This window comes from Saimiri boliviensis, chromosome 11 (genome assembly GCF_048565385.1).
Source record: "Saimiri boliviensis isolate mSaiBol1 chromosome 11, mSaiBol1.pri, whole genome shotgun sequence".
Classification (NCBI taxonomy): domain Eukaryota; kingdom Metazoa; phylum Chordata; class Mammalia; order Primates; family Cebidae; genus Saimiri; species Saimiri boliviensis.
Window position 1 is genome coordinate 18308801 of NC_133459.1, and position 71754 is coordinate 18380554.

The following is a 71754-nucleotide window of genomic DNA, read 5'->3' on the forward strand; positions in this document are numbered from 1 at the left end:
AATACTATGGGTCATTAGAGACACAAAGACGTTGCTATGGAGCTGTAAACGATAAATACTGCAGCTTGAGGTCTGGCAAGTGCACTGAATGAGCACGAGGAAGAAGAGGAGTCCTCCACTGCCACACTGTATGACCATATTTTCCCCATTAAAGGCCACTGATGAAATGGATCAAGTGAGGGTCACATACAAACAATAGCTGATTTTTTTTTTTTTTTTTTCGAGACGGAGTCTTGCTCCATCGCCCAGGCTGGAGTGCAGTGGCGTGATCTTGGCTCACTGCAATCTCTGCTTCCCAGGTTCAAGCGGTTCTCCTGGCTCATAGCTGATGTTTTATTGCCCTTGAGAGCAATGCAGAATGTTCTAATTCTTTTTTTTTTTTTTTTAATGAAGAAGAGGAAGGAAGAGGAAGAGAAAAAGGGAGAGAGGACGGGGGTGTTGCTTTATTGCCCGGGCTAGAATGCAGTCTAAAAATGGGTATGCTTATAATTGTGCTTAATAATAAAAACATGAAAAAAAAATGGGGGAAGAAAATAACAAACAAGCAGCCAACCAATATTTCATTTAAACCTGTAAATAGGTATTACGTGGTACTGATAAGAGTGTATATTTTGTGTATTTAAAGTGGAGAGTTCTATAAATGTTAATTAAGTTTACTTGTTCCAGATCTGAGTTCAAATCCTAGATATCGTTGTTAATTTTCTGTCTCATTGATCTAATATTGATGTTGAAGTCTCCCGCTATTATTGTGTGGGAGTCTAAGTCTCTTTATAAGTTTTATATATCTGGGTATTCCTGTATTGGGTGTGTATATATTTAGGATCTTTAGCTCTTCTTGTTGCATTGATCCTTTTATCATTATGTAATGTCCTTCTTTGCTTCTTATGATCTTTGTTGCTTTGAAGTCTATTTTATCAGAGGCAAAAATTGCAACTCCTGCTTTTTATTTATTTATTTATTTTTGCTCTCCATTTGGTTGGTAAATCTTTCTTCATCCCTTTGTTTTGAGTCTTTGTGTATCCTTGCATGTAAGATGGGTCTGGATACAACATACTGATGGATTTTGGCTTTTTTTTTGCCTGTCTGTGTCTTTGGATTGGGAGATTTAGTCGATTTAAATTTAGAATTAATAATAATATATGTGACTTTAATACTGCCATTTAATGTTAGCTGGCTGTTTTGCCCATTAGTTGATGTAAATTCTTGATTATGTTGATGCTCTTTACTTTTTGGTATTTTTTAGAAAGGCTGATACTGATTGTTCCTTTCTATGTGTAGTGGTTCTTTTAGAAGCACTTGTAAAGCAGACCTGGTGGTGATGAAATCTCTGAGTGCTTGCTTGTTCACAAAAGATTTTATTTTTCCTTTGCTTATGAAGCTTAATTGGGCTGGATGTAAAATTCTGGGTTGAAAGTTCTTTTCTTTAAGGATGTTGAATATCGGCCCCCACTCTCTTCTGGCTTGTAGGGTTTCTGCTGAGAGATCTGCTGTGAGTCTGATAGGCTTCTCTTTGTGGGTAACCTGACCTTTCTCTCTGGCTGCCCTCAGTATTTTCTCCTTCGTTTCAACCCTGGTGAATCTGGTGATTATGTGCCTTGAGGTTGGTCTTTTTGAGGAATATCTTTGTGGTGTTCTCTGTATTACCTGGAGTTGAATATTATCCTGCCTTGCGAGGTTGGGAAAATTTTCCTGAAATTTTGAATCAATCAGCTTGGATTGATTCTCTTTGTCACATTCAGGTACACCTATCAAACGTAGATTAGGTCTTTTCACATAGCCCCATATTTCTTGGAGACTTTGCTCGTTCCTTTTTATCCTTTTTTTTCTAATCTTGTCTTCTTGTTTTATTTCATTAAGTTGGTCCTCGACCTCTGATATCTTTTCTTCTGCTTGATCAATTCGGCTGTTAAAACTTGTGCATACTTCACGAAGTTCTCGTGTTGTGTTTTTCAGCTCCATTAATTCACTTATATTCCCCTCTAAATTGTGTATTCTTGTTAACGTTTCGTCAAAGCTTTTTTCAGAGTTCTTAGTTTCTTTGCATTGGGTTAGAACAAGTTCTTTTAACTCACAGAAGTTTCTTATCATCCACCTTTTGAAGCCTGCTCCTGATAATGGAACACACTTGTTCTCCATCAGGCCTTGTTCCGTTGCTGATGAGGAACTGTGATCCCCTATAGAGGGAGAGGTGTTCTGGTTTTGGGTATTCTGAGCTTTTTTAGGCTGGTTTCTTCCCTTCGTTTTAGATTTATCCATCTGTGGTCTTTATAATTGGGTTTCTGAGTGGACGTCTAACTTGTTGATTCCCAGCGCTAAAATCTGAGCAACCCACTGTGCCGGCCAAAACAGCAGTGTTAAGATTGATGGTGCTTTTCTGACTCTGCATCAAGAACCGCCGCACCAAGGCAGCAGCATAATTGCCTTGCCGGCCACAAGAGTCACGCTGGCGACCCATGGGGCTCCTCCGCTGGGAATCTCCTGGTGTGTGAACAACAAAAATTCATCTGAAAGTGTGGCTTCCTCTCGTTCTCTGTGCTTTCACTGGGAGCTACAATCCCGAGCTGCTAGTGATCAGCCATCTTGGATCTCTCACCAGAATCTTCTATTTCTAAAGGTTGCTAGCAATGTTTTAAAGAAGTTATTTATTTATTTGAGACAGAGTCTCATTCAGTCACCCAGGCTGGGGTGCAGTGGTACGATCTCGGCTCACTGCAATCTCTGCTTCCCAGGTTCAGGTGATTCTCCTGCCTCAGCCTCCCAAGTAGCTGGGATTACAGGCACCTGTCACCACGCCCAGCTAATTTTTGTATTTTTAGCAGAGACGGGGTTTCACTACGTTGACCAGGCTGCTCTCAAACTGCCGGCCTCAGGTGATCCACCCACCTCAGCCTCCCGAAGTCCTGGGATTACAGGCGTGAGCCACTGCGCCCAGCCAGGTTTCCAGCAATTTGTAGTGGCTAGGAAAAGGAATGATGAAGGATATTAAAGTCTTCATTCTACGCATATGAATAATTTAGTATATGTAATATAGTTTGGTCTTGCAGCCATTTAGGAGAAAGTAGAGAGAGAGAATGGGCAGTGGTGAGGAAGGAAAAAAACACCCAGAAGTTAAGGGAAAGACGAGGAGGGAAACTAATGCTCATGGTGCCAGGCACCTTACCGGAGCTGTGATGTCAACACCTTCCAGCAACCCGGAGAAGCAGCCCGGCTGCTCTCATTTTTCCAAATGAAGAAACTAGAGCTCGGAAAGGTTCTGGAAAACACCATTGGCCACACAGCTTGTAAGAAATGGGATTTGGACTCAGTTCTGTCTGACCACTCCAAAACTGGTTGTTTTTTTTTTTTATTTTGGTCCACCCTCTGCTAAGTGGGTGAGACAAAAGGAGAACTGGAAATGCGGAGGAAGAGGACAAAGTTGGAGAGGGAAAGCGGGACAGACGGAGGCCCACGGAGGATGACCAGCTGCCACCAAGAGCTGGAACCACAAGCAGAAAGAGATGGAGGAGGCCGGGAGGGGTGGCTCACGCCTGTAATTCCAGCATTTTGGGAGGTTGAGGCAAGCGGATCACCTGAGGTCAGGAGTTCAAGACCTGGCTGGCCAACATGGTGAAACCCCATCTCTACTAAAAATACACACACAAATTAGCCAGGCATGGTGGCATGTGCCTCTAGTCCCAGCTACTTGGAGGCTGAGGTAGGAGAATCACTTGAGCCCAGGAAGTGGAGGTTGGGGTAAGCTGAGATTGCGCCACTGTACTCCAGCCTGGGTGACAGAGTAAGACTCCGTCTTAAAAAAAAAAAGGAGAGAGAGACATAGGAGTCACAGAACTCCACGTATGTGTGCATGTATATGCAAACACACATGCCCTCGATATCACTACCTCCATCACCACCACCACCATCATCTAAGCATAAGCAGAAACACAGGATGACAGAGAGAGAGAAAAAAAGACTTTTGTTGAGTAACATTCTTCCCGATGGCCTACTGGGATACCGTCATAGGTGGTAGGCTCTGTGTCCCCACCCAAATCTCATATTGAATTGTAATCCCCATAATCCCCATGGGTTGAAGGAGGGACCTGGTGGGAGGTGATTGGATTGTGGGGGCAGTGTCCCTCATGCTGTTCTCATGATAGTGAGTGAGTTCTCACACGATCTGATGGTTTTATAAATATCTGACTGTTCCTCCTTTGTACACTTGCTCTCTTTCACCCACCACCACGTAAGACGCTCTTCCCCTTCTGCCATGATTATAAGTTTCCTGAAGCCTCCTCAGCCGTGCAGAACTTGCAGAACTATGAGTCAATTAAACCTCTTTTCTTTAAAAATTACCCAATCTTGGGCAGTTCTTTATAGCAGTATGAGAATGGACTAATACAGTAATCAAACCATGTTGCATTTTCCCAACATTAGGAACAAATGATGAAATAAAAGGCCTGGCCTTGGCTGGGCACAGTGGCTCATGCCTGTAATCCCTGTACTTTTGGAGGCCAACATGGGAGAGTCACTTGAGGCCAGGAGTTTGAGATCAGCCTAGGCAATACAGTCAGACTCCATCTCTACAAAAAATAAAAAAATAAAAAAATCAGTCAGGTGTAGTGATGTCCTCCTGTAATCCCAGCCTGTTGGGAAGCTGAAGTGGGGGTATTGCTTGAGCCCAGGAGGTCAAGGCTGCAGTGAGCCGTAATCATGCCACTGCACTCCAACTTGGGAGATAGAGCAAAACCCTGTCTCTAAAATAAAATAAAGTAAAATAAAATGAAATAAAGACCTGTCTTTGGTACTAGACACTGCCCTCCCTGAATTTATCCTTCTCACAAGTTCTGCCAGCTAACCACTTGCACTGAGCGCCCCCATCCCCTAACTGTGCCAAGTCCACTTGTGGAGTGGGTTTGGGTGGTGAGGTGAGGGGATTTTTTTTTGTCCTATTATTTGATGCCTATGTATGTCCCCTGTGCCCATCAAATAGAGTGAAATATTATGAATTCAAATTCTAGTAATCCTGGCTGGGCACAGTGGTTCACACCTTGTAATCCCAGCACATTGGGATGCTGAGGTGGGCAGATCACGTGAGGTCAGGAGTTCCAGACCAGCCTGGTTGACATGGTGAAATACCATCTCTACTAAAAATACAAAAATCAGCTGGGCATGGTGGCACATGCCTGTAATCCCAGCTACTTGGGAGGCTGAGGCAGGAGAATCGCTTGAGCCAGAAGTGGAGGTTGCAGTGAGCCGAGATCGTGTCATTGCACTACAGCCTGAGCAACAAGATTGAGGCTCCATCTCAAAACACAAGAACAAAAACAAAAAATCCCACCAAATTCTAGTAATTCTTAATCTGCTACAGTTTGGACATGGCTGATTTGATATTTAATTTTGCTTAAAGAACGCTGTCTCGGAAGAAGAGCAAATTAACAATAAAAATCAACATTGATTAGAGGTTGATATGGTAAGAAGGGCAGGAGGGTAAATGCTAAGAACTCTCAAAGACTTTAAAAATGCCTGTTTCTGGCCAGGTATGGTAGCTCACACCTGTAATCCCAGCACTTTGGGAGGCCAATGTGGGCAGATCACGAGGTCAACAGATCGAGACCATCCTGGCCAACATGGTGAAATCCCGTCTCTACTAAAAACACAAAAATTAGCTGAGCGTGGTGGCGTGCGCCTGTAGTTCCAGCTACTCAGGAGGCTGAGGTAGGAGAATTGCTTGAACCCAGGAGGTGAAGGTTGCAGTGAGCCTAGATCACGCCACTGTATTCCAGCCTGGCGACAGAGCAAGACTCTGTCTCAAAAAAAAAAAAAAAAAAAAAGAAAAAAAAGAAATGCCTGTTTCTAGGGGAAAGCTTCATGCTTACTGCAAATTCCTTTTAGTTGATAAAGTAGATCCCAAGAGAACTCTATAGGGCTTCAATGTGAGGGAAAGAATAGATTTTGTTAGTCTGGTATAAGTAATTTTTTTGGCCAGGTGTGGTGGCTGATGCTTATAATCCCAGCACTTTGAGAGGCCAAGTTGGGAGGGTTGCCTGAGTCCAGGAGTTTGAGACTAGCCTGGGCAACACAGTAAAACCTCATCTCAAAAAAAGAAAAATTAATAATTTTATTAATTTTGCTGGGTGTGGTGGCTCACGCCTGTAATCCCAGCACTTTGGGAGGCTGAGACAGGTGGATCACCTGAGGTCAGGAGTTCAAGACCAGCCTGGCCAACATGGTGAAACCCTGCCTCTACTAAAAATACAAAAAATTAGCTGGACATGGTGGCAGGCGCCTTTAATCACAGCTACTCGGAAGGCTGAGGCAGGAAAATCACTTGAACCCAGCAGGCAGAGGTGGCAGTGAGCCAAGATGGTGCCACTGCAGTCCAGCCTGGGCAAAAGAGTGAAAATGCTGTCTCTAATAATGATAGTTTTTTAAATTAATTTTAGTGATACACACAGTACATGAATGCAATACCCTTATTTAAAAACACATATGAAATAAGGATAAAGTCACTTTCACACTTTTCTTTCTCCTTACTCCGATCCATTTGATATATATCGTTCCAGACCATCTTCTACATATCCAAGTATACAGATAGAGGTGAGAAGATTGCTCGAGTCCAGGAGTTGGAGGCCGTAATGAGCCATAGCTGCCTCACTGAACTCCAGACTGGGTAGGAGAGTGAGAGCCTGTCTCAAAAAAAAAAAAAAAAAAAAAAAAAAAGTACACACATACACTTGCAGAAAACATGTAATTCTTCTGTTGTGTTTTATGTTGTTGAGTTTTACATAAAGGCTTCACTGGGTGGATCATTCTGTCTCATGCTTCATTTGACCACACACCTAGGCGCGCTAACGATGTGAGTCCATGTCGACTGACCTCATTTTCCACCATCTCATTCTTTTTTTTATTTTTGTGGTTTTTTATTTTACTTGAAGTTCTGGGATACGTGTGCAGAACGTGCAGGTTTATGACATAGGTATACACGTGCCGTGGTGGTTTGCCGCACCTGTCAACCTGTCATCTATCCACCACCTCATTCTTTTAAGCTACTGCATAGTGTGTTCCACAATTTAAGAAGCCATTTTCCTATTGATGGATATTTAGGTTGTTCCTGGTTATTTGTTTTTACACACTATCATGCCTTAAACATCCTTCTGAGGCAGGATAAGTAAGCTTAGGAGGCCGTGTTGACTTGTCCCCTTGTGTGAAGGTCCGAGGGTTCCTTCCCTTTCCTTTGCACCCTCTTACACCAACGCCTAACTTTTCTGCAAGATAGGCAGTACTACTGGATACCAGTGGACCAGGTTACAAGTTCCTGCTATTTGTCCCAGACAGCCCTGAAAAAAGAACAAAAAGCCCCTATTCTTTTTGTAGCTTCCCCAATTTCCAGCCAATCAGCTCCCAAACCCAAGAAGCTATTAGCTGCAAATGCTGCCCTGGGGGAGCTAGGGACTTCTCCAGTGTCCCACATGGGCAGCTAGGCTTGAAGTTTAGCTTGTAGTGACCTTTTCCTCATTTTAAGGGTAAAAAAAGGCCAGTGACAGTGCCTCACACTTATAATCTGAACACATTGTCAAGCGGAGGCAGGAGCAGCCTGGGCAACATAATAAGATTCTGTCTCTATAAAAATTAAGAAGAAAATTAGCCGGACCTGGTGGCATGTGCCTGTAATCCCAGCTGCTCGGGAGGCTGAGGCAGGAGAATCTCTTGAACCCGGGAGGTGAAGGTTGCAGTGAGCTGAGATCAGAATGAGACTCCATCCCAAAAAAAAAAAAAAAAAAAAAAGGCCAGTTACAGTGCTCACACCTGTAATCCCAGCTCTGTCACCTGAGACGGAGTCTCGCTCTGTCACCAGGCTGGAGTGCAAGGGTGCGATCTCTGTTTACTGCAACCTCCACTTCCTGAGTTTGAGACCAGCCTGACCAACATGGAGAAACCCCCTCTCTACTAAAAAAATAATAATAATAATAATACAAAATTAGCTGGCGTGGCGGCGCATGCCTGTAACCCCAGCTACTCTGGAGGCTGAGGCAGGAAAATCACTTGAACCTGGGAGGTGAAGGTTGCCATGAACCAAGATCCTGCCATTGCAGTCCAGCCTGGGCAACAAGAGTGAAACTCCATCTCAAAAAAACATTACCAAATACAGTCCAAATCGCCCTGTAAAGTTGCTGGATGAACTTAACTCCCAACCGCGGTGTTCGAGAGTTCTCATTTTCCTGCATTCTTAATGGTATGTTCTTGAAAGTCCTAAAACTGCATTTCTTCACTAAAACCCTGTTAGCCACACTTTTTACTAATTTGTACTGCCATCCAATGAGGTTTGATTTTTTTTTTTTTTTTTTTTTTTTTTTAAGACAGGGTCTTGCTCTGTCACCCAGGCTGGAGTGCAGTGACACAATCACAGCTCACCGCAACCTCAAATTCCCAGCAGTCTGTATTTCCACATGTTTTGTGGTGAGAAACCCTTCTTCCCTGGTTTTTAAGGTTTGGAATGTCAGTCTTTGCCCCTGAGCTCATGAGATTACCAGAGAAATGTTTCAAACAACTTCATTAAATAGGTACTTACTTCATGCCTGGGGCTTTACATTTTTATTTCACCTTTACAACTCTCTTTCCCATTCTTATCTTATTGTATCAGAAACACGTGAATCAAAGCCACAATGAAATACCATCTCGTGGCAGTTAGAATGGCTTTTTGTTAAAAAGAAAAATAGCAAATGTTGGTGAGGCTTTGGGGAAAAGGGGAATATTTTTATACTGTTGGTGGGAAGGTAAATTAGTTTAGCCACTGTGGAGAGCAGTTTGGAGATTTCTCAAAGAACTAAAAGTTGAATTATCACGTGACCCAGCAATCTCATTACTGGGTATATACCCTACGCAATATAAATCATTCTATCAAAAAGACAGATACATCGTATATTCATTGCAGCACTATTCGTGATAACAAAAACATGGAATCAACCCAGGTACCCATTAATAGTGGACTGGATGAAGAAAATGTGGCATATATTCATGCCATGGAATACTATGCAGCCATACAAAAGAACAAAATTATGTCATTTGTAGCAATATGGATACAACTTGAAGTCATTATCCTGAGTAAACTAACACCAAAACAGAAAACAAATACTCAAATACTGCAAGTTCTTTTTTTTTTTTTTTTTTTTTTTTTTTGAGATGGAGTGTTGCTCTGTTGCCAGGCTGGAGTGCAGTGGCAGGATCTCAGCTCACCGCAACCTTTACCTCCAGGGTTCAAGTGATTCTCCTGCAGCAGCCTCCTGAGTAGCTGAGACATGCCACCATGCCCAGCTAACTTTTACATTTTTAGTAGAGACGGGGTTTCACCATGTTTACCAGGATGGTCTCTGTCTCCCGACTTCATGATCTGCTGCCCTTGGCCTCCCAAAGTGCTGGGATTACAGGCGTGAGACACCATACCCCACCAATACCTCATGTTCTTGTAAGTGGGAGCTAAAGATTGGATACACATGGACACAAAGATGGGAACAGCAGACTCTGGGGAATACAAGAGTCTTCCGTCTGTGTACTTTGCTCATTACCCGGGTGACAGATTCATCTGTACTCCAGACCTCAGCATCACACAATATACCTTTGTAAGAAACTTGCACATGGACATGCTGATTCTAAAATAAAAGTTCAAAACAAAAGCGAGACAGAGGTTCAGAAGTCAAACAATTTGCCTAAGGTGAAACAGGGATGAAAATGCAGGCCAATCTGGCTTTAAATATTTGTGATCCACTTTGTTTTTTCCTTTTTTATTTTTTTTAAATTTGAGACAGAGTTTCGCTCTTGTTACCCAGGCTGGAGCGCAGTGGCGCGATCTCGGCTCACTGCAACCTCCGCCTCCTGGGTTCAGGCAATTCTCCTGCCTTAGCCTCCTGAGTAGCTGGGATTACAGGCACGCGCCACCATGCCCAGCTAGTTTTTGTATTTTTAGTAGAAATGGGGTTTCGCCATGTTGACCAGGATGGTCTCGATCTCTTGACCTTGTGATCCACCTGCCTCGGCCTCCCAAAGTGTTGGGATTACAGGTGTGAGCCACCGCGCCCGGCTGTGATCCACTTTAATGCAGAGAAAGTTAAACAGAAAAATCAATCATGACATGAGACAACAGAGACAGTAGAAAGACAGCAACCAGTAGGGTTGTGTAAGATAATAATGACATTAATGTATGTATTATGTAGAACACACTGCGGTTTATGGAAAATCACATATGTAGAGGTTAAGAGCACACACACCCCAGAGCCAGATGGCTTGGCTGCAAATCTGGCTCTGCCACGTACTAGCTGTGTGACTTTGGACAAGTTACTGAACTTCTCTGTGCCTTGGTTTTCTCATCTATAAAGTGGCAATGAGTAGTACATTTTTCTTGTATAAAAAAATTTCTTGTCTGGGTGTGGTGGCTCATGCCTGTAATCTCAGCACTTGGGGAGGCTGAGGAGGGAGGATCACTTGAGGTCAGGAGTTGGAGACCAGGCTGGCCAACATGGTGAAACCCGGTCTCTACTAAACACACACAAATTAGCTGGGTGTGGTGGCAGGATCCTGTAATCCCAGCTACTTGGGAAGCTGAGGTGGGAGAATCACTTGAGCCCGGGAGGTGGAGGTTGCAGTGAGCTGAGATTGTGCCACTGCACTCCAGCCTGGGTGATAGAGCAAGGCTCTGTCTCAAAAAAAACAAAAAACAAAAAACAAAAAACAAAAAAAACCTCTTAATCTTTTTGCCATAATTCCTCAAAATAGTAGATTTTCCATTGGGTTGTTGTATTGATGAAGAAGATAGTATTGGCCAGGTGCAGTGGCTCACGCCTGTAATCTCAGCACTTTGGGAGGCCAAGGCGGGCGGATCACAAGGTCAGGAGTTGGGGACCATCCTGACCAACATGGTGAAACCCCTTCTCAAAAAAAAAAAAAAAGGATTTGTAGTGCATGGCATATAGTAAACGCCATAAAGTCTTGTGATTCTAATTGTGTTTGGTGTTCACTGTCATTATTCCCATCTTATAGATGAAGAAACGGAAGCTAAGAGGTTCAGCAACTAACCCAAGGTCAAGGAGTCAGTCACTGACACACCTGGACCAGAACCTAGGTCTCTACCACCCTGTCTAGGGAGTTTTTCATTCCCAACACCGCCTCCCAGTTTTACTTAATGTGAGCTGAGGGGTCAGTGGAGGCCTCGGATGTCTGTGCAGAAAAGGGCGAGGCCAGTCACAATGCACGCTCTCTCTTTCTGAGAACAAAGGAAGAATCTGTAGAGGAGGAATTTCAGAAACCATGAAGTATGTGAAACAGCCCATGATTTAGTGCAATTCTGTGAACTTTTGTGAACTCTGTTTTGTGAACTTTTAGTCACATGTGGTATCTGTCTTTCCAATCTGCACTTCTTCTCCATTCCAGCCCAAGTCGTCACCATCACGTGTCTTTGGGCACCTAGAGGAGCCTCCTGCCTTGCATTCTCCTTTCAACCTGATATGGGACAGATAAGTCCCCAAATTTGGGTTTAGTCTGGAAGGGTTCTTGGCTTCACTCAGGAAGGAATTCAAGAGCAAGCCAGTGATGAGGGAAAGCAACTTTTTTTTTTTTTTTTTTTTGAGACAGAGTCTGGTTGTCGTCACCAGGCTGGAGTGCAATGGTGCAATCTTGGCTCACTGCAACCTCAGCCTTCCAGGTTCAAGTGATTCTCCTGCCTCAGCCCTCAGCCACCTGAGTAGCAGGGATTATAGGTGTCCACCACCATGCTCAGCTAATTTATATATTTTTAGTAGAGATGGGGTTTCACCATGTTGACCAGGCTGGTCTCGAACTCCTGACCTGAAATGATCCTCCAGCCTTAGCTGCCCAAAGTGCTGGGATTGCAGGCATAAGCCAGAGGCTCGGCTTAGAAAGCAACTTTATTGAACTGGTGCTGCTCGTTGCAGAGCAGGGCTAACCCATAGGCAGTGTGCCCAAAGTTGGCAGCATAGGGGCTATTCACTGCTATATTTATACAGTCTTTAAATCATATGCAAATTAAGAAATGAGTTATTCAGCACCTTCTGGAAAATGTGCAGAGAGTTTCCAGAACCATATAAGGTCACTTCTGGGCCACTGCCACGGTATTTGTAAAGTGTCATGGTGCTGATGGGAGTGTCTTTATGCTGAGGAGCAGTGAGGGCAGCTACAGGCAGCTTTGTCACCATCTGCTGGTTCAGCCAGCTGTCTCACTGCACCCTGTTTCGACTAGATCCTGCTTCAATTGGGGTTGCGATGGGAAAACAAAGCCTGCCGCTCTCCTACCTCTAACCCATTCTCCCTGCTACAGCCAGAGTCATAGTTCTATCGATGTGATGTGCCAGTCTCTTAACTAAAACCCTTCAATGGCTCCCCATGGCTCTAAGGACTTGGGCTAACCCCCTTCATATGGCCTGTAAGATCCTGATAGATCTGACCCTTCCTTCCACTTCCTGCCTCATGGCTCATGCCCCTTGTGCCTGTCGGATAGAACTTCGGTCTGTTCCTCAAAACCGGCTCTGGCTCTGGAGACACAGTCTCCTCTGCTCTCAATGTTATTAGTCTAGCCAAGTTCTCCTCATTGAGAACTTTAAGCCTCAATTTAGGACCCAGCTCTTCTGGGAAGCCATTGACATTTTTTTTTCTTTATCTTTATCTTTTTATCTTTTTCTTTTTCTTTTTTCTTTTTTTTTTTTTTTTGAGATGGAGTCTCGCTCTGTCGCACAGGCTGGAGAGCAGTGGTGCAATCTTGGCTCACTGCAACCTCCGCCTCTGGGCCCAAGCGATTCTCCTGCCTCAGCCTCCCAAGTAACTGGAATTACAGGCATCTGCCACCACATCCAGCTAATTTTTGTATTTTTAGTAGAGATGGGGTTTCACCATGTTGGTCAGTCTGGTCTTGAACTCCTGACCTCAGGTGATCCACCCGCCTCGGCTTCCCAAAGTGCTGGGATTACAGGCGTGAGCCACCGTGCTCGGCCGCCATTTGCATTTTTTACTCCACTTTTCACCTTTCCCTGACACACTGTGCTCCATGCAGTATTGTAACGGCTTTGCCTGTATCCCCCACTGGACTCTGGGCTCCTTGATGACAATCATTAGGTCTCTCTGGTTGGGTGTTCTACCTGACACCCAGCACAGGAAATGAGAGTTACGTTATTTACATATTGATGATAGAGATGCTAGCTGAAATTGAGGCAGTGGAGGCTATTGCCAAACGGGAACTTGTAGGCAGAGTGAGAGAATAAGATTTTTTTTTTTTTTTTTTGAGATGGAATTTCACTCTCGTCACCCAGGCTGTGGTGCAATGGTGTGATCTCGGCTCATTGCAACTTCCATCTCCTGGATTCAAGCGATTCTCCTGCCTCAGCCTCCTGAGTAGCTGGTGACAGGCATGTGCCAACACGCCGGCTAATTTTGTAGAGATGGGGTTTCTCCACGTTGGTTAGGCTGGTCTCGAACTCCCGCCCTCAGGTGATCTGCCCGCCTCAGCCTCCCGAAGTACTGGGATTACAGGTGTGAGCCACCGTGCCTGGCCGAGAATAAGATGATTAAGGGCAAAAACATTGGAAACACTCCCAGGGATGGTAAGATTGGTTAAAGAGCCAAAAGGAGAAGGAAGTGGCATTACTATGGGAAAAGAGAGGGTTAAAAAGAAAGAAACAGGATGAGGGAGCAGAGGGGACCATTGATGGAGGGAGGTTCCAGAACAGGGGGTATGGATTAGGCTGACTAACCATCCTGGTTTTCCTAGGACTGTCTCAGTTTTGTTTTATTGTATTTTTTTTTTGAGACGGAGTTTCACTTTTGTTGCCCAGCCTGGAGTACAATGGCACGATCTCGGGTCACTGCAACCTCCACATCCCGGTTCGAGCAATTCTCCTGCCTCAGCCTCCTGAGTAGTTGGGACTGCAGGCGCCCACCACCACACCCGGCTAATTTTTTTGCATTTTTAGTAGAGATGGGGTTTCACCATGTTGGTCAGGCTGATTTTGAACTCCTGACCTCAGGTGATCTGCCCGCCTCGGCCTCCCACAGTGTTGGGATTACAGGCGTGAGCCACCGCGCCCCGCCTGTCTCAGTTTTAAAACGTAAAGTCCTGCATCCCAAGAAAACCCTTAGTGGCAAACCCAGGTGGGTTACTCTAGGATAGAATCAGGATTTCCAGAGTTCTTGGACAGAAGGGCGACCTCTCCCTTGAGTTATGAAGGAAAGCGGAGACATGAAGGGCAGGATGAAATAAACGAGTGTGCGGGCTTTGGAACCCGGGCAAAGCACTGCCTCTTCGTGATCTTGAAATTAACCTCTCAGATTCAGTGTCCTGTAACGTGGGGATAATTAAACAAGAATGAGCCGTGTGAAACTGCCTATCCAAGTAGTAGGCTACAAGAGTTTAAATCGTTTTTATTCATCCCCCGTCCTAACTTTTGCCGCTGCTCCGCGTTCCACTCTTCTATCATCTTTAATTTCTCTCCTTGACTTTTTCTCTGCTTTGTTCGCTCCGGTCCCTCTCCGGTCGCTCCTGCCACTTACATTGAGTACCGCCCACCGCTAGAGGGCGAAAGAAAACAAACCAAGACGGGTGTCCCTCTAGTTCTCAATGGCATCTGCTCGCTGAGCACCCCCCCCCGCGAAGGAGGCGGGGATTCTATCACGTGACCATGGTGCCGGGCACCGGCGCAGGCGCGGTGGCCGCGTCGTCGTCGCCGGGCTCCGTCGCCCGCACTGTTTTGCCTTCTGGACACCTGAGGCGGCCGCCGGTGGGTCCTGCGGCTTTCCCTTCTGCCGCTGGGGACTGCGGGCTAAGGCCATGTCCCGAAAGCAGGCGGCAAAGAGCCGGCCGGGCAGCGGCAGCCGGAAAGCCGAGGCCGAGCGCAAACGGGACGAGCGGGCGACGCGCCGGGCCCTGGCCAAGGAGCGGCGGAACCGGCCGGAGTCCGGCGGCGGTGGCGGCTGCGAGGAGGAGTTCGTTAGCTTCGCCAACCAGCTGCAGGCCCTGGGGCTGAAGCTGCGGGAGGTGCCGGGGGACGGGTGAGGCGGGCCGGGAGCTAGGGAGGCGGCGCCGGGGGACGCGCCGGGCTCGGCTTGGCCACCGTCGCCCGCTCGGGTCCGTCGATCCATTCATTCGGGCGGCCTGGGCGCCTCCCGCGAGCCAGCCACGCTCCGAGGCCAGGGCGTCCGGCTGCGAGCGAGGCGGACGAGCCCCTGGCTCCGAGGCGCTCCCTGGGATCCCAGAGGGTCCTCGTCGTGGCAGACGCCGCGAGCTATGAACTCGAAAGTGGGTCCTAAGAGCGTTTACGGGAGCAGGGCCACTGGATTGCGGCCAGGAAGGGCTCTCTGAAAGGTGACATTTAAGCTGAGTTCCGAAGGAATGAGATAGAGCCAGGCATTGGGAAAACAGTCATCATGACCGTAAGATCACTCGAAGGAGAAGTAAGCCCCTCTCGGTAGAACGCTTTGACCGCTTTGAGTCCTTGTTGGTTGTGTGTTGCCCCCATTTACATTTGTGAAATTAGGTGTGTGAGGGCCTGTTGTTTACTGAGCTGAAGGCAGCTTCTCTAATTCCTGCTTCCATGGTCCTCAGTTTCTCTCTAAGCAAAGGTGCTTACCCAAGCTTTCTTGGGACTTAGACCGAATCCAGATCCAGCTTTCTCTAGGCAACGCGGAGGGAGAAAGTGGGGAGGAGGAGGAAAATTAGCTTCAAGAAAGGGGATATGGCTCCAGGAACATGGACGGAAGAAGGGAAAGGGCCAGAAAGGGGGGAGAACAGCTAGGATCCCCATTGCAAGGGCAGGTGAAAGGGGATCTGATTGTCAGATGTGTCAGTTTGGAAGAGAGTGTTAATAACAGCCTGGCTTTTGTATTTTTCCTCCCCATGTCTGAGTGCTCAGGTCCAGCAGAGGGAAGACTGAAATGAAATGAAAGACCCTAAGGAACTGCCTTAGTTCATTATTGTTATTATTTTATAGAGATGGGGATCGTTGCCCAGTCTGGTCTCGAACTCCTGGCTTCAAGCGATCCTCCTGCCTCGGCCTCCCAAAGTGCTGGTATTACAGGCATGAGCTGCCACCCACCGGCCAGGAATGGCCTTAGATATTAACTGCGGAAGAAAGGGTTCTTAAAAATTTCACATGACATTGCGGCTTGTTGGTTAAGACTGTGAACGGATCTTAAAGTACCTTTCCCACCTTTCCTATATATGCTCATTGCTTCAGGCAAATTGGAGTTCTTTTTGCTCACAAAGAATTCACCACGCTGCCGCGTTGCTGTTTTTGCTTAAGATGCAGTTGGAGCTTGATTGCATTTATTCACCGTCACCTGGCATAGTGCTTGGTACAAAAAAGGCAGTCAGTGCATTTTTGCTAAATGAAATATAAAAATAGTCCGTGCGCAGTGGCTCTAGCCTGTAATCCCAGCACTTTGGGAGGCCGAGGCAGGGGATCACGAGGTCAAGAGATTGAGAACGTGCTGGTCAACAAGGTGAAACCCTGTCTCTACTAAAAATACAAAAATTAGCTGGGCGTGGTGGTACACTCTTATAGTCCCAGCTACTTGGAAGGCTGAGGCAGGAGAATCGCTTGAACCTGAGAGGCAGACGTTGCAGTGAGTTGGCCACTGCACTCCAGCCTGGCGACAGAGCGAGACTCCATCTAAAATAAATAAATAAATAAATATATATATATATATATATATAAATAAAATAGAGGGAGGCCAGCTAGCCTAAGCATAAGCACAAGACGCTGTTATATAAGCTAAAATACCAATTGAATACAATGGAATTAGCGTGGGACATGGGGGCTTTTCCTTGCTAATGATTGGATTGCTTGTGCCTGCTGTACTGGGTATGGTATTCTCAATGTCAGCGTGCGCAGGAAACTGAAGTGCTCAGCAGATGATTACTTAAGAGGAGGAATCAGCACAGGGAGTTGTAAACTCTTGAGGGGGCTTTCATAAGGTTATGAAACTTTGGGGGTGCTACTTCTCCCTACCCCTGCACCCCCATACACACAGAGCATACTTCTCAAGTTAATTTAGCACACCTTAAGTAGGGTGCTGGGAATATGTTGATGACTAAAATACTTAAGGACTTCATATATAGCCTAGGGTAGAAACTTGTGACAGTGGGTCTCAGCCTTTTTGGTCTTAAGATCTCTTTGCATTCTTAAAAATTACTGAGGAACCTGAAGAGCTTTTCTTTCTATGGATTATAGCTGTGAGTATTTATTAGAAAGTAAAAGTTTTAAAACAAGAATACACAACACATTCCATTAGCTGTCAGAGTGATAACTTCATATATCAGGTAGCCTCTGGAAAACTCCACTGTGAGAGAATGAGAATGAAAAGGGTAAATTACATCTTAGTTTTCGACTCATGGATACCCTGAAAGAGTATCAGAGACCTTCCCACATCTCCAGTCCCTTGGGCTACACTTTGAGAACAAATGATACAAATAATTAAAATATAGTTTGATATATTTTTAGGAACAGTGACTGATTATAGTGGTATTATTGATAAGGAAAAGGCTACCACTCTATGAATTGGTCAGGAAGGCCTTCTCATTCGTTTGGTAAATATTCATTGAATACACTGCTAGATGCCTGTCAAAGTGGATCATACTCTGATTGGGTCTTGAAGGACCAATAGGAGTACACCAGGAGGACGTTCCCCTCTGAGGAGGAGTATATACAGAGGCACAAGGACACGTTATTTTTGGGAGATCCACAGGTTGTTCAGGGGGACAGTAGTGTAGGGCACAAGAGTAGAAGTAACGGACAATGAAGCTAGGCTGCAGAGACTGGTTTGACTGGAGTGCTTATGTCTCTCTTCTAAGGTCCCTGTTCTTTGGACAGTGTTAGATAAAATGATAGTGATATTTCCTCTTGTGTGGGCTTCAAGAAGGTAACCACCTTCTGTTCACAAGTGCCTCACCTGAGTACCATTAGATGCCTGTGGTTCAGCCCTCTTCAGTATCGTAGTCCTTTCGAATATGGTGATGGCAGACTTTATCACTGCAGGGGATGGTGTTTCCTATATATGTGGTGGGTTGGCAGGTGTCAACAGATTCTTTTATTAATATTTATTAAGGACTCAGGGTGAAATATAATGAAGTTAAAGACTATTCCAAACTAGTTGGCGTCTCTAGCCTTCCCTCTTGTCATTCAGATCTGTGCAGTCTGGAGTAGCCTGGTATGGTATCTAGCTATAGGCATCTTCATTGTTGGCAGAATGGTACCTGTAGCATTCTGGAACCTGAGAGTAAGTTTAGGGATGAATTAGCCAGTGTCTTGTAATATAGCCTTTACATGGGTTGAGTCAGCTTAGCATAGATTAATTAGGGAGCTACTTAGGGGGTTTTGTAATGTGTCCGAGACCAGCTTCATATTTGGTGTGTTGTCTGGAGGTGGACCCACATAAATTGCATTCATTTTTCAAAACAAGAACTAGTTTAACCTTGACATTGTCCTTGAAAACATGATTGGCTGTAGTGTGAAAAGAATGTATAACTGTATTAGGCAGGATGATACTATCCCTCTGAACTATATCTAGTTGTATCTTACTAAACGTAGTTCTAAATTACATTACTCATTAGCAGTGTTCTAAACGTAAAACGTTGAAGAGTCCCTCATTTTAGCTATTTATCTTGATTATTAACAAGTAGTTTTATTTTTTTATTTTAGTTTTGTTGTTAATATTGTAGGGTCATAATAGTAGAAGGGCATTCACATGTCATCTTGTCTAATTAGTGCCTGTATCACCTGAACAGCAGTGGTATGTTTTGTGCTTCGCTCAGTGGTTTTCAGCTGGGTGCCATACTGGAATATCTGGGGAGGAACTTTTGAAAAAATTCTGGGCCTGTGCTCTCCTCTAGATCAACTACATCAGAATCTTAGAGTGGGGGCCTGGTTATTGATTTTTTTTTTTAAAGGTTCACACATGATTCTTACATGCATCCGTAATTGAAAATGACCGATTTAGAGTCTAGATTCTAGACTAGTGTTTCTTAAACTTTAGCATGCAACATGACCACCTGGAGTGCTAGGGAAAACACCTGGAAGGGCTAGATTCCTGGGCCCCAACCTGAGAATATCTGATTTAGCAGGCCTGTGTGGGGGCCCAGGAGTTTCATTTCTAACAAGTTCCCAGGGGATACTGATATTCCAAGTCAAGGAACACACTTTGAGAATCAGTGATCTAGATCAGTGCTGTCCGATGGAAATGGAATGTGAACCACATCTGTGATTTACATTTTTCCAGTAGCCACATTAAAAAGAAACAGTTGAAATTAATTTTAGTGTACTTTATTTAAGCTGTTATATCTAAAATATTACTATTTTTGACATAGAATTCAATATAAAAATGATTAATGATTTATATTTGCTTTTATGACCTCTTCAGAATCTAGTATTTTACACTGATAGCACGTCTCACTGTGGAATAGCCACGTCAGGTGCTTGGTAGTTACATGCGGTTGGCAGTCACAATTAACACATATCTAGACAATTGCTGTGAATTGCTAGTTATAGAAATTCGCAAAATCATGAGTCTATACAGTCTACCTCTGTAGAGCTAAGGTAAAATTACCTTTTATTTGCCAAAGTCTATGTCTCTATGGCTTCCAGGTTTTAGTTTTAGTATACAAGTATAATTTTAATTTCACCTTACAGTTGGAGGTATTGATTGTGTCCCCCTGGGCCCTCTTTAGGCTAAACATCACTAATAGTTCTTCATATTGTATTTAAAGCCACATCATCTTATCTGAACATACCTCTCGTAAAATACAGTAGCTAGAATGGTACCCAGTACCCTAACTATAGTCTGACCTCAAAGAATAGAACAATACCTTCTCCTTTTTCTGCACATTTACTATTATTACTGCAGCCTAGAGAGCACATTAGGTTTTTTGGTGCCTGTGTTACAAGATTGTCTAATACTAAATTATTGTGCACTCAAAACATTTGCATGCTCTTTATATAATTGGTTGTTTTTGTGAACTCAAATGCAAGAGCTGACATATATCCCTATAGCACAGTGCTTCTCAAGCAGGGATGATTTTGCCCTCCAGGGGACATTTGGCAGTGTCTGGAGACATTTTTGGTTGTCACAGCTGATGGGGAGGAAGGTAGTGATGTGCTACTGGCAGCTAATGGCAGAGGCCAAGTAGTCTCTTAAACTTCCTACAGTGCATAGGATGGCCTCCCATGACAAAAAATGATCCTGGAACATCAGTAGTGTGGAGAGTGAGAAGCCCTGCTGTAGGTTGTGGGTGAGATTGTGAACTCAGGAATTGGCCCAGGCAGTGGAGCTCTTGAGTTTCTTGAGTGCTCTTGTTGGGCTCCCCTAAGGAAACCCAGGTCACTGTTGCATTTGTTCATTACCTTGTAATCCTGTCAGAAAAGGAAGTGATTTGTCTATTTTGACTTGCTTTTAGTGATTTCAAGGTTTGGGAAGTATAGAAAAGCATATTAAAAAATGTAACAATTACTCTTATACATTACTCTTCATTCTACTACCCAGGGGCAGCTATGGCTGTCATTTTGGGGTTGACATTTGCGTGAGAGCCAGGTTGTTTGGACTTGGGTCCTGGGCCTACCACTCACTAGTTTTGTGACCTTGGGCAGGTTTCCCCTGGGAGCTGTTAATAGGACCTGTCTCAGAGTTGTGAGGACTAAACATGTTTAATGCATACAATGTGTTTAGAACAGTCCCTGGCACATTGTACGGATGATTTAGGAGGTGGTGGTTTCTGTGTATTTTCTTGGCATAGATTTGTGTGTGTTTTTATGCCTGTGCTCGTGTATAGCATGTAGATGAACATGGTTGAGCTCATGTGGCATATACAGTTTTACACCTACTTTTTTGGCTTTTCTGGAGAAAATTTACTCATGTTGTTAAAAGTTCTTAGCAAATGTGTAACTGTAGAATACCATGAATTTTGGTACATTAAATGTAAAATAACTAAACACATAAATTTGTGATAAATCACATCTCTTAAACTAGATTCGAGAAGAGACTAGTGGTGACAGATGCTAAAGGTTTAAGAAAAGTTTGAGAGAAAAGTTTGAAATTGAAATTCTTTTATCCATTAGCTTACTTTTCTCTGTGGTTAAAAAAAGACTACCATTATCAGATTTTAGCAGGACACCTCTGTCTAGCCTATAGAACTCTATATTCCAGTCCCTTCTAGAATCTTACCTTAGATTGTTGCAAAGCTTCTTGCTTTTTAATTTATAGAATCTGTCTTAATTCTCCCTTCCCCTGCCCCCCCCAAAAAAGAGTATATTTTCTTAAACATTAGACGAGATTCCTGCCTTTCTATAGCTTTCTGTTGAAATTTCACTTTTCTGAGTTGAAAAACAAAACCTCCTTTTCTCGTACACATTTAGACATGAAATCTTTCTGAAAGTGATGAGTTTATATTTTGGAATTAGAGTATCATAGTTTTTCATTTAGAAACGGGATAAAGAGTTTCATTTAGGCAACTGTTTGGCTTCAGAATTGTTTATTTCCATGGTTTTAAGGATACCAGATTGTATTTGTCTTGTTTCAGTCTCTGTATCTGAGCCTCTGTGTGATATAGTTTGAAATTCAGAAGCCTTTGAGGGGTTTGAAAGTAAAGATAACTCTTACTGTTCATTACCAGTATTTTAATTTGAGAGAAACAAAATATGGTGTTTAAAGTTTTCATTTGGCAGGAATAACAATGGCATTGTTGCTCTCTGGGTGACAGATGAGGAGGCAAGGAGGAAATGTCTTTTCACAGTGCAACTGTTGTCCAAGTGCTTTCTTTCTCCTGACTTTCTCCACTTTGTTCTTAGGACCCAGAGTGTTGAGTTCAGTTGTTTGTATCGGGAGCTTGACAAATTGTTGTTTTTCGGGTACTCTTTGTTAAATGAATGATTACTTAGCTGAGCAGCTGTAGTGGAACTTGTTTCAGGAAAGAGGCAGTATTAAGCCATCATTTTGGAAGAGGATCTGTGAATCATAGCCCTTAGACATGGACTGGCCTATTAAGGTCTGAACCTTATAGTCAGGTGGTTAGTATATCAACAGCTCCACTTGTTGAAGCAGCTGAGACCTGGGGAAGTTTAATGACTCTCCTGAGTCAGCCAGCTGGTACGTGGGGAATAAAATCCTTGTTTGCTGCCTTTCAAGGAGGTAATTTGGTTGAATATGCCCTTGTGCTGTCCCTCTGGGTCTTGGAAGAATTCTGGACTATTAGAGTTGAGGCTTTACATCTGTGGGCACAAAATATTTCCGTGGATAATTGGCATCAAGCATATTTTAGATGAACTAAGTTCATTTTTGAAAGGTCTTGACCCATGTTGTTGTTTTGACAGCAATTGCTTGTTCAGAGCTCTTGGTGATCAATTGGAGGGACACTCACGAAATCACCTCAAGCACAGGCAGGAGACGGTGGACTACATGATAAAGCAGCGGGAAGATTTTGAACCCTTTGTAGAAGATGACATTCCTTTTGAGAAGCATGGTAGGTTCACTGTGGGATATTGGATCCTTCCGGAGTCACGTATTGGGGAATTACGTCCCCTAGCATCCTCCACACTCCCAGCCCAGTGTTTGGTTATATAAGTCATGACATTCATTGATTCAACAAATACTTATTTGCCTACTCGGTCATTGGCGGCATGCTAGGTAGTTGGGGATCAGTAGTTATTACTGTGTTTGCCCTTAATAAACATGGTGATGTTAATTGATCTGAAAAGCTTTTGATGACTTCTTAGTGGGGTGGGAAGTGCAGGCTATAAAATAGTGCGTACAGATTGATCCTATTTTTAAAAGGCATACACATATAGGCCCAGTAGAAAAAGTCTGAAAGATACTAACTTGTTTGTTAATTCTTAGCTTCACTTATTTTTCAGAAATTACTCATTCTCTTTAAATTTCTATAGAAGGGAGATAATAATAGCATCTATCTTATAGGGTTTTTTCGTAAAGATTAAATTAGATAACACAATTAAAATAAGCTCTTAGTAAGCGTTAGCCATCTGGGGATGGTGGAACTATGGTATTTTAAATTATCTTCTGTAGACTTTTTCTGACTTTTAGATAATCATGTATTACTTTTAAAATTAGAAAAACCAATAAAGTCATGTTAATTTCTCACCAAAACCCCAAACACAATCTGTTTTCTTTGAGGCAGTTCAGTCAGTGATTTTAATTGGTTCCTATTTAATAGGCACGGATTTTATAGAAAATGCATATGAACTTGTAAACTTTAATTTTAACAAATATTTACTGAGGATCTACTGTGCTCACTGCTGATAGGTTTTACAATTGGCATTTTCATCTCCGGGCTTATAGACTTTTCTGTCTCTTATCAGGAAAGAGAATTGATCCTGTGTTTTAGAGAGCTAACTCTGGAGGCCATGTCAAGAATGGATGGGGAGAGACTCAGAAGGGAGACTAGTTAGAAGGCTCTCCACATTGGCCAGATGAGAGTAGAGGAGGTCTCCGTCAAGGCAGGGTAATGAGTAAGGCCCAAACCGAGCCACACTGTGGCAGTGTAATTGACAGGACGCATTGGAGGTGAGGAGGGTAGAGGAAGGAGACAAGGGTCCTTCTGAAGTTTCTGCTTAGGGAATGGTAGGTGGCTGTAAGCAAGAGGGAGGCCAGCAGGTGGGAAACATTCAGGAGGAAAGCTATCAGTGATCACAAAGCCTTTCCCATTCCTCACTAGGAAGTAACTTACTCATTAGGCACCAGACACAGAGCAGCAAAACTTCCAGTGGGCGGTTTGTACCAGTCCCTGAGTTCAGATGATCCCTCTTCCTGGGATTACTTTTTGGCTAGCAGATAGGCACAGTTTACCCGATAGTCAGCAGTTTAAAAATTAAATGTATATATATGGGACAAATTTTGTAGTTTAGTGCTGTATGAAATGAATTGTGTCATTAATTCAATTAAAATGTCATTTTGGATGAAACAGCGTTTTCGTTTGCGATGTGAAACTCTACTTTGAACACTGTCAGTGAAGATGACATGGTGGATTTGGAGGTGTTACAGGATAGGGAACTTAAATCTTCAGTTGCCAAGGTGACAGTCACTTTAGACGAACAGTGAAAGGTGTTTTCTTGAAATGTCTCTACGCATGCCTGTTGCTTGGAGTTGCATAAGAGTTTTAGCATCACAGAAGTGAAAAGTGGCTTTGACGGCCAGAGCAGAAATGAAAAGAAACCTGGAAGTCTGCACATTCTCTTTGTGTGTCAGTTGAAGGCTTGGCTTATTACATTTATCAGTCTTGAGTCCTAGTTACCTGTTTTTAATGTCAGTCTGCCTACCTCGTACTGTGAGATTCTTGAGGGCAGGGACCATGTCTTTGTTTTGCAGTGCGGCAGTGCCCGGCATCTGATAGGCATCATAAAGTATTTGTTGAATGAATAAATAAATGAATGGTTCACTAGACTGGTGAGGACCTGGTCGCCCTTGCATCTGGCTGTATCTTTAGGATTATTCTTTCTTTGTAGACTGCAGTTTCAGAGAATCGGCAACATCTTTCCCCCAACTGTACAGATACCCAGATCAGAACCTGGCTTTCTTAATTCTCATCTTCCTCCCTCCTCAAATCCATTCATTACATCTTATCACTCTAACTCAGTAGTTTTTCTTTCACTGCTACTACCTTGAAAGATCAGACCTCTGTGGCCATTTGCTTAGATTTCCTCAGTACTGTTTGGTATCGTTGTCTTTGGATTCCCTCAGTCAGTTTTCTACATTACAACCAGAGTGGGCTCTGAATGTGTTTTTCCTCCGTCTGAAACCTGTTGGTGGCTCCCTATTGACCTCAGGATAAAGCCCAGACTTTTTAATTCTTCATGACCTGGGATTTTCTTATTTCTCTGTCCTCAGGTCTTGCCATTCCCCCCAACATTTCTCACTTCCTCCACCCTTCCATTTCAGCATGCCCAGTTCCTGCCATACTAGAGTTTTCTCTGTGTCCCTCTCCTGTCTGTCTTGCCCCTTCTTGGAACATCATCCATTTCTCCTGTTTTAACTCCTCCTTGTCCTTTGAGTATTAGCTTATTAGCTTATTTGTCTCAGCCGAGAAGCTCATCTGCTACACCTTACCTCCCCCTCCTCACTTCCACTTTGGCTTATGTTCACCACCTGGAATTAGCCAAACTGCAGGGTTTTGAGAGCACAGTCCTTGCAAGACTTCCCTCAACTTTTGATACCATCTACAAGTTGGGAGTGTTTCAGAACCACCCTTAGGTTCCATAATATGGTAATAGGACTCACAGAACTCACTGAAAGCTGTTGCGGTTTGTTACAGGGAAAGGATACAGATCAATACTAGCCAAAGGAAGAGATACATAGGGCAGTCTGGAAAGGTTCCAAACTAGAAGCTTCTGTTTACTTTAGGGCATATTCTCCTCCTGGCATCTGTGTGTGATGGTACACACAGAATATTGTCACCTGGGGAAGCTCACCCCAACTTTGGTGTCCAGAAGTTTTTGTTTTGTTTTGCTTATCGATTTATTGTTTGTATGAATGGTTGAACTCAGTCTCCCCCCTCACCTGATCACCACCACAAAGGGCTGATACCAGGTGTGGTGGAGGGGCCCATCATGAATAGCAGACACTCCCATCACCTTTGGGAATTCTGGAGTGTTAGAAGTGACCTCCCAGGAGCCCAGGATAAAGGCCAGACCTCGCTTTGGGCAAGGCCAGATTCTTACTACACATGCCCTTCCCGAGGTACTTATGCATCATCAGTGCCTATCTTGTTTGCCCCTCACCGGTTATAAAGTCCATGAGGGAAAATGGATCGAGTGGCCAAGAGCCAGGACCTTGGCATTAGGTTGCCTCAGTGAAACCTCACCTCCTCTGTGTACCGGCTCTGTGACCTTGGCACAGTTTTCAGCCATTCTGCATCTGAGTTTCCTCATGTATAAAATGGTGTGTATAATAGTACTTGTGTATGAGACTTGATTAGACTAGCGCTTGACACATAATAACCATTCTCTGATGCAAGCTGCTAAGATTATTGTGTTTGTTATGTTTCCACTGCCTTTTATTGAGTTAGCACATTGGAAGTAATCGGCAGACATTGAAGGAATAAATAAATGGGTCCTTGCTTTATGAATGACTAGCGTTCTTCTGGGTAGCAGTCTTTGTGTTGTTCAACTAGCTAAATTCCTAGACTCTGACAAAATTAATGGACTTTTCAGATACTGTATATATCCTTGTCTCTCATTATTTGGAATATAAGTAAATACCAAAGCACGTTTGCATTTGGATTTTTCCGCTGTAAAGACTTCATTTTTCTTTTCTATTTCCATGCAGTGGCCAGTTTGGCAAAGCCTGGTACTTTTGCTGGCAATGATGCAATTGTAGCCTTTGCAAGAAATCATCAGTTGAATGTAGTGATTCATCAACTTAATGCCCCTTTGTGGCAGGTAGGTCACCTATTTAAACATTTATCTTAAGCTTGTATTTACAAATCAGCTTTGGAATATCCAAAGATGATGGGGCTTGACCTGTGACATTGAATTATGCAGAGTAACCAAAGACAGGAATCTTGTGGTGGCTCAGAAGTAATCCCTGTGCTATGTACAAATGGAGTCTGGAGTATAATTTAGAAATCTTTATAGATGCTCTAAATATTATTCGAGCATCTAATTGGGCTAATTAGGCAGGTTGAGGGCAGAGAACCTAATGTGGAAACATAGGCTACCACCCCCTGAAGTCAGAGTGCTGCGTGTTGCTTTGCACCTCAGCTCCTAAAGACGGTGTGTGATTTCAGTTCATCTCTTACCCACCCTGCCCTGCTGCACCACTCCCCCATTTCTCACTTTTTCTAATTAAAAAAGTTAAAATACAGTAATTGTAGAAAAGTTAGAAAATTGAAAAAGCTCATAAAGGCAACAAAAATATTTTATTAAAAATTATATTTAAAATTTTACTAAATCACCCAGAGGGAGATTGTTGCTGTTAATGTTTTAGTGAGTATTTCTGTCCTTCACACACACTTGGCTATAAAAAACATTGATACGGGGAGCCGCGGTGGCTCTGGCCAGTTGTCGTGGCGCTTGAGGAGGCAAGGCTGTGCGTTCCAGGCCAACCTGAGCAACATAAGAACCTCTCACTCATTAAAAAAGCAACAACAAAAACACTGATACATAACTAGAAAGGAACATACCACAATGTTTTTACACACATTTAAAACACATACACACATGTATCCATACTAACATATATACGCACACTTCTTTGTCCTTATATATTATTAGCATAAAGGTAACAGTGCCTTTTTTTTTTTAATATGGCACCTGCATATATTCCTTTGTAAATTGCTCTGTCACAGCATTTGCTGATCAAAAATAGGTTTATAAGGATAAAATTTACATGTAGCAAACTTCATCCTTTTCCAAGTGTATAGGTCTATGTGTTTTGACAAACGCAGTTGTGTAACCACCACCGCTATAACACACAGACCAGTCTACTCTCCAAAAAGTTATTTCCAGACTCTTTGTAGTCACGGGCCCCCTCCCCCAATACCCAGCCTCTTGTAGCCGTTCTCTGATTTGTCCTTACAGTTTTGCCTTTCCAGAATGTCATATTAAACTAGCCTTTTGTCCCTGGCACAGTGTCGTTTTAACAAAATCATGCTACAACAAAATAAGATACTCCAGAGATGGTGAGAAGTTTTACCTTATGGGGATAGAATGAGCAGGAGTGAAACAGTATCTGTGTGTGTTCTTTGGGGCAGTGTTGCGGATGTCCCGACACCAGATAGAGCTATCATATTTTCCATGGGGCTCTCTTTTCTAAGGGTGATGTTTGAGCAAGAATACTGGTTACCCCTTTGTTCTAATTTTTTGCTATTAAACTTACATTCTTTGGCAGAAATTATCAAAATCATTTGAATACACAGCATAATGATCCTCATTTTGCAGGAAAATAGCACCAACTCAGTAATCAGCTTTCCTTTTCCTCCATTGGTGACTTTTTTCCCAAAGTTTCTTAGTTACCTAGGTAGTTGTGGAAGACAGTTCTGCATTGATATTTTTTTTTTTCAAATTTATTTCTGTAGTGTTCTCTTTCATAAATTCCTGAACATTGTAAGTATATATTTTTAAAATAAATTTATTAATATTTCCATTGGTATCCCCTGTGTCTTCCTACCCCAGTGAAGCATCTCATAAAATTTAAGAACTAAAACTCCGTTGGTTGCTACTGTCATGGTTATGAGCTCTTGCATTAATAAAGAGTAGATTTATACCCACACAATGGAGATATAGACACCTACATTTTTTTTCTGGTTATAATTGGAACGTGTTCTCCTGTGAACAATCTAGATGTGTGTAACATAGAACATGCAAGTCGTCTGTAATCTGCCCATGAAAGTCACAGTTAACAAGTTTGGTGAATATTCCTCCAGTTATTTTTTCTATTCATAATGTTTGTATACTATTAAGCATGTAAGTACTTTAGAGATTATGTCATTCAAAGATTCTAATAGACTGTTTCCTTTCCCATTGCTCTTCTGGGAGACAAATGGTGCTCTCTCTATTTTGTATGTGTCTAAACCAGACCCTCTGCACTTAAGGTCTGCGTACTCTACCGGAGAAACCGTCCATATTACTGACATCTAGCCTTGTGTAGTTCCTGTTCCATGGTTTTTGGTGTGTTTTTAGACCACGGATACTGTTTAAATTAAGGGTAGTATCTTATTACCTGTGACCTTCAGTAAAAAGAATGTGCTGATATTTTGGAGTTTAAACAAAGTTACTGGGCTTTCTAAGGGACAGAGTCAGAATGAGAGTTTCTGTGGAGCTGGCGGTTTTATTTGGGGTATGCCCAGACCTTAGGGCTTCACGACTCTAGGGAGCCCCATTCTTGGGTGCATCAGGGGTGTAGTTCACATAGAATATCTTGTGAGTGGTGCCTCCAGGGTTGAGCAGTGCAGCAGTTCTACTTTACTGTATATAATTTTGTTTTGAAATTGATGTAGGTGGGAGATTTGGGTTTGTTGTTGATAATGTTTCTCACTTACTTGTTAACAGAAAATGCTATTTTCATTTTAAAGAAAGGGGTGGATTTACCGTGAAGCTAACGAAGTGTCAGGTCACTCATTTGTTTGACTCCCTTTCTAGGTCTTGGGAGAGGATCCACCAATTTTATATTTGTAATTTTGCATTTTTTTCGTCTGAGAGCCTTCACATAGTTAGGGCTTCAAGCTCAACAAATCTGGATCTGCCCCTGGGCCTTCTGCCCTAGAAGGGACTTGTGCATTAGAGGGGCTAAGAGGTACTAAAGTCTCTGAAGCTTAAGCTTATTTAACTTCATTGCAAGTCTGCCTCTGGTTTTTGAATTTCTTACATGGATTTATTTCCATAGAATTACATATTACATAAGCACATAGAAGTCTACAGGCATAGGAAGGAGATAGTTTGGAAATTGCTTGTGACATATCCCAGGCATGTGCCCAGTTCGTCTCTGCATAGAACTGCTGACTGGGCTTCCTCAGTAGTCCAGGTGGGCATTTCTCTTCAGAAGTTGACAGTGTCAGATAGATCCTCACTAGCAGGGCCCCTTTTTTTTTTGGCTACAGATTCGTGGTACAGATAAGAGCAGCGTGCGGGAGTTACACATCGCATATCGGTATGGAGAGCACTACGACAGTGTTCGGAGGATCAATGACAACTCAGAGGCACCTGCGCATCTCCAGACGGATGTGAGTGAGGCCTCGGTTTTCTTCCTTATTCTCAGCCCTGAAGGAAACAGGTCGAGAGCTGTCTTTTTGGAGCGAAAAGCCAGTGATGTTTTTGTGGAAAGTTGGCATTAAGAATCTGTGGGCCTGATTTTAAAAATATGTTTTTATTTTTTAGTTTAGGTGAGAGTGACAGATAAAATTGCTTCTTGTTTTTTTGCTTTCCCTAATAGCTGATAGGTACGATTGTGTGCGTATAAGATACATAGAATTTTAAAATTATTTTTATGTTTTAAGATTAATCATGCTTTTTTTCTTTGAGATGGAGTTTCACTCTTGTTGCCCAGGCTGGAGTGCAATGACTTGATCTGGTCTCACTGCAACCTCAGCCTCCTGGGTTCAAGCGATTCTTCTGCCTCAGCCTCCCGAGTAGCTGGGATCACAGGCGTGTGCCACACACCTGGCTAATTTTGTATTTTTAGTAGAGGCGGGGTTTCTCCATGTTGGTCAGGCTGATCTCTAACTCCTGGCCTCAGGTGATATGCCCACCTCGGCCTCTCAAAGTGCTGGGATTACAGGCGTGAGCAGCCACATGTGCCTTAATCCATGCTGCTTATCCGAAATCTAAAAAATATAGGAAAGGTAAAGAAGAAAATAAAAAGCGCACAAAGTCAACTCAGCTACCTGAATGTAAATTTTGTTACTGTTTTGGTAGATTTCCTTTCAGTTATTTAATCCATTAAAACATGGTTGACATTGTATTTATATAGGTTTGTTTCCTGTTTTTAAAAATTAACATTATCAAATAAACCTTTTCTCATGTTTTTACACACTATCCACAGCCATTGTTTTTTAAGCAATTTTATTTATTTTCTGAGATAAGGTCTTGCTCTGCTCTGTTGCCTAGGCTGGAGTGCAGTGGCACCATCATGTCTCACAGCAACCTTGTCTTCCTGGGCTCAAGCGATTCTCCCACCTCAGCCTCCTGAGTAGCTAGGACTACAGGTGTGTGCCACCATGCTTGGTTAATTTTCTTTCTTTCTTTTTTTTTTTTTTTTGAGACGGAGTTTCGCTCTTGTTACCCAGGATGGAGTGCAATGGCGCGATCTCGGCTCACCGCAACCTCTGCCTCCCGGGTTCAGGCAATTCTTCTGTCTCAGCCTCCTGAGTAGCTGGGATTACAGGCACGTGCCACCATACCTAGCTAATTTTTTGTATTTTTAGTAGAGACGGGGTTTCACCATGTTGACCAGGACGGTCTTGATCTCTTGACCTCGTGATCCAGCTGCCTCAGCCTCCCAAAGTGCTGGGATTACAGGCTTGAGCCACCGTGCCCGGCCGCTTGGTTAATTTTCTAATTTTTTTGAGGGGTGAGATTTCACTATGTTGCCCAGGCAGCCCTCCAACTCCTGAGCTCAAGTGATCCTCCAGCCTTGGCCTCCCAGCGTGTTGGAAGCCACAGTGCGGGGCAATTTTAATTCTTGGATAGGTCCTGTCTGTCCATGGATTAGAATTCAAAATACATAATGGGATATATTGTGAAGGTCACTCTCCTACCCTTGTCTTTCAGGCACACTGTTCTCCCTGGATGCAGTCAGTGATATCAGTATATCGTAAAATCTCCCGTAGTTCCCATACCAAGCAAGTGTACGTGTATGTGCACATGTTCCACTTTTGCCATTGTACACTCCCCCCGACTAGTTGTAGCATCCTACACATCCCACACATACATCCTGCACTGTGCTTTTTAAGTTGAACATGTCTTGGGATTTAATTCATGGTAGTACGTAAGAAACTTCCTATATCCTTTTTAAAGGCTATATAGTGTTCTGTTCTGTAGATGCATTGTCATATTTTTGACCAGTCACTTACTGATGGACTTTTGGATGGCTTCCAACCCTTTGCTATTACAAGTAATGTTCCGTACCTTTTATGTACCTCATTCCACACACGTGTCTGCGGGACACGTTCCTAGAAGGTCCTTGCCGCATCAGAGGATGTTGATAGGTATTGTCAAATTACTTTCTAACAAGATTTCACCAGTTTAAACTCCCACTCTGAATATATGGCTCTTTTCCTGTCCCTTCGACAACATAGTGTTACCAAATTTTTGAATCCTTTTCATTGTTAGGGCAAAAATTGTTTACCTTACCTAGTTTTAATTTGCATTTTTCTTATTTATGCATCTTGTCCTGTGTTTAAGGCGTATTTCTATTTTCTTTTTTGTAAATGGTATTCATTTTCTTCCCTATTAAGTTGTCTTAATGATTTTGAGGAGCTGTTTATACATTAGGGAGTTAAGCTCTGTCTGTGATATGAGTTGCAGATAGTTTTTCGTACTCTGTCATTTGTCTTTTTGTTCTTTCTCCTTCGGTCTTTGCTGTGAAAGAATTTTAGATTTTTACATGGTTAAATTTGTTATGATTTTCTTATATGCCCTTTTGATTTGGTGGCATAACCAGGAAAATCTTTCCCATTCTGAGGTTAAAAAGAATTCTCCTATAGTTTATTCTATTATTTTCATAGTTTCACTTAATTATTAATTTTTTTTTTTTTGAGACTGGATCTCACTCTGTCACCCACGCTGGAGTGCAGTGATATGATCATGTTTCACTGCAGCCTCAAGTTCCCAGGCCCAGGCGATCCTCCTGAGTAGCTGGGACCACAGCTGTGTATCACTGTGCCTGGCTAATTATTTATTTTTTTGTAGAGACAGGGTCTCACTTTGTTGCCCAGGCTGGTCTCGAACTCCTGGACTCAAGTGACCCTCCTGCCTTGACCACCCAAAATGTTGAGATTACAGATGTGAGCCTCTGTACCCAGCTCATACTTTCACTTAAAAAAAAAAAATAACATCTTGGCTTCATTTGGAATTTATATTCCTGTAAGGGTATGAGGCTACGGATCCAACTTTATATTTCCCTTGTGATATATACAACAGAATATATATACAACTAGGTTGGGGTACCTAGTTGTACCCAAACCACTGATTGATTATACATCTTTTCTCGGCTGATTGAAAATGCCATTTTTTCTTTCTGCATATACTAAATTCTCATATGTATTTGGGTCTGTTCCTAGACATGTAGTTCTGGTCCACTGATCTCCCTGTTCACATGTTGATGCCTCATTGTTTTAGTTAGTATATTTTAAAATCTGGTGGAATTTTTTAACTGATAATTAATCTTCTTTTTTAGAGTTTCCTCATACGTTCTTGCTTTTTTTTTCCTTCTTTTAAATGAATGTTAGCATCAATATGTAGTTCAAAATAAATTCTACTGAGCTTTTTTTTTTGAGACAGAGTTTTTCTCTGTCACCAGGCTGGAGTGCCGTGGTGCGATCTCAGCTCACTGCAACCTCCGCCTCCTGGGTTCAAGCGATTCTCCTGCCTCAGCCTCCCGAGTAGCTGGGATTACAGGCATTGGCCACCATGCCTGGCTAATTTTTGTATTTTTAGTAGAGATGGGGTTTCACCATGTTGGTCAGACTGGTCTCAAACTCCTGACCTCAAGTGATCCCTGGTCTCCCAAAGTGCTGGGGTTACAGATGTGAGCCACTGTGCCTGGCCCTTTTGAGTTTTTAAAAATTGGAATCTCGTTAAGTTAATAGAGTAAGGAAAAGCTGACATCTTTTTGATGTTGAGTCTTTTATTTAATTGACTTTGTCGTCCATAGGAACATTTTCTTCATATAGATCGTGCCCTTTCTTGTTGAGTTTATTCTTAGGTGTTCTGTGGTTTTTGTTTCTATTGTAAAGAGATCTTTTATATTGTCTAGCTAGTTATTTGTCAATGAGAGCTGTTAATTAACAAAATGTTAATTACATATTTAGGTATCCCACCGAGCTCCCTCTCTTTTTAAAAATTAAGGCAAAATTCACATAACATAAAATGAATCACTTGAAAGTGTACAGTTGAGTGGTACTCAGTACACCCACAGTGGTGGTTGTACAACCACTTCCTCTGAACAGTCCCAAAATATTTTCATCACCCCAGAAAGAAAACCCCATACCCATTAAGCAGTCACTCCCAGTTCCCCCTCTCCCCTCTCAATCACCAGTCTGCCTTTTTTGGCTCTATGAATTTGCCTATTCTGGACATTTTATGCAAATAGAATTATACAGTATGTGACTTTTTCTCTGTGGCTCCTTTCACTCTGTATAATGCTTTTGAGATTCATTGGTGGTGTAGCATGTATCAGTACTTCATTGTTTTTTATGTCTGAATGATATTCCATTGTATGGAGAGATGATTTTTTGTGCATCATCTGTTAATGGGTGTTTAGGTTGTTCCCACCTTTTGGCTATGGAGAATGGTGCTGCTGTGAGTCTTTGTGTACCAGTATTTGCACAAATAACCTATTTTCAGTCTTTTTGGATATACCTCAGAGTGGAAATAGTGGGTCGTATGATAAATCTAAATTTAACTTTGAGGGGCACTGCGAAACTGTTTTCCACAGCAGCTATACTCTTTTACTTACCACCAGTAATATATGAAAGCTCTGCTTTCTCTTCATCCTCTCCAACACTTGTTTTTTTTCGTAAATGGTCATCCTAGTTAGTATCTTAAAGGTTTGAATTGCATTTTCTTAATAGCTAATGACATTGAACATATTTTCATGTGCTTTTTGGCCATCTGTATATCTTTGGAGAAATACCTATTCAAGTCTTTTGCCTGTTTTTTTTTTTTTTTTTTTTTTTTTTTTTTGAGATGGAGCCTGGTTCTTGTTGCCCAGGCTGGAGTGCAGTGGTGCAATCTCAGCTCACTGCAACCTCCGCCTCCCGGGTTCAAGTGGTTCTCTGGCCTCAGTTTCCCAAGTAGCTGGGATTACAGGCGTGTGCCACCACACCCGGCTAATTTTGTATTTTTAGTGGAGATGGGGTTTCACCATGTTAGCCAGGCAGGTCTCGAACTCCTGACCTCGTGATCCACCCGCTTTGGCCTCTCAGAGTGTTGGGATTACAGGTGTCAGCCACCGCTCCTGGCCCTTTTGCCTGTTTTTGAATTGGGTTCTGCCTTTTTGTTTTTGAGTTGTAAAAGCTTTTTAAAATATATTCTAGATTTGGTGGGATACGGTGGCTCATGCCTGTAATCCCATTACTTTGGGAGGCTGAGGCAGGTGGATCATGAGGTCAGGAGTTCGAGACCAGACTAGCCAACATGGTGAAACCCCGTCTCTACTAAAAAATACAAAAAAAAATTAGCTGGACATGGTAGCTTGTGCCTGTAATCCCAGTTACTTGGGAGGCTGAGGTAGGAGAATTGTTTGAACCGGGACCTGGGAGGCAGAGGTTGCAGTGAGCTGAGATCACGCCACTGCACTCCAGCCTGGGCTACAGAGCGACACTCCATCTCAGGGGGAAAAAAAAAAAAAATATATATATATATATATATATATATATATATATATATGTATATGTATATACACACACACACACACACGCACATTATATATATATTTTAGATGCCAGATTCTTATCAGGTATATGATTGCTGTAATGTTTTTGGTTTGCAGTAGTTTTTTTGTTGATTCTCTTGTTTCAGTTATAGAGTTGTATCATCTACAAAGAGATTTCTTTTTTCTTTTTAATCTTATAATTTATTTTGGCTAATTGCTTTGGCTGTTACCTCCAAAATACTGTGAAATAATAATGGTGGGAGTGATTGTTGTGCTACTTCCTTTAGTGGGAACGAAGACATCATTCCGTGGTTATTTAACCAAGTCCATATTACAAAGCCTTTGGGGGGTTCCCAGTTATTCATCACTATAAGTAACACTGTTGTGAGGACTTTTACATAACCCTTTTGCTTCTTTTTCTTTTCTTTTCTGTTTTTTCTTTTTGAGACAAGGTCTAGCTCTGTTGCCCAGGCTGGAGTGTAGTGGTGTGATCTTGGCTCACTGCAACCTCCACCTCCTGGGCTCAAGCCAGCCTTCCACCTCAGCTCCTGAGTAGCTGGGATACAGGTACATGCCACTATGACTGATTAACTTTATGTATTTTTTTGTAGAGATGGGTGTTACTTTGTTGCCCAGGCTGGTTTTGAACTTCTGAGGTCAAGTGATCCACCCCCATCAGCCTCCCAAAGTGCTGGGATTATAAGCATGAGCCACCGTGCCATGCCCATACATCTTTTCTCTATTTGAAATTATTTCCTTTGGCTGAATGTCAAAGCTGTGAAACTGCTGGGTCAAAGACTCTTGTAACTCTTTGTCAAATTGTTAGGGTTTAATTTTTTAATAGAATGCTTTGTATTAACATTCTAAGGAATATACTGCACACTGCTGGACTCCACTATTACATTCGAAAAATAGAACTGTCTTTGCCCATTTACCTATCTCCCTGCATTAATGGGAAGAAGAAGGTGGTTGAGCAGCTACAGAGGGATGATTTTAGCTTTTCTGATTTAAGGCCCAGGTTGTAAAGGTCTCATGGACACCAAGTGAACTGTTCTTTGTGGCTTTAGGATTTGGATTAACAAGTTTTCCTGAGTGTGGTAGTATTAGTATGCACCTGAGGTTAGATGAGTCATGCTCACCCGTGGCTGTCCAGCTGAAACAAGAGCTTCAGTACCTCTAAGTGTGCTGATGATCAAATAAGGCTTGGGAACCAGAGGGAAGTTGTATGTAGGTTTCTTCAAGATCAGCACTGTTTTTGTGCAAAAGTTCATCAGGTGCGAGTATAGAGGATCCTCTTCTGTGAAACTCACGGCTCTAAAAATCAGCTGAGACAACTGTGTGCTGTCAGAGACAGCAGTTACTGCCAGTGTTGACATCTAGAAACCTTGGGAGTGCTAATGCCTTTCTTGCTGAGCAGTTATTCTGTCTTTTGGGCCTTTCTTTTCAATTCCTCCATTGTGACTTGAAGCACAATGAGTGGATAAAATGTAGCCTAGTCATTGCTGTTCTCTTAAGGTTGTTTCTAGATGTTTTTCCCTATATATCTGAATTTTTTGAGATTAGAATGTCTTAGGTTGAAGATTTTGAACACAGTTTGATTTTCAACATAGTTCCCTGATTATTATTTGTTTCCTTTAGTTTCAGATGCTTCATCAAGATGAATCAAATAAAAGAGAAAAGATCAAGACAAAGGGAGTAGACTCTGAAGATGACCTGAGAGACGAAGTAGAGGATGCTGTCCAGAAAGTTTGTAATGCCACTGGATGTTCAGTTAGTATTTCTGTTATGCAGGAGTGATTTAGAAGCAAGCGTTGCTGTGCCTAGGTTACGTCCTAGTTTCATAGCACCTCCAGCGTATTAGCACCTTGTGGGCCAAAACAGGCCCATGAAATTTGTAGTTCGATTAGCTTATATGGCTTAATGAGAGCTGTTTATTCATTTCCCTGTTGTTTCCTAGACTTCACCCAGTACTGCTCAAAATTCTCAGGAAGTTTGGATTTAGTTTTTCCTGACAAGTGTTTACAGTAGTACAAATGCAGTCTTATAAAGGGAATTCATTTATAAATGTACATTAAATGGTTATTTCAAGGGATTGACCTTATTGAAAATTGACATTTTCTAAATGGACAAGGTTCTGAAACCTTGTGTAGATTCTCACTATTACATCTTTATGTTTATGATTATTGAAGTAGAGCTAGGTAGAAAAATATACCCAGAGTTTTGAAGTGATTTTTTTGTTTATTTCTTGGATAGGATTTTAATTTAATAGTCCAAAACCTGGAAGCTGAAAATTATAATATTGAATCTGCAATAATTGCCATGCTTCAGATGAACCAGGGGAAGAGAAATAGTAAGTCCATGACTAATATTTATAAGCCTTCAAAATGGTTGTGTTGGTAATTTTCCAAATATTTATTTTTAATCAGGTGACACAAGTCACAGGTGGTAATTGTTCTGTCATTCATTTAGGAGTTGTTTATTGAGCACATTCTGTGTATAGACATTTTTTATTAGGTCCTGGCCCTGTTTCAGGGGGAGTATGGTTTAGGGGTGGAGGGTGGATGGTAAAATGGTGTGATAGTATCTATTGGGGTGGGAATACAAGGTGCTGGGGGATGCATCAGGGAAGAATTATCCTGTTTAGAAATCAGATCCCCTTAGACGACCCAAATGATAACCAAAATAAAATGGAGAGAGAAATACCTTGTTTTTCTGATAGAAATATTTAGATTTCTATTAACTTGTGATAATTTTGCTTTTATTTTTTAACTTGAACCAAGTTTAATTTGTGACTCAGACAAAAGAAAAGAAATGTAATGGCCGGGCTGGGTTGGGGGGGCCTATGCCTGTAATCCCAGCACTTTGAGAGGCTGAGGTGTGAGGGTCACAAGGTCAGGAGTTTGAGACCAGCCTGACCAACATGGTGAAACCTGTCTCTGCTAAGAATACAAAAATTAGCTGGGCGTGGTAGCACATGCCTGTATTCCCAGCTACTCAGGAGGCTGAGGCAGGAGAATTGCTTGAACCCGAGAGGCGGAGGTTGCAGTGAGCCGAGATCACGCCACTGCACTCCAGCCTGGGTGACAGAGTGAGACTCTGTCTCAAAAAAAAAAAAAAAAAAAAAAAGGAAAAAAAAAAAGAGATGTAACATCTCGTTAATTTCTCAAGTCATTTATTTAAAATGACATCAATAAATACTGATTGCCAGATATTATATGCCAGATACTGTTTCTGGCGTCATAGTTCTCCATGTGATTGGGTGCTTTATTATCTACTATGTATTGGCTGTACTTTCTTAGAAATCTGTAAGTAACTAGGTCTTTATGACTTTAAACAGCACCCACCAGTGATCTGTGCTGTTCAGTCTAGTACATGTACCTATCAAGTGTGCAGTGAGACTGGGGAGCTACATTTTAAATGTTGTTTAATTTTGATTTAAATGTAAATGACCACGTCTAGCTGGTGGCTAATACATTGGACAGCATAGCTTCAGAGCCTGTTTCTTTTCTGGGTTTTGGGTGCAAATGGAAGATTTTCCCAGAAAAATTCATGTTAAAACATAATTTATCTAATAAAGCACTCTGCTGGTAGGAAGCTGATCAAAAGGCTGGTCAGTGGGTTATTTTAAAGTTTATCTTCCAAGTTTTACCAGTGTTTTCTTCCTATGTTTCCCACTGTCTTGACATTAGAATTTATCTCAAGGAAACTTAACTTGCCATTTGACTGAACTAGTGACCCAGGTAATTTTGTAATCATTTAATACAGTAATCACCCTGTGTAACTCTCTTTGTGTGTTTCTCAATTTTAATGAAATATCTTTCTTTGGAAGATGCAGAAGAGAATCTTGAGCCCAGTGGTCGCGTGTCGAAGCAGTGTGGCCCTTTATGGGAAGAGGGTGGCAGTGGTGCCAGGATCTTTGGAAATCAGGGCTTAAATGAAGGCAGGACTGAAAATAATAAGGCACGGGCCAGCCCCAGTGAAGAAAACCGAGCAAATAAAAAACAAGCCCCAAAGGTATGTGAGATGGGGTCAGAAGGGGAGGTGGTGGGCCAGTATAATTCCGTGACAGTGGTGGGAACTTGAGATTCATTTTATTTGTATTTTCCTTACGATTTATAAAAGTAGTTAGTGTGGAAAATCTGGGGAATGCATAAAGATTGATCAAGAAGCAGAATGACCTCAGTTGTCCTGTTTGGCATATGCAGTGACAATTGGAAGGAAATATGCCCTAAAGTTGTCCTCAGTGTACACATGAAAAGCCTCCTTTTCCCACCTAACATTGCTGTACGTGTGGGCCATTCCTTTGTTTATCCATGTTTTTTATGAATGCCATGATCTGCAGGGAACACCTTTGTGTATAAATCTTTGGCTTTTGCATTATTTTCTTGGATAAAATCCCAGAAGAGGAATGAACAGGTTAAAGGTCATGGATATGTGAATCTTTAAAGGCTTTTGGTAAATTATCAAGTGCTTCCCAGAAAGGTACATCCCCCCTCCCCGCCCTTCACTCCCACAGGTAGTATGTGACATCTTCCATTTTACTGAATTTAGAATCATTTTAAAGATTTTCACCAGGAAGTTCTGAGCTCAAAATGCCACACAGCGTAAAAAGCCACAGCAGAGGCAAAGATACAATAAGCTGCTGAGGATTTTGTCAGAATTACCTGGGACATTAAATTATGTGGGGAAAGGTGTCCTCTGACACGTGTGTGTTACCTCCCGCTGGATGAGGGCTGGCTTCTTTAGGTCTTCTTGAGTTGGTTTATGAGAAGAATGGAACTGATTTTGTTTGCTAGTTCAGCAAGGAAAATCAAATTTCAATGTAAATTTGAGCAGCAGTGGACAGTGAATCGTCTTTGGCTTCTTAGATTGGTTTTCCCTGTTCCTGCTGAAAAGCAATCTGTGCCCTTTGCCACCATCTCCATTCTCGCAGTTGGCAGCTTGAGTCACCGTGCTGCCTACTCATTACTGCGGCCTTCTCTCTCAGGTCACAAACAAACAGAGGCGAGAACAGCAGTGGCTGGAGAAGAAGAAGCGGCAGGAGGAGAGGCACCGCCACAAAGCCCTGGAGAGCAGAGGCGGCCACAGGGACAGCAGAAGTGAAGCGGAAGCAAGCACGCAGGTCACCTTGGTGAAGACCTTTGCTGCTCTCAACATCTGACTCTCTGGCATCCTGGGAGTTTTAAGAAGCGGCTAGAAAAGGAGTGCTGTGTGCCAGACTTCCCACCGAGGCCCTCCTTTTATAAAATGAAACACAACCAACAAAGCTCACACATGAGCCCACAACACTGAGTTAGTTTCCTTCGAGCTGCCTCTTTTTTGTTCAAAGTTTTATTAGTGGTATGTCTTGTTTTATGAAAATGCAGTGAAGCCATTCATATTCTGTAATACAAAATTAAACTACTAAGTTTTAGGGGCAGATAGGTCAGGAAAAACCTTTTAAATGGTGGCTTTATTTGTCCTGAAAAGACTTCAGTGACCCTAGGATCTTTCCTTAACATTTGGGGTGAGTTTTGCTGTAATGGTTCATGAAGTAGTTTAGAATAATTGTTAGAAATTCAGAATGACAAGTTTCCTTAGTTTCTCTTTCATTTTCAGATACTAACATATAGGGTAGCTTATAAATGATCTCCAACTCAGGAATATGTTTAGATTTTACTTTCTTCGAATACAAGTTACTCAGAAAATAATTCGGGAATTGTTTTCCTAGAGTTATATGAGGGTTGTGGCCTGCAGTCAGGATGGAAATTGAACAGCCGCATTTCTGTCTTTCCTGATTCTTTCAGATGGGATGCAGGTGCTGTTAGTTATTTGCACTCAAGCCACATGATAAATGCAGCTGACTGTTAATCAGGCCTAGGCCCTATTGGGAAGTTGACCATGGTGTTGGGGTTTTGGTATTTGTTTCCTGACAGTGGGAAGATGGCATGCTGCTGCTTGTGTTACAGTTCTGGAATTCCGAAAGTTTGTAGAGCAGGGTCTGTAGCTGTAACAGGAGAAGAACTCCTGGGGTTCTGCCTAAGAGGAGTCGAAAGAATTAAATGTTTTTATAGGAGAAACCTAGAAGAATAAGGGTTTTCCTGTTCACATTTTAAATAATGATTTTTTTCCCTTCTATTCTAGACTTAGATGCCTTCAGAGAGATACATGGTAACTTGACCTTACAGGTCGCTAAACTTAGTATTGTGGAAATTAAATCTTATGAAATGCCACATTCATTTCTTTTGATTTAAGCCCTGTTTGGCATTTCAAAGTTGGGAAAACTCCAACATCTGCTGGAAGTTGTTGGACCATCAGGGAAGAGAACATGCTTTGGTTAAGACCTTTGAATGACTCTTCAGTTCTGAAATAGACAGACTTGGGCAGTGGAGAGATGTCATTCCTAAAACTGAGTTATGTGGATGCGAACTTAAAACCCGTAACGTATGACGTAGCTCATCTTGAATAGTCTTTGTCTTTTGGAACCCAATACTTGGGCAAATAATTGATGCTGAGTTGATTTTATCTTCTCCACCCCTCACATTTCAGAACCATAAAAATGTTGGCAGGCCCTGGAGTTGTCAGAGATTGTCTTTATCAGCAGGCCATTTGCTTTCTTCAGTTTTACTGATATCTTTTTTTTTTTTTGACTTTAGTGGCTTTTGTAGTTGGAGCATCAGTAGTCTCTTGGAATTGCTCCTAGGACATTGTGGTTTGGGCTTCTCCCTGGGTATAGTACATCGTAAAATTTAGCAGATTAAAAAAACCGTACAGCGTTTTTTCTGAGCACATCACAGAGTCCTGAGCTTGAGGCCGTGTTACTCTACTGATCCCAAACGAAAGGTGTCTGTTGCCTTACTCTACGGGGTGGGAGCCAGTGCTTTAGGATCTATGGTTGTCTTGGTTTTCAACTCTGGGCAGATTCCTGACTGGCTTGGTGTTTCTGAATGAATCCACTTCCCTGTCTGTTTTGTGCTGCTTGAGTGCAGAAGGCCGGATCCTCTCATAAAGATAAGATTGTATGCCAGAAATTCAGATTAGCAGTCAACTTCAGAGAGACTCATTGTCAGATGTCATAGAATTGCTTTGTTTAACTTTAATGAAGGTGGCCCTGGGCCCTGTTGGGTTTTAGAAGTTTTAGAAGCTGCTAAAAAGTTATTAAGGAATATTGGGAACATTTATTTATAAATTACCTAATTCCCATAATAGGCTTCAGCATTTCTGGAGTATATTAACGGTGGTTTAAAAAACTAATGAAATGGCTTTAGTCATTTTCTTTTATTACTATTTCACAGCTTTTCAGTTACAGTTGGTCTATGTTTAGTGTGTTAATGATTAGGAATGGGGCACATGCATCCAACTTGAGTGATACCCTTAGGTAATGGTTTGAATTTAGACTTCACTGCCTCAGTCTCACTGGAGTGCATAAGATAGTTGGAATCAATATGCTTAGTTGCCTCAGTGTGCACTTGAAAGTTACTTCACTGGCATCCCGAGTGGAGGCCCGGCATGTGTAATCCTGGATGACTGTTGTCAGAGCTGTTACTCTAGTACAGGGACTCATGTGAACTCTTTCTTAGGAACTGAATGTGTCTTAACCTCTGTGTTACAGCTTGGCTGGTAGAGATTTATGTTATGTGTTACATGGGACTGTCTTACAGTGTGGTCAGGAGAAACCGGATGGAGCAGTGGTGCAAAGCTACTTACTGCTCTTACAAACTGTATATAAAAGTTTTAGGGATTTTTAAAAGATTTTTTTTTAGAGGTCAAAATAGATTCAATTTTAGTGGCAACAACTTTGAACTAGAGAAGTAGATGTATTAAAACAACATAGAACCATAACTTCTAGATAGTGTAGTTGCCACTAGGAGATAGTAGAAAGGTAGAATGTGTATGTATATTTCGTTTTTCAATAATAATGAATATACACTTTCAGGAGCAACGTATGGTTGAGAATTGTGGCAGAAAGAATTTTAAATTTTAATCGAAGTTTTCTGTAGTTTCTTTATTAAGCTCTGAAAACACTTCCAATGCCGATTTGATTCTGAGGGCTTGGGAAGTGGGATGTCCCTTGTGGAGCAGCTGGAGCTGGCATGGAGGGAGCAGGTTCTGTGGGTGATTTATTATGCCTGCCCTGCTTCCCCCAGGGAGCTCCTTCAGTGTGAAATGATGAAATGATGTGATTGTCGGGGAGGGGTGGGGGTGGGGTGGGGTGGGGGTGGGGTGGGGTGGGATGGGAGGAGGGCCACTGTCAGCTGGGGAGAGAGCTGCTCGCTATGACATAGGTAATATCGGCTGGACTTTGGCACTGAACTGTACTCGTAGCTGAGTCCCTGTAGTCAATGTGCAGTTTCTCTAATTCTGAGAAACTCTGTAGACTCTGCCTGGGTTTTACTGGGTCAGCATAGAATGCTATCAGTTTACCTCTGAAATATTCAGTCAGTTAAAGGAAACCTGGATTCCTACTCAGGGGTGACTAAGAATTACCCTGACCAGAAGGATCTTTGCAGGGGGAAGAGATCGGAGCTTCCTGATTTTAGTGTGTCCCGTCGGTGGCCCTCTCCGACTCCTGTTTTGGGTAGATGCATCGCTCTTCACCTTCTTACCTCAAGGCTCTGTCTAGCCAGGTTAAATCTGTAGACTCAGAGTCTGATGCAGTTTTTCTGTTTTGCCGTTCTCGTTACTCAGTTTCATTCATCACAGCTTTCAGAACAAGTGTTGCTAAAACTCTGGGGCCTTTGACAGTTGTTCTGAGGTGATGTAATAATGGCACTTTTTATAAGGTGTGTTTTCCTGGCTCTAAAATAAATTGTATTTTTTAATGACATCATTGAATTGAAGCTGTAGATGGCATATTTAAATTATAACGTCCGCCGTCACATATTAGAAAGGGGACAGTCATTTTTGGAATGTGGAGAGAACGTGGAGCACCAGTCAGCAGGTGCACGTGGCGTGCGGAGCTTACCACGCACTGCTGCTGCGGGGCCTCCGGAAAGCTGTGCCTTGTGGCTGGCCCAACCCTCTTCTGTCCCAAGGCGAAATTCCTTTAAAACCTCAGGCTCTGGCCTATGTCTTCGAAGCAGCTGCTTGGTAGAGCCCCTCTCTTACTGTCCTTGGTAGGACTGTTTTTTGGCTCCATGAAAATGTTTAGCATCCCTGCAGAATTACCTGAGAAGGGGCTGGTACCAGTGTAAAGAGTATTTCTGTAAAACTACAAACTTTTGCATAGGGAATTTATTCTAAGCAGGGCATAGCCGTGATCCAGAGCAACCTCTGCTCACTGCCAGTCCTTGTGGCTGGTGGTTGTTGCCGGACAGACCCTCTGTGGCCTGGCTCTCATCCTCAGTGTGTCAGCCTGCAGCAGGCTGCCTGCCCTCCATGACAATCATGTGAGCTCAGCCACAGACCTCAGCCGGTGGTTTGATCCCTGGCAGGCCCCTCGAGCAGTGCTGGTGAGAGAGTCCCCACATTTTCCCACTCTTATGGTTCACTTTTCATAGCAGGAAGGGCCCTTGGCCTCCCCAGTGACTCGTCCAGCAGCCTCCACCAGCACTAAGCTCAGAGGAGAGAAGAGCCAGGAGTCAGATGTCACACCCGGGGGCTCTCCTTTCCCATGTAGAAGTCTTGGCGTGTGTCAGTCCCCTTTACGGAGGGGCGGCTGTGTCTGAGGAGAAGGGGCCTTCTCTTTTTCTAATTGCACTATTCTTGTTCTAGCTTCAGTCTGGAGATATTAAGACCTCCATGGGGTCATGATCCATAGACTTAGCAAGTCTTGCCTTATCTATGGAGCTCGATGGTGAGAATTGTGACCGTTGTCTGACGTCCGTAGTTCCTTCCCCCTAGATTGTTTCTTCCCACAGATTGTGTTCATCCAAACCATTTTATTTTTTATTTACCAAAGTACTGTACTTGGCTATTTGCAGTGTTTTCAAAACCAAATGTTTCTTTTCTTGTGTTTTTAATCTTCGATACTCGGTGCAATAGAAGCTGCAAAGATGTGCCACTTTATCTATGAAATGGAGTTTTGTATACCAATAAATTCTAGTTTAAAAACAAAGTTTTAAGTTGTTTTTTATCAGCATCTGACCACCGTTTGAATGAATGCAGGGAGACTGAGTGGAATGCTGGGAAGTGTCCTTTGTAGAGACCTTTGTGTGGGAGGTTTGCATGCATGTGCGCTCGGGTTTGTGATTGAATGTTCTAGGCGTACACTCCTTTGGGATCTGGCTAAGCTTGGAACGGCTGCTTTTTGCTTTAGTGCAGGTAAGTGCAGCCACCACACACAATGGTGGGGCCATTTGTAAGAACTGCACACTTAAGATTTCTGCCTAATATCTGAGAGCATCTCTTGATAGTTTGAAACCGTTTAAATGTGGAGCAGTTGTTTGTCAGCAGCCACCTTGGGCTCCTCTAGAACTCTCAGGATTGTTTGACCCCATTCCAGGAGGTGGCTCCCTGCCAAGGCACAGATAGCACCGTCTGGGGCATGACTCACCTAGAAGGGTCCACGGGAAACCAGAGCAAGGGTAGTCCCCCCAGCGCGTCCAGCAGGGGCCCCATCCACACAAGGGCTCTGGCCAGTCGAGGTATCCCGGGGCTGGCTCAGCAGACCTCACCATATCATGATTTTGACCTTGAGACTCCCCATTCTCCGATTTTGTACTCAACAGACTCAGGGAGCCTTCTGAATTGGCTCCCTGGTGCCTTGATCCCAAGAAGGACTGGAAGGTTTCCTGGATGAAAGTCAAGAAGATTCCAGCTCCTACAAGCAGATTCTCCCACAGTCTCAAATGATCTTCCCTGTGTGATTCTTCTTCAGTCCACAGCTGAAGAGACAGATCATATATGGGCAGACAGACACTGTCTGGTTCCTGAGCGCATGAGGCCCAGATTCAGTCTGGAGATACTAAGGTACCTGGATGCAATTGAACAGGTCCTGTTAACCTAACAGATTCTTTCAGAAAACCTGCTATGGTCCAAAGTGATGTCCCAGTCTAGGTGCTGCCCCCACACTGAAACACTTCCATGGCCTTCATTCCATTCCAGGGATTCAGCTGGGGCCAGGTGGCCACTGTTAGGGGTTAGAGGGGCTTTTTGCCTGAGCAGCGCTGGACCAGGTGACCCTTAAGATCCTGTGTGGGAGACAGAATGAGTCTTTAAGGACGGAGTTCTGTTCTTGAGTCAGGGAGGGACAAGTGGCTGTGCCTTTGTTCTTTCTTGATAACTGCTCATGGTCACCTTGGAGAAAGCCTGGCTGAAAACGTGGGTGTTCAGAGTTGCATCAGCCGGACACCACCACAAGCTCCCTTCCTCCAATGCACAGAAACAGAGTGTGTATGTCTTGAGATTCAGTTCATAAAAAGCCCTGCTCCAATGTGGTTTTGGCTGGACAGAAAGGTTTTGCTGACAGAATGGGCACTCTCAGACCATTTAGATACAGAGATTTAAAACTTGGTTGCAAAGGCTTGAGGCCAGTCTATCACTTCACAGATTCTGGCTGGCAGAAGGAAACATTTCCTGCCTTCTTGGAGAAAACTTGTCTGAATCTCACTGTGGTAGAAGGACTTGGGTATCCCAAGAGGATGGTTTCTATTCATTTTATTCATCCATCCAAATAGCCAAGAATTCCTCTGACATCTAGTGAACCTCTACGCCATGTGGGTCCTTATTTCTGGGCATTGAAACAGTCATGGTTCCTGCCTTCAAAAAGCCTTCAGTCCAGGAATGAAAGTGAACATGTCACTGGCCCAGGACAGAGCACATGCTGTGAAGGAGGTACTGATGAGAGGGCCCTGAGTTCAGAGAAATCATGGAAGGCTTGGTGTAAGAAGTGATATTTGGACGAGGCATGAAAGGGGAGATGGGATGCAGAAATAGGGAGTGAAAGCATTTTGGACTGAACGACCAGTACAAGCAAAACCCAGGCGTGGGATGTGCCAGGTGTTTACGACTGAGCTGCTTCTTGATGCACAATTAGTTTGGAGAAAGATTGGGAACTTCTTCAAACACCTCTCACGTGCCTTTTGCTACTGGAAGGCTAATGCTGTTTGCTGAATTAATTCTCAAGATCAGGCATGGGTGCGGTGGCTCATGTCTGTAATCCCTGAACTTCGGGTGGCTGGGGCAGGAGGCTTACTTACACCCAGGAGTTCAAGAGCAGTCTGGTCAATCTAGCAAGGTCCTGTCTCTATGCGTGCACACACAAAATTACCAGGGTGTGGTGGCGGGTGCCTGTCTATAGTCCCACCCACTCAGGAGGCTGAGGCAGGAGGATCACGTGAGCTCAGGAGTTTCAGGCTGCAGCGAGCTGTATCATACCACCACACTTCAGCATGGATGACAGAGTGAGACACCCTGTCTCGAAACCCCGGAACAACAAAGATCTTCCTGACTGCTTTTCGGTGTCTGGAGCTGGCCTGTGTGTGCATTCTGACCTGGGAATGTTAGACGTAGCAGCCTGCCTGGAAAAATGCCACATCATCTACCTCTGCCTCTGGGGGACATCAGCGCGGAATTCAGTGGAACAGGTACCTGTTTAGCATCTACTGTGTGGCAATTGCAATTGGAGAGCAAAAATGTAGAAGGTGGCCAAGCATAGATGGAGCAGCTAGCATGCCCCAGGCCCTTTGGATACTTTGTCTCATTTGAACTTGAAAACCACGCTGTGAGGCTGGTGGTTCTTCCCATCTTACACATTCAGGAATAAATAACTGGCCCAAGATCACAGCTTGGTAGCAGAGGCAGGATTTGAACCCAGAGCAGTCTGCTGCTACCACGCAAGGACCCAAATAACAGGATAAGCAGTGCTGGGAAAAGTATAAACACAGCTTGGTAGTTCACGGAGAGTGAAATCTGCTGCAATTGAAACTGCATCATGGAAAAGGTGGCATTTGGGGGCGGGCAGGGTGGCTTATGCTTGTAATCCCAAGTTTGGGAGGCTGAGGCAGGACTGCTTGAGGCCAGGAATTTGAGACCAGCCTGGGCAGCATAACGAGACCCTGTCTCTTAAAAAAAAAAAAAAAAAAAAAAAAAAGCCAGAATCGATGGCACACACCTGCTGTCCCAGCTACTTGGGAAGTAGATCGCTTGAGCCCAAGAGGTCCCAGCAGGCTGTGCTGGAGTCTTGCTCCTAGGTTTCAATGTTTGTTTCGTCGAGAAGTTACACAACTGTAAGATCATCAGTCCCATTGGTGCCTTAAATCCATCATGCCCCGGATGTCACCTCTCCCCAACCTGCCCGCATCAGCTCCTTCTCCCTGTGTTTCCTGTTTCTGCAGTGGTCATCACCCTCAGATGTTTGTATGGCCTTCTTTGGCATGTTCTCAGCATATTTATTTAATGAAAATGTGAGGGGACCAATTTCACTAGCCCAGAAGCACGCTTTGCCCACCTGATGCAGGGAAATGGAGGCTTAAGCCAAGCGCAGATTTCTCCCTAGTGGCCTGAATGAAATCGACACCAGAGGGCGCCTCAGGACCACTTTCCCTGCAAACGAGGTTCGCTCTCCTCCCCACCAGTCGGTTTTGCTTTAAGATATGGTCTTCTGGTGATTCTTGGTCGAGGATTTGAGTCATTTACAACGGCAAAGTGCACATGCCTGTCCTTCCTTTCTTCTCCTTTCTTTTGCTGGCACAGAGCTTCTTCACCTTTTAAAGGTCACGGCGATACATCCCTTTGATTTTCTTTGCTCTCCTCCCTGCCCTGGAAGTCCTGAACGCTGTGCGCAGGCCCTGGGAAGGGTGAAGGGAGTGGACACTTGTTGAGTGTGAGCTTTGCCCTGTGCAGTGCATTGACAGGTGCTCTGTGCTATTAAGCAGCCGAATCCCAGGCCCTTAAGAGTTCATCAGCATATAATAGATAATTCCATCTTTGGAAGTAACATCTGCTGAAATAGATTGCTTCCGGAATAGGCTACATTCCTCCTGGTGGGAATCCTTGGGTACGCTACATTCTTCACGGCTTCAGAATCAGGAGTTTGGAGTCAGCCCTCGATGCTGAACTCTCCTCCTCCTCTTCCTGTGTCCTCACAGCCGAACTGCCCTGGACACGCTGGTTCTTTCCAAGATGACAACCAGCAGGCCTGGCTAACACGGCCACACCAGAGCGTGGGTGGCTGAGGACAACTTCGTGAAGAAATGAAGGGCCAGGGAGGGAGTGAGGACACCCCCTCGGGTAGAACGTCCCCTCTCTGGCCCCCAGTGGCCTGTCTATCAAAGAAGGGGTGTGGATAAGACGATCTAAAGCTGCTTCTCCCTCTTAATCTTTGCCAGTTGGGGGGGATTTGAGGCCTGATGACACAGTGGGGACAATATTTTTAGGTTGGTATTTTTCATGCTTTTCACATTAAGCCATATGGCCAGAAATATTCCTTCCAGAGACTGCATTATCTTGAATAAGATTGTAGGATGTTAGAAAAAGAGAGTCACAGAAACGTAGTGTCATGGAAAATGAAGAGAATTTAATGCTGCAATTGTAGACGGGGCCACCCGTGTCAGACTTGTTCCCACTGATTCCAGGGCTTAGCACATTGTTGGCACGAGGTAGGTGATGAGAGAAATAATGAATGAATGAAACTGTAGGGAATTAAATCCTAGAACGATGGATAGAATCTAAGAATCAAAGAATATTAGACTTATGGGAAAACATTATTCTCTTATTCAGAAGAGGGAGCTGAGATCCCAGGAGTGGGTGACAGTCTCCTGGGTGCTGAAGGGCCCATGGCTCCTGGGGCAGGGTTCTTTCTACAGAGGAGGGGTACCCTGGGAGGCTAGCGATGGTCCAGGCCACATCTCTGAACTCTTAGGCAGGGATGGGTTTGCAGGAAAGGAATTTTCCAGAGGGAGGGCCTTTGACATCAATGTTCCCCAGGCCTGGGACTATAGCAGCTCGAGGTGGGACCTTGAGGGGCAGGGAGGAGGCTGAGCATAGCCTTAGCAGGGTGGGGTGGGTCCGGTGCACAGCCTGTTTGGGTAATGGGCATATTTGCGGTTGTACGTGCCCAGGTTGTCGCGAAAGCAGAGGGCAGCCCTCTTGTCACACTCGCAGGTCAGCCGCTGGCAGGCGGTCCTGCCGGCTGGATGAGACAAAGAGAGTCAGGGACCACAGAGGCTCAGGACACGAATGGGACAGCTCTTGGCTGCTCCTAGGTCCACGTTCTTGACCTGGACCACTCCGTTCTGATGAAAGCCCAAGGTCCCGGGTTGTTTCAGGGATGGTGACAAGAGACGAGGGTGGGGCGCACTGTGGCTCAGGACAGGGGAGGCTGGGAGCTTGCTGTCGCTGTCCCTCCCTGCTCTCCCGAGCCCACGTTGACTGCTCTTAGCTCTCCCCTGCCTTAGGGACACCACTTGGTTCACTAACTCTCAGTGCCCCCAGCCAGGGGGATTTCTAGGCAACCCCTGCACCCCTGTGTGATGTGGTGTTGATGGCAGACTGTGGCCATCAAGCAGAGAGGACAGCTGTGAAATGACAGCTACTCAATCTGACGGCTACGTGGGCCCCAGAGCGACGTGAGCCCAGGCCGGAGACCACTGGAACCAAAGCTGGGGTCTGCTCAGGGCCCTCTCCTGTGCTCGCCAGAGTGGAGAGAGCCCAGCTGTCCGCCCAGCCCAGCCTGGGAATCAGACTTCTACCCTGACCTGCCCTCCCAGGAACCGCTGGCATCGGCTCTGTCAGGGCCCAGAGGTTCCTCCTCTTTCTGCTGCAGCCGCCTCTGTCACCTCTGCCCACTGCGGCTCTGGCTCCTCTCTGTCCCCGTGACTGTATCTCACAGCTCAGGCCAGGTGCCTCGTTTACCCGCTTGAAGGTTGGCCTTCGCCTCCCACCAGGGCTCTGCCCACGCCTGCTGTGTCAGCAACACTCAGGGCTGCAAGGGGCTTAACGCCCAGCGGGTCCACCTTGAGTGGGTCAACCTCTTTTGGGGGGTTCTTTCTAGGAGCCGGACTGAGCTGCGGAAGTGGGTAAGATCCTTTCGGTTTTATAGATGAGGAAACAGAGGCTTTCCAGGGTTTACATCACTTGTCCAAAGTCACAGGCCAGTGGAAGGTGAAGCCCTGGGTAGAATCCAGAGCCTGTCTCCACCCACCTGCTTCCTCCTCTAACTCAGCCTCTCAGCCTAACCCGGCAGGTGGCTGCTCCTGCCTCGCATGGACTCCCAGCAACAGGGAGCTCACGACCTCGCACATCGCCCTGCCGAGGGGACGGCTGCAGAAGAAACGGAGCCAGCTCTGCCACTGTGGTCCTGGTCAGCTCTGCCCCGCCCCCAGGACACACTTGAGAGACCCGAGTCTTCTCCTGTGACCTCCAAACCCTTCCGTGCTGCACCATCCGCCCACCAGGCCCTGCCCTTCTCCCAGGCCGCTCCTGGCTTTGTGGCAGGGAGAAGGCTTGGCTCTCTCATCAGTGGTCCCTCTACACTCTCACTTGGTTTGGGCTCCTTTCCTGGGCCCAGGACCAAAGGAAAGCTAACTGGTCCAAGTGGGCATTGGACATGGCAAAGTTGAGCAGATAGGACCAGCCTGACAGTCCCAGTGAGGAGTCAGCCTTTGGAAACCGCGTCTGCTGTCCCCAGTCAAAGCCCAGCTCGCTCTGTCCTAGGGACTTCACCTTTAGCTCCTGCTGAGGCCCTGCTGGGCCCTGGCTAGGCTCAGCCCCCTCTGCTCCTCTTTCCAGAGGCCAGACTTGGGAGGTGCCTGTGGGCAGGGAGACGCCTGGGCCCGAGCGCTGCACTGATGGGCCACTGGCTTCTCTGGCCCGGGTACCTGGTGAACATGCAGGTCTCCACTGTTATATAGTCACTGGAAACCCCATGCCTCCAGCCCAGGGTCTGGGTCTGATAAGGCCCAAGGTCACCGTCAGGAGGGGCTTCCTGCCTTCAGCTGCCTCTGCCCACCTCACCACAGGGTGTCTCAGTCATTTCAGGACGGTCCACTCACCGCAGAAAATGCCACGTGTGCTGGCAGAGAAAAGATACTTTTCCAATTTGGGCTCACAGCCCAGCTTCTCCAGACGCCCGTAGCAGCAGTCGTGGGCATGGCAGCACCTGCAAGGGTCATGGTCGACCTGGAAGGACCTATGAGCCAGGCTGGGCTGGATCAGGGGCTGCCCGGGGGCCCCAAGCCCAAAGCAGCCCAGAGGAGAGGTCAGCCTGCATTTCCCAGGTGCCTCCCACGTCCCCCCTTCTCTCAGGATGCTCCTCCAGCTCCTCCATCCCCAGGGAGGCCCCCCTGTAGTCCGCTTCCTCACCAGTCAGTCTGGTCCACTGGCCAGTGGGAGCCTCCGATGCCGCAGTAACAGCCGTAGTCGTTGTACTGCAGGGCAGACTTCCCTGTCATCTTCTCGATCATCACCCCGAACTGGACCAGGTTCCCGGTGGCCAGGGCCACTGTGGAGAGGGAGGGCCTCACCCTCTGCAGCCAACTTCCCCTGATGTCCCCTCAAATCCGATCGCAGGCATTTCTCCAGTTGTGCAGTTAAGCTGACCTCCCCAAAGCACCCCACTCTCAATAACAACCGTAGTAATAAGTAATAATATCGCCAGTGACATCCTCTGCACCTCCACCCCCCAGTCCTCAGCTCCAGTGTATCGGCCCCTCTGTCCCCTCCCACTCTCCTCTCTCTACTACGATGTCACTCCTTCATCCCTTCCAGGGGCTCCCCACCAGCCACGAGTGCCCCCCAGGTGTCGGCCCTTATCTCACCCAGGAACACTCTGTCCCCCCAAGTCTCATCAGATGGCACTGGACGTGTCTCCCGACCACCTCAGCGGACCTCTCCAAATTCCTCCCTATGCTCCCGACTTAGCTGTGGGGCTGAATCCTGCCCACCTTGGCAAGTTGGAGCCAAAAATGAAAGCTAGGGTAGGAGAGGGGGCCCAGGGTTGCTGTCCAGGACGTGCCAGCTCCTGGCCCATGCCCCTCACCTCTCCCAGGCTGTATTCTCCTCCCTTCTGCTCTTGCCACCACTGGCTCAGGCAAAACTGGCCTCAGGATCACCCTGGTGGCAGGAAGGGAGCAGCCTCCAGTGCTTGGCATCCACTGTGCCCTTGGTAGGGCCAGGCTCAGGGGCATCCAAGGAGCTTGGGGTTGCCAGATGGGGCAGGAGAAGGCTGAAGGTCAGGAAGGTCACTTACCCAGGAGGCAAAGGAACATCAGCACGTGGGGAGGTTTCATCCCGGGCTGGCGGGGAAGGGAGGTGAGGGGCTGAGGAGCACACGAGGCAGCAGAAGACTGCAGCAGGGGCACCTCTGATCACAGGACACCTCCCAATTAGTTAAATACCCAGGTCCCGTCCACTCCCTGTGATTAACCCCTGAGTGCCAGTGACGCAATGATTCTTTCAGGTCTGACAGTTTGGCCAAGTCCCTGGGGAGGGGCCAGCTGGGGCCTGTGGGCTCTGCTTCCAGGCAGTGGGGGGGGGGGTGACAGACGATCTCATGGCTCTTTCTTCTCACACCCTTTGCATCGCCCACCCTTTCCAAAAAATCATCCGTTGACCGAGCTGTGAGGTGCCGGCTGTGCTGGGTGCTTGTCATTCTTGGTGTCTTTTTCTCATTCCCACTTGACCAAGGCCCAGAGAGGCGAGAAAGTTCAGTCCTCACAGCCTGGAAGTGCCCAGGGCCAAGTTCATCCCGTTTCTGAGTTTCCACCCAGGCAGAACCGCCCTCCTGCTCTGGTCTGCGACTGGGATCACTGACTGTCCACTTCTGTCACTGTTCCGGGCTGGGGAGTCACTGGGTCTGTGGCCTTGGAGTCCTGGTTCTATGGCATATTAGGCAGCCTTGGGCAGGTCCTTTCCCTGGCTTGGAACCTTGGTTTTCCTGCCTGTATTGCAGGAATAGAAGGCATCCCCTTTGCCTCTTGCACAGGAGGGTGGAAAACTCAGACGCAACCAAGCCACCGGTCCCGGACTTGCTCTGCACCAGGCCCCTTTCGAGCAGGACCATAGCCCCATCCTGCGGGCGCCGCAGTCATCCCCATCTTACAGAGGAGGAAACCGAGGCACATGCGTACGTGGTGAGCTAGATTTTAAACCCAGGCAACCCAAAGGGCTTAACCTGGGCCAGCTTACCCAGCACGAAGTGGAGGCGGGGCCTAGCACCATGCTATTTTTAGAAGCAACAACAGAACGCTTTAGTTTCTTATCAAGGTAGGAGAAAAATGAGTACCATCCAGCCTGGATTATATTTGTCTTCAAACCAACACAGTCATAACATTGAATTTTTAACGTTTTTATATGGAGGAAGGGTCCACGCAGGCCAATGTGCTTAGGGCCTGTGACAGCGGTTGCGCCGCAGCCCCGGTGTAGTCAGCGGGCCCCAGGCATCAGGAGCTGGTCTGGGGCCCAGGGCCAGCCTCCCTTCCAGGGGAGGAGACTAAGCCCACCGGGTCTGGGTCTCACCCTACAGGCTGGAAGGAATCCTGACACAAATTCCCGGCCCCCAGCCAGCTGGAGGATAGAGGCCCAGGGAAGTTTCGCCTTGCGGTAAGGAGAGGCGGGCTGACTGGGAGGGATCCCACAACCGTCATTTGTGATAAAAGGTTTCTTTCTTTCTTTTTCTTGAGATGGAGTTTCACTCTTATTGCATAGGCTGGAGTGCAATGGAATCATCTTGGCTCACTGCAACCTCCGCCTCCCAGGTTTAAGCAATTCTCCTGCCTCAGCCCCCCCAGTAGCTGGTATTACAGGCATGTGCCACCATAGCTGGCTAATTTTGTGTGTGTGTGTGTGTATGTGTGTGTGTGTGTGTGTGTGTGTGTGTGTGTGTGTGTGTGTGTGTTTAGTGGGGACGGGATTTCTCCATGTTGGTCAGGCTGGTCTCGACCTCCCGACCTCAGGTGATCCACCACCCTTGGCCTCCCAAAGTGCTGGGATTACAGGTGTGAGCCACCACATCTGGCAGATAAAAGGTTTTTAACACAAAAGTAAAACCCAGGAGGCTGGGTGCCGTGGCTCATGCCTGCAATTCCAGCACTTTGGGAGGGCGAGGCAGGTGGATCGCTTGAGGTCAGGAGGTCGAGACCTGCCTGGCTAACATATTGAAACACTGTCTCTACTGAAAATACAAAAATTAGCCAGGCGTGGTGGTGCATGCCTATAATCCCAGCTACTCAGGAGGCTGAGGCAGGAGAGTTGCTTGAACCCGGGAGGCAGAGGTTTTAGTGAGCCAAGATCATGCCACTGCACTCCAGCCTGGGCAACAGAGTGAGACTCAGTCTCAAAAAAAAAAAAAAAAAAAAAAAAAAGAGTAAAGCTCAGGAAACCCTTGTCTCCTGCCCCTTCCATTTATTTCCTGTTCATAACTCCTCCTGGGACTCTTTTCACGCTGGGCTCTTCTCACCCTGCTTCAGAGAAGCCTTGCGGGGAGAAGGGGTCAGAGAGGTGAGTCCACCTGCCCAGGATCACCGAGCAGCTGTGAGTCATGGTCTCCTGAGAAGGGAGACCTTTGTTCACCATTTCCTTTTGATCTCCTGGCAGCTCCTGGCTCTCCTGGCCTGGGTTACAAGAACCCAAACAGTGAATCATTGAGGAGTTACCTTCTAAACAACTGAAAATTAGCGTCGATTCCCTGGGAGGTTTGGCCCATGGCCATTCCTGCGGTGGCATAAGGGGCGTTCCCCAGGAAGGGCCAGGTTTTTGAGATGATCCCTTTTGTGACCCATTTTGAATTTTGGCCTGGCCAGGAATGGGCTTCTGCAAGTCCCTGCAGGTCTATACCTGTAGCAGAAAAGTGAAGATAGTAGGGCCAGAGCCAAGCAGAAAAAGCCAGGCAGGCTTCCAGGCGGAGGTGCTCTCTGTTGAGGTTTGAAGCTGGAGTGTTGGTAGGACTTGGACTTGGAGGACAGTTCAGACATTTGGGAAAGGTAATTGATTTTATGGTCTCCACCCATTGGCACAATGCGGTAGAAAGCATCAGCAAGACCAGGCTTGAGTCATGGCTCCTGCACTTAGGGACTGTGTGATCTTGGCCAGTCCCATCACCTCTCTGAGCCCAGCTTCATCATCCATAAAATGGAGATAACCAGACTGTCCTTTCAAGGTCGCAGACCAGAAGAAAAGGAAATGAAATGTGTAAAGCCTTTGCAGGAATCCTTGCCCAGGAACCATAAATATTGGGTCACTCTTTTTCTCCTTTCCCTGGCCACAGAGGAAGCAGATGCTGTTCCAAGAGCTCAGGGCACTTAATCCCACTGTGGTATAGCATGCGGCTGGACCGGGCTCCCAGCACTTTGAAGGGATTACTGTCCCTACTTGACAGGTTTTATTCATGATGGAGGGTTGTTAGGGTGGAGGTAACTGGGGGAAACAGGTCCAGCCTTTCAGCGACATCTTTTTCCTCTTGGTATGAACTTGTCCCTTTTACCTTAGATGTCACCATCACCATTATCACCATCATCATCACTATCACTATCATCATCATCCCCAATATTATCATCTTTATCAGCATCAATATCACTAATATGGGTTGGATCTCTGTCCCTACCCAAATCTCACATTGAAATGTAATCCCCAATGCTGGAGGTGGGGTCTAATGGGAGGTGATTGGATCACAGGGCTGTTTCTAATGGTTTAGTACAATTCCTCTAGTGCTGTTCTCCTGACAGAGGTGTCATGAGATCTGGTTGTTTAAAAGTGTGTAGCACCTTCCCTCTCCCTCTATTCCTCCTGCTCCAGCCATGTAAGATGTGACTGCTTCCCCTTCACCTTCCACCATGATTGTAAGTTTCCTGAAGCCTCCTGAGAAACAGAAGCCACTATACTTCTTGGAATGCCTACAGAACCTCTTTTCTTTATAAATTACTCAGTCTCAGGTATTCCTTTATAACAATAAAGGAGAATAGACTAATAAAATCATCATAATCATCACCATCAACATCATCATCATCACCATCATCATAATCATCACCATTAACATCACAATCATTGCCATCTCCATCATTATCATAATCACCATCAACATTGCCATCATCATCATCACCATCATCATAATCACCATCACCATCATCATCATCACCCTCACCATCACCACCTTCACCATCACCATCATCTTGACCATCACCATCATCATCTTGACCATCACCATTATCATCATTATCATCATCAACATCACCATCATCATCTTCACCATCACCACCATCATCATCACCATCACCATCTTCACCATCACCATCTTCACCATCACCATCATCATCTTCACCATCACCATCTTCACCATCACCATCATCATCTTCACCATCACCATCATCATCACCATCACCATCATCATCTTTACCATCACCATCATCATCATCACCATCAAATTAGCATCATCATACTCACCATTACTATCACTGTCATCACCATCACAATCATTACCACTAACACCACCAGCATCATCATCACCACCACCACCATCATCATTACCCTAACAATAAAAAGGGCAGAACAAATGAGTCCCATTTGCTAATGCGGTATACATGGTGGCACTGTGCTGAGGGTCCTTATCTGCTACATCTCATCACTTGTCACAGACTTGTATTGCTTCCCTCAGACTTTAGGGATTTCTAAGCAAAATGGGATAAACTTATTCCTGGAAGAATTAATTGCTTCTTCAGTCAATAAACAATATTGAGGACCTACTATGTGCTGGGATTCCATCAGAGGGCATAACCAGATGTGATTCCTGCCCTCATGGAGCTTACAGTCCAGTGGGGAGACAGATATTACTCATTATATACTGAATGGACACTTGCAAATAGAGTTAAGTAGCTTGACAGAAAGTTCCATGGGCCTATGAGAATGTTTTATGGGGCTGTCTTATTTGGGTAGGGGGTCAGTGAGGGCCTCTCTGTGGAAGAAATGATTGAGCAGGGATCTCAAAAAGTTCCCTGGGTGGAGAAAGATGTCACCTCTGAAGGTGGGGAGTAACAAAATCATATTACAAAGAAGTCTACATGCTGGGATGGGAGGCATTTGTGGCCATTAAACAATTTGTCACAGACTGATGGAAAACGCACCATTCTCAAGGATGGCTTCAAAATGACTTATACCAGGCATTGGCAAACTTCTCTGTCAATGGCCATGTAATACCTATTTTAAGCCTTTATGGGCCATGTGGTCTGCTGCACTACTCAATTCTGTCCTTGTAGCTCAAGAGCAGCCATAGACAACAGGCAATCGAAAGGGCACGATCATATATCAATAAAACTTTATTCATCATAAAAACAGGTAGTAGGCTGGATTTGGCCCATGGGCCATAGTTTGCCAATCCCTGACTTACACACACATTGATGATTACCCTGGAAGCATCTTGAGGGCAGGAACAACGTTTCTTAGAGATTTTATAGAGATTAATGTTCCTGCTTTTAGACACGATAAGTTCCTGGAACCCATGTTGTTTCAGCATATTCATTCATTCAGTAAATATTGAGCACTTACCATGTGAGGTGCTATTCTAGGCATAGGGCAAGGAAGACAGGTAGTTCACTTGCTTTCTCAGAGCTTACATTCCACCAGTTGTAAGGAACAGAAGGAAAAAAAAAAAAGAATGGCTTAAACAATACAGGGAGTTTTGGCTCAAGTAACTGAAGAGTTCATAGGTAGGTCAGCCTTCAGGTTAGGTTTGATCAGGACTCAGGTTCAGTTTCTCTGTGATTTTCCACTTGCTTCTGCTTCCCTCTGCATATTGGATTTGTCCCCTTTATTCTGAGTTTTATTTTGCCACAGTAGTGATATGACCACCAGCCAGTGGCTTCCTGGGGCTACCTGTTTCCTTGTTCGCATTCAAGAGAGAGGCCTCTCTCTTCACCATCAGCAAGAGCCCTATGGGCTCACCTTAGGACCTTTGCTGACTGACTCAATTCTTACGCTGGGGAAAGTAGAAAGTGTTAGTTGGCTTAGATTTGGATTACCAGGGCCAGTGACCCCTGCTGGCTTACACCCATCAGAACCCACTTCCTGGGATTAGACCTGGAGTCAGTCCCATTTCCTGCTGCAACATGGGTGGAGGACAGGATGTATGTTGGAGAGGCCATCACAGTGAACAGGAGCCATCACTAAGCAAAAGTCACAATCTGTCTTCCTCTCACGCCATAGGAATCAATGCATGAGGGGTCAAAGCCACAAGCAGTGAAGTACAGGGGGTTATTAGGTGGCATCAGAGGTGCAGGGCAGTGAGACGTGAATTCATAGTGGGAACTGGCTTCTGTGTCTAGGCCTTGGGTTTACCAGGCCTGAAGAGGCCTCAGAGATTATGTCATCCAAATCTCTCATAGTATATAAGGGGAAACTGAGGCCTAGAGAGGAGCAGGGGTTTGCTGAAAGTCACTCAAAGAGTTAGTGGCCAAATGGGAGGTAAAATCGGGGTCTCTTGCCTTTCTGCTTCTTTGTTTCTCCCTCACTTTGAGCACAAGCCCTGCAATGAGCAGGCACTCAGTAAAGATGTTGATTTGCTTTGCTTCCAATTATGGCAAACATACGCATAGGGAGGGGTATATTCACAGAATATGTATCCCAAGACATTCACGAATCTCCAAATTTACAAACAGCCACTACCAGGAGGTAACAGGCTTCAAATTAACATACTATGATAACATGCATGGACTTTGGACAAACAGACCTGAGTTCGAGTCCCATTTCTGCCACTGAGGAGTTCTATGACCTTGAATAAGTTACTCAGCTCCCCTCTGAGATAGCTGTACACTCAGGACCTGCCCACTGTACATACATGAGGTATAATTGAAAACCATTAAGTCACCCCTCACACTGAATAACTGCCCAGGCAAAAGACGGGTAGAGAAGAAAGCCACATTGCAGTACAGACGCTGGGGACTGGCTCGGTGGGTTGCCCAGCACAGCATATGACACATGGTAGTTGTACACACCAGCCTTCTTTTAAATCTTCATCTGCACCCTGTTCCTTTCTGGACAGGAACAGTTCCCTGGAATGCTGTGGCTCACACTGTACTTTCTACCCAGGAAACTCCTTCCTGTCTCAGCACTGACGTCACTTCATCAAAGAGGCCGTATTAGTTAAGATAATGCTAGTGACTGCAGCAAACAACTCCCCAAGTTTCAGTGACTTAACACCGGTTTATTTCTCTTTCATGTAACAGGAGAATGCAGGTTGGCAAGGGTTGAAGTGGGGACATGGGGTGGGGCACTCTGCCCATGCCACCTTTCAGGGATCCAGGTTGATGAATCCTTTTCCATCTTTACATGTGGCATTCAAAGTCACCCTGAGAACTGATATCAGCCAGCAGACAGGGAAGAGAGAAGGTGGGGGAAAAATCTACTTCTTATTTATTTATTTAAACTTTTAAGTTCATGGGTACAAGTGTAGAAACCTACATAGGTTGACCTTATATAGGTCAACTCATGCCATGGGGGTTTGTTGTACAGGTTATTTCATCACCCAGATATTAAGCCTCCTACCCATTAGTTATCTTTCCTGATCCTCTCCCTCCCCCATCCTCCACCCTTCGGTAGGCCCCAGTGTCTGTCATTCCCCTCTTTGCATCCATATGTTCTCATCATTTAGCTCCCACTTATCAAGTGAAAACATGTGGTTTTTGGTTTTCTGTTTCTGTGTTAGTTTGCTAAGGATAATGGCCTCCAACTGCATCCACGCTCCTGCGAAAGACATGATCTCATTCCTTTGTATGGCTGTATAGTATTTCAAGGTATGTACATACCATATTTTCTTTACCCAGTCTACCGCTGATAGGCATTTAGGTTGATTCCATGTCTTTGCTATTGTGAACAGTGCTGCAACGAACATATGCGAGAAACACCCACTTCTTAACCATTTTAGCCTAGAAGCCACAGCCATCACTTCTGTTCACATTCTACTGGTGAGAAGAAATCACATGACCTCACTCAGATGCAGAGGACACTGGGAAATGTAGTTGCTGTCCGAGCAGTTGTGTTTATTCCAGTAATAATCTCCCAGTGATGAAGGAAGGAGAGCCAGAATCTTTGTTGTCTCTGCCCCAGAAATCTATTCCATGTTTTATGGCATTTGTACTTTTCTCTCATAGCACTCATCATAGTTTATTTGGCATTGAAAAAAATGTGATGAGTGTTTGATTCTCTTCATTTGCAGATGCTGAGCTCCATGAGAGTAAGAGACTCATTATATCCTCCATGCTTCACACAGAATAAGTGATCAACAAATGTGTGCTGAATGAAGGAAGATGCATATTTATTAAATGACTTTTTATACGACAATATATATTTACATATTGGTGCTTTCCATTGCAAGTTAAAAAAGAACTGATTTTCCTAAGTTAAATAATAAAATAGCTTATTGGCTCAAGTCAGTGAGGATTCCGGAGGTCTGGGAGCTTTCAGGTGTCGTTGGGTCATGGCTCTGGCTCTGTTTCCTTTGCAGTGCTTTCTATCCTGCTTGTCCCACTGTCATCTTTGTTCTGAAGTCAGTTCTGTCATGCTTGGAAGATGACTGCATGTGTCACCATGACCTCCTACTTCCTCATGGAGAGAACAGAGAAGGCACAACTTCTCAAAGTCATTGAATAAAAATCTTCAGCATTGTTCTGATGAAACCTAGCCCAATCTTCGTTGCTAAGGAGATCATATGGCAGCTGATTAACTGATCCTTTGGGGCCCACCATTGGGTCCGAGGGAGGGGAATTATTTCACCCAACGGCACAATTGCTGTGCAATATGGACGGAGTGGCTCTCCAAATAAAAATATGGATTCCGGAAGGAAGGTGTTAAGAGGCAAATGGATGCTGCCGAAACAATCAGAGCCTGTCCCTCCCACTGCCGTGTTTCCAGAAACAAGGACATTTCCAGAACCATTTACAGTAAATCCAGAAATGCCTATTACATTGGAATTGGGTTGAGAAGAAAGGCTTGCTGTTTTGATGTTGAGGAGAAAAACCAAATCCAAACCAATTTAATAAAATTGTGGAGCCGAAACTACTCTCAGAAAAAAATCCAGAAGAACCTCAGCTGGATTTGGGCAATTGTGGAGATATTTGCTCTAGGCCCCAGAGTCTTAATCTTGGTCTATGAATTTTGTTGTCCTAAGTTTCCAGAAGATACATCATGATATCCAGGAGAGCATACCAAGGCCCAGGGTGTTGTCCTATCAGCCAGAAAACAAAACAAATAATAGAAGTCCCTTAAACAAAGAGAAATGACAACCAAAGGAAGAAAAACCAGCAAGATAAGATGTCAAACAAAGAGCACGTCTCAAAGACAAGGCAAACCAGCTCTGGTCCTCCCAGCAAATCTTGCAACACAAATAGAGACACTGCCGGGAGTCAGAAAGAAACTGCCAGAACAGGAGCAACCACACCTGTGTTGCCTGGAGATGCTCAAAATAGGTACAAATTAATGATTACCAAGTCCTTATAAAGAGAGAAAAGAATCCAACACATTCTATTTAGCAAACATTTACTTTTCTAACACTCTATTGATTGAAAAGATGACAAGACTAAGTGCTGATCCCAGTGGATACAGATAAGCAAATGTGTGAGCATCTGTAACGGAGGTGTGGGCATCACAGAGGAGGGGATAGTTAATTCTGCCTGCAGGCTTTGAAGGAGAGCTGCAGAGATGAGCTGTCACCTGAGCTGACCCTGGAAGGATGAACAGGGTTCAGCTGATGGTCAAGGAGGAGATGCAGTAGGAGCTGTGGGTACAGAGGTCCCGCAAACTCAGAAGCCCTGTGGACATCTTTGCATTTCTCTGCTCCGAATTCCTTCTCCCTTCCTTTGATGCCATCATCCCACTTTTCCTTTGGGAAAATCCCTCTCATTCTATGCGGTCCTGTTGGAACTGTCTTTCACAATGAGGCTCCACTCCCACAGGCAGGTACATGACTCAAGCCAGCCAATCAGCCTTTCTGCTGGGACCCTGCATCTTTAGCAGAGTTAGACACTAGCCTAATGCCTTTGGAGCAGAGCCATTCTGTCCTTAGTGTCCTCAAGAGACTATCTGTGAGGTCATGCTACTGATAATCCCTGGGTTCTTTCCTTCCCAAGACCTAGTGGATCAGCTTTTCCTTCTATTTCATGAATCATCCAGCTTTCTTCTTGGCTTTAGTTAGCCAGAATAAGTTGCTATAGCTTGCAACCAAAGAACTTTAATTGATATGGAAATCAGTACCAGGATGAGGGTTGCAGACAATAGCCCCTGCGAGAAACAGGGAATCCGGCAGAGAGGAGACTGTGATTGAGTGCACTAACTGCCTGTGATACCCACAGTTGCTAAACAGCCACCTGCTCACCATGGGCGAAGCTTGGGGGGACTGGGTGGTTGCTAACATACAACAACGGGGAGGCCGCATGATGGGATGGTTGCCTTGGCAACGTGAGTTTAATTGAAGAGGGAAATACTTGTCATCCCTGGCACCACCCTATACATTATGGATAACGTTTCTTTGTTTATTTCTTCTGCTTCCCTCCGAGTCCCCCAGTGCCTAGAATGATGCCTGGCACAGAGGAGGCACCTAAGCATTTGGTGAACAAACGTATGTGTGAATAAGCAGCAAGCTCAAGCTTAGAATTGCCAGAATACAAAACAGAATATTTATCCCAGAAAGAATGGAAGGAGTTTGCTGGTTTACATTCTCAAAAATCAGGGGAGAAGTTGTGGGAATAGATACTGAGTCTTCCTAATGAAGAATACAATTTTGGGTCAGGTTGAATTTATTGCTATGAGTTCCCTGACCTGAGAGTCTGCAATTCAATGTGCTGATTTGGACAGCCCCTGTGAGCCTAATGTTGCCTAGGTTGGTGAATTCAAGTGCTGGTTCACATCACATGATGTGGAAAGCCAGCCTCTATTGTCAGAACAATGACAATAATGTGAAGGGAGGAATGAAACATTTAGGAGACATGAACTCCAGAGGGTATTTTTCCCATGCATCCTGCCTCCTGTTCATTCTCTCGCTATGCCCCAGAGACAGTCCATATTCCACTCCTGTCCTTCCTGCTTTGAGAACCAGGTTGAAGAGGGGAGCATCAGAATGTTTTAAAAAGCTTATTCCTGGTTTCTCTTTCTTGGCTAGGGATGACAGTGGGAAGGGTTGCAGCTGAAATTCTTTCAGTCGGGTTGAGGGATGCCAGGTTGGTAGAGCCAGGAGGCAGTAATTACAGGGGCAAAATGGGTGTGGTCTTCATGGATGAGGTCATCAAATCTTGGAGCATGGGCTGAGCCACGTGGGAGTCCTCAGAAATGAAATGGGCAGGCAACCCACTAAAGTCTTATTTGATTTGGAGGTCAGTGACATGAATATACAGGACCTCATCTTCAGTAGAGTTCCGAGAGTTCCTTAGAGTCCATCCAATAGGCTGTGCTCTGTCTGGATATCCCCTCCAAATTAAAAAGCAAGACTCAGACCGGCATTAGATTTCTATCAGGTACAGCTGCCATTGATTTCTTTAATCCTGGAACTTCTTTGTGGGTTAGAGCCAATGTTCTTTGAACTCAATATCTTTATCTTAGCTTACCTTCTTATTTTAATAAACTGCATTGTCAGGTCATTTTCTATGAAAAAGAAGCAATGTTCTAACTCTGTCACTGCCCAAAAATATCTTGATTGCATCATATTTTCACTGGATATATACTTCTTAGACCAGGACTTGGCAAACTGTGGCCCATGGACCCAAGTCAGCCTGTCATCTGTTTTTGTAAATAAAGTTTTATTGGAACTTATCCATGAATATTCATGTTCATAAGGTCTATGGCTGCTTTTGTACTGTTTTGGCAAAGTGAAGTAGTTATGATGGCGGCCTTTTCCAGAAAAAGTTTGCTGACCTCTGCTTTAGACTAAAAGTAGTTTCTCTTAGGACTTGCAAGGTATTCCTCTGTTGCCTTCTGTCAGCTGGTGCTGATGACAAGGAGTCTGGTGCCAATCTCATTCTTATTCCTTTGTAGATATCGTGTTTATTTCCCTGTCTATTTCTGGAAACTTATAGGGTCCTTTCTTCATCTTTAGTTTAGTTTTCTAACATTAATTTGACTAGGCATGAACTTTTTTCCCCTTCTATTTTTCCGGGGACTTAGTGGGGCTGTTGGATCTGAGGACTTATTCTTCAGCTCTGGGAAATTCTCATGTTTCTTTGAGATTTTGTTTTTGTTTTTGTGTTTTTTTTTTTTTTTGCTTTTTGGATTTTGTTTAAGTGTTTCTTGAGCATCTGTTATATGCAAGATTTTGTCCAGGAACAAAGACAAATCAAACGTGGAGCCTATCCTATGTGTTCCTTGTCCTGGAGAGAAGCTAACAGGCACAGAAATAACTTCATCACACAGAAGAAAGTGGTAAGACACATAGGAGAGCTAAAGATAAAATTCTATAGTATTTGTGTTAAAATGTTTTTTAAAAATGAGGCAAGTGAGATATGATGTTCTTCTGGATCTGAGTTAACGAGAGAGAGCTTAAAGTTCACTACAAAAGCTGCCTAAATGAAAAACAAAAGTAGAATATACTAAGAATTTAACTCAAGGAGACGTGGTTGTGGGCATAGGAAACACAGGATAAACTGACAGAACAATGCACTATAGCGCAACTGTGTATGTTATGACTTTGAAAGTGAACTATCTTCCCTTAAACAGAAGGGGAAAGCAAAGCGAAGTCTAATGATCCATGGCATGATTAAAACAAAAAGCTATAACCAAAAAGGTATTATATGATGGATAGAAGTCTTTGGAACTTTTACGAATGTGAGAAATGGAGGACTTACTACCATTGGTTAAAAAGTCACAGAAAAATAAATTAAGGGAGATAAAGTCACTCTATAACAGAGAAAGGTACATAGCAGAAAGCAACCTCTCATGGTTTGGCACTAACTGTTCATTTTCCAGAAATTGACCATGAAATCTGATAATGAAGTACAAATGGATGACTGCCAAGAAGGTGGAGGATACTCATGTCAAAGAAATAGAGAATATGCTCCTAAATATGTTAACAGAAGAAAAAGGAAAAATTGCTGAATATTTTTGATAAAAAGGCACGTGGCACTTCTGGCTTCACTGGAGACTTTCAAACATTGGATGGATAAATACTTATTTTCTCTGCAACCTCAACTTTTTCACTTTTTTTTTTTTTTATTTTTGAGACAGAGTCTCACTCTGATGCCCAGGCTGAAGTGCAGTGGCACAATCTCAGCTCACTGCAACCTTGGCTTCCCAGGTTCAAGCGATTCTCCTGTCTCAGCCTTTCAAGTAGCTGGGGTTATAGGTGTGCACCACCACACCCAGCCAAGTTTCTGAATTTTTAGTAGAGATGGGTTTTCACCATGTTGGCTAGGCTGGACTTGAACTCCTGACCTCAAGTGATCCACCCTCCTTGTCCTCCCAAAGTGCTGGGATTATAGGCCTGAGCCGCTGTGCCTGGCCTTATTTATTTACTTACTTGAGATGGAGTCTCACTCTGTCACCTAGGCTGGAGTGCAGTGGCATGATCTTGGCTCACTGCAATAATCTGTACATCAAACCCCTGTGACATGAGTTTACCTATATGATAAACCCGCGCATATACCCCTGAACATAAAATAAAAGTTAAAAAAATTATTCTAAGCGGATTGTTTCACATGACAGAAAAGGACAGGTATTCTTACAGGGGAATGCTTATGCCCTGATCCTGCTGTTTCCTTCTGACGTATGGAACATCTATTGTGTAACACTCCTGATCTCCCTCCACCCATTCCCTCATTCTTCACTGGAAGAGTCTTCCTGATTGACAAGCTTAGGAGAAAAAACAGGGCATGTCCAGTTCAGCCCTTTTTCCTCTTTCATGTTTGAGTGCTGCCTGCCTGCCCAGGGTAGGTGATCTGCTATGGTCTGCTTCTGGCTGGGTGGCTGGGTGTCCAGCTTAGCTGCAAAGGCTCTGCCCCTCTGGTTGTTCAGCATTGCCCATGACTAAGTAGGTTAGTAATCTAATTCTGGGGAGTGGAATTAGGAAGCTCATTGTTTCCATAGTCATAAACGACATCCTCCAATTTAGCCCTAATCAATTTTTTTTTTTGGACAAAGTTTCGCTCTTGTCGCCCAGGCTGGAGTGCAATGGCACGATCTCAGTTCACTGCAACCTCCACCTCCTGGGTTCAAGCGATTCTCCTGCCTCAGCCTCCTGAGTAGCTGGGATTACAGGCACCTGCCACCACGCCTGGCTAATTTTTTGGTAATATTAGTAGAAACGGGATTTCACCGTGTTGGCCAGGCTGGTCTCAAATTCCTGACCTCAGGTGATCCACCTGTCTTGGCTTCCCAAAGTGCCAGGATTATAGGTGTGAGCCAACCATGCCCGGCCTGCTTCTCAAACTTTAATGGGGATTTGTTACGATACAGATTCTGATTCATTTGGTCTGGGTTGGAAACTAAGATGCAGACCACACTTCGAGTACCTCCCATAGACCTCCTGAAGCAGGATCTGCACTTTAACAGGATTCCCTGGGTGACTTTCTGGCCTAAATTTTGAGAAGTCCTACTCTAGACCTCTGGGGTTCCACTGTTTGGTGTTAAAAGCCAGTGCAGTTGGTATAGAGGAACTGCCCAAATTCCATTTCATTTACATTGTTTTGCATGGCGTCAGTCAAGAGACTCAAATGTAGAGCAATGTTTTCAATCAGGGATGATCTTGGCCCCCGAAGGACACTGGCAATATATGGAGATGTATTTGTTGCAACTGGGAGGATACTGCTGGCATCCAGTGTGTGCAGGCCAGGATGCTGCCAATCATCCTATAGCGCCCAGGGCCAACCACCCCACAATAAGAATTATCAAGCCTCAAATGTTGATAGTGGTGAGGGTGAAAAACCCAGTTATGGAGGGATCAGCCTTGAGTTTCAATGGCATGTCTATACATGGTCAGTTTCACTCCAAGTCTCAATTTGGCTCTGGATTTCTTAGTTACAGAAGTCACATCATAGCCAAATATTGGATTCACTCATGGAAGGATGGTAGATTTTATAACAGAGAAGAAATGAAAAAGAAGGCCGAGTGCAGTAGCTCGTGCCTGCAATCCCAGCACTTTGGGAGGCCAAGGTAGAAGAATTGCTTGGGCTCAGGAGTTCAAGACCAGCCTAGGCAATATAGCAAGGCCCCATCTCCACAAAAAAGAAAAAAAAAATTAGCTGGGCGTAGTGATCTGTGCCTATAGTCTCAGCTACTCTGGAGGCTGAGGTGGGAGGATTGCTTGAGCCCAGGAGGTCAAGGCTGCAGTGAGCTGTGATTGCAGCTTGGGCAACAAATTGAGATACTGTTTCTCAAAAAAAAAAAAAAAAAAAAAAAAAGGAAAGAAAGCAGGCAGAAAGCAAGAAAACAAGAAAGAAAAGCAAGCAAGAACGCAAGCAAGCAGCAATGGGCACTCTTCTTATAACTATAACATGGCATTTACCTATATTGAGGCATAGAAATGATGCAGTTCAATTACTGTCGACTTGAGGCTTAAGAAGGCAATTAGAGTGGCTTGTGTTTGGTAATGCAGCACTTTGCCTCTAGAGATCAAGATTGAATAGGGAATTTAAAAAGGAATCAAAATCATTTCTGAAGTGTGACTCAGTTTTTGTTTTTGTGGTGTCTAGAATCTGAAAAAGAGCAAGGAAGAAGAAAAACAAAATAAAGGAAGATAGGAAAAGAGATTTCCTTAGAATAGTGATTTTCAGTATGTAGTCCCCTACCAGCAGTATCGGCAGTACCTGGGAACTTGTGAGATGCAGGTTTTCAGGCCCCACCCCACACCTACTGAGTCAGAAACTTTAGGGATTGGGCCCTGGAAATATTTTTCACAAGCCATCCAGGTAATCCCGATGCTTGCTTAAGTTGGGAAACCACTACCTTAGGAGAAAGGTTGAGAGCTCAGGGGACTGATCAGATGAGATCTTCATGATAAGGCATCTATAATCCTCTAGCTGGAATGGAAATTGGGGAGAATAAATCTTGGGTCATAATCCCCTTGAATTTCAGTTTGCAAGGTAATACACTCCTGTTTGCTTTAATTTGATATGCTTTGATGTTGGTTTTAAAAAAATCTTATCTGCAGTGTCACTGGAAGATTTTTTACAAAACTAGGTCACAAATGCTACCTGTCAGACCATTGTAAGATGACATCGATTTTTAAGATGCCTCCAGATTGCAGAGATGTTAAAATGAGGAAAAGACGTGCATTTTAGAATAAACGATTAGGGCCATTCTCAGACTTGACTTCCTGAAAATTTGATAATGGGAGGAAGTTTGTATTCAAATGAAGGGCACACTGCTGAAATTGTCTTTTGGAGTATCCTTCTGATCCATTTGAGCTAATCGCAGAACCTCTGATCAGCTGTACTGGACAATGAGGCTGAAATGATTAGAAATTGGAAATAGAATGTGGAATTAATTTTCAGCTTTGGTTTGGTGGTATTAGGATTAGGTTCAGCTGTGAATGATAGAAATAAAAAACGATGGTGGCTTAAACAAGACGGAAGTTTGTTTCTCTCTCACAGACATCTGGAAGTAGACAGACTTGAGTATAAAGGTGAGTCTGTAATCATTAGGAACAGGGAGTCCTCTACCTTGTTGCTGTGCCATTCTGAGGGTAGTACCTCATGGGTCAATATGGTTGCTAGAGTGCCAGCCATTGTGTCCATATTCCACGTTGTAAGAATATTGGGAGAGATTAGGACCAAGGGCCAAGCCTGGGGGAACTGGGGTCAAGTAGAGGAGGAGTCCTGCAGTGAAGACAGAGAAGAAATGGCCAGTGAATTGGGAGAAAAAAACAGAGTGTGGGTCAAATGGGAGGAGGGAGTTTGAGGGCAGAGGGTGAGGGCTTCTTTTTGTGGCTGGGGCCACCATGTTCTTTGCTCGTTGTGCAATTTGTTCTTTGTTCTTTCGACACATTCTGTTGAAAGATTCATCCTATAGGAACAGGTAACATTTCTCAGGACCCTATCATTTCCGATTTAAAAAATTATTGTTCCTTTCCTTTCCATCATAATTTTATACTTCTTTCTCTTGTAGCCATTCCACACACTGGGCACAGGAGAGTTAACAATATTGGTGAAATGCCTCAAAATTCATCGTAATCACAGCAAACACAGTTCCCTCAAAACTACTCTGTCTTCGATAGTCTCCATGTGTCCTGCCGACTCTGTTCCCCACCCTGCTCTGCCTACCTTGTATGCACCCCAGGAGGCTGACCTGTACCACCGCATTAACAGATCCCCTTGCCCTCTGGCTTCTGGTTGGCCGTTTGGCAACAGGAAGGACCAGCAGGGGAATCGGGGTGGGGGGCGGGGAGTGAGACTGGTGCATTTATTCCCCTGTGGTCTGTTTGTGCCCTTCCGCTCAAAATCCAGTTCCTGTGTCTGTCGTCACCATTCTCTCTGCCTTCCAGTAGCCACTTCTTTCCCTTGACTTTTCAGGCTAGGCGATGGTAACGTCTCCCACATGGTTAGAGATTCTGTTACTGAGACACCAGGGGTTCCGTGTAGGTCCTGCTGCTTACCAAACAGAAAGCCAATCACTGAGATGACAAGTATTCCAAGGGAAGGGCTCAGTTGGGTGCGGCAGCCCAGGAGATGGGAGCATAGTCTCAATTCCACCTCTCCTATAACCAAGGGTTTATGTAGAAGGGAAGAAATGTTAACAGTGCGCAAGAAAACAGGAACTAGGGAGGGGCAGGGAAGCAGTCATGACGAATGAGGGGTTCAGAGTCTCACTGTTTGAATGTGGCAATCTGGTTTCAGCTCTCTGATACTTTTTTTCTGAGAGACCTAAGGGTTCTTTTCTGAAGAAGGAACTCAGAAAAAAACAAATATAAGTTTCAATCTTTAAGATCAGAAAGGTGATGTTTATCTTTTGGATAGGTTTATCCAGAAGAACTGTCGACGGGATTATTGGGTCACTTTGAATTCCTTGGGATTTCCCTACACCTGCCAGCCTTTGCCACACCTTTATCGAAGTCTCCCTGAGGTACCCAATTCGAAGGGGCCGCCTTGTTTCGATCGAGACCTTCACTGAGACACACACTCCAATCCTTCAATCTCACTTCCAGAACTTTGCCACAATGGCTCTTCTGAAGATCACCAATGACCATCAACCACACTGTCAGTCCAACGCCTACCTCTCAATTCTCATTTTACTGAACCTATCGGCAGTCTTTAATGCTCTGTGCCTTCCTCCTCCTTGACCCATTGCCATTACTTGTCTTCACTTCCAGGACCTCTCAATCTCCTGGCTTCTTCCCTCTCTTCCCGGCTCCTCCTCTTCCTTCCCGGTCTCTGCCCAGGGTGTCCCAGGGCTGTCTTTGGAGCTTTTCTCTTCTTCCTACTTTTTGGGTGATGTTGTCAACTCTCATGGCTTCACATACCATCTATTGGCTGATGATTCCTAAGCTAATCCCCGCAGCTCAGCCAACTCAAGATGCACTTATTCAACTGTCTACCCGACATCTTCATTTGGACGTCTAATAAGCACCTCAAACCCAACACAACCAAAAATGAACTTCTGATCTGCCCCCCCACGACTGCTTCTTGCCACCTCTCCCATCTCAGTTCATGGCAATTTCTACTTCCACTTGCTCAGGCTAAAAACCCTGGAGTCACCCTTGATTCCCCTGTTTCTCTCATGCCCTGTATTCAATGTCAGCAGGTCCTGTTGGCTTTCCCATCACATTATATCCAGAAACTGACCACTTCTCATTGCCTCCACAGCTGCCACCTCCACCATCCCTCGCTGGTGTGATAGCTATAAGCTCCTTCTCCCTCACTTCTGCCTTGGCTTCCT

General features: G+C 44.6%; 1 protein-coding gene across 2 annotated transcripts; it reads left to right on the forward strand.

Annotated features, from left to right (window-relative positions):
• Nucleotides 1-14672: 14672 nt before the first annotated feature.
• Nucleotides 14673-43024, forward strand: OTUD3 (OTU deubiquitinase 3). Of its 2 annotated transcripts, none has more exons than XM_039474026.2 (8): nucleotides 14673-15024; nucleotides 22332-22480; nucleotides 26296-26408; nucleotides 29567-29689; nucleotides 36700-36831; nucleotides 37315-37411; nucleotides 38891-39075; nucleotides 40049-43024. In XM_039474026.2, the coding sequence occupies exons 1-8, from the start codon at nucleotides 14804-14806 to the stop codon at nucleotides 40220-40222; spliced, it is 1194 nt and encodes a 397-aa protein (XP_039329960.1). In that variant the 5' UTR covers nucleotides 14673-14803; the 3' UTR covers nucleotides 40223-43024. The 2 variants fall into 2 exon arrangements, with proteins under 2 accessions (XP_039329960.1, XP_039329961.1); XM_039474027.2 differs by having other exon boundaries at nucleotides 36700-36807.
• The last annotated feature ends 28730 nt before the right edge of the window (nucleotides 43025-71754 follow it).

Coding starts and splice junctions, on each gene's coding strand:
- OTUD3 (XM_039474026.2), top strand. CDS start 14,804: ATGTCCCGAAAGCAGGCGGCAAAGAGCCGGCCGGGCAGCGGCAGCCGG. Junction 36,832..37,314: donor GTAATGCCACTGGATGTTCA/GTTAGTATTTCT, acceptor TTTCTTGGATAG/GATTTTAATTTAATAGTCCA. Junction 39,076..40,048: donor ATAAAAAACAAGCCCCAAAG/GTATGTGAGATG, acceptor CTTCTCTCTCAG/GTCACAAACAAACAGAGGCG.